The 72089-nt window shown below is 37.3% G+C and overlaps 4 protein-coding genes across 6 annotated transcripts; all 4 read right to left on the bottom strand.

The window, feature by feature from the left end:
- Positions 1-2423: 2423 nt before the first annotated feature.
- On the bottom strand, positions 2424-4828 carry LOC128505491 (phospholipase A2-like). The gene is made up of 4 exons (XM_053475934.1): positions 4760-4828; positions 4238-4385; positions 2807-2940; positions 2424-2711 (listed from the first exon to the last, which is right to left on the bottom strand). Exons 1-4 carry the CDS (start codon positions 4806-4808, stop codon positions 2593-2595), a joined length of 450 nt encoding a protein of 149 aa, XP_053331909.1. The 5' UTR covers positions 4809-4828; the 3' UTR covers positions 2424-2592.
- A 2905-nt stretch (positions 4829-7733) lies between these two features.
- On the bottom strand, positions 7734-10607 carry LOC128505423 (phospholipase A2-like). Its single transcript, XM_053475826.1, has 4 exons — positions 10499-10607; positions 10248-10395; positions 8148-8281; positions 7734-8053 (listed from the first exon to the last, which is right to left on the bottom strand). Exons 1-4 carry the CDS (start codon positions 10545-10547, stop codon positions 7935-7937), a joined length of 450 nt encoding a protein of 149 aa, XP_053331801.1. The 5' UTR covers positions 10548-10607; the 3' UTR covers positions 7734-7934.
- A 1742-nt stretch (positions 10608-12349) lies between these two features.
- Positions 12350-20241, bottom strand: prkab1a (protein kinase, AMP-activated, beta 1 non-catalytic subunit, a). 2 transcript variants are annotated; one of them, XM_053475824.1, is made up of 8 exons: positions 20086-20241; positions 17796-17986; positions 16729-16895; positions 15982-16075; positions 15748-15862; positions 14850-14983; positions 14189-14257; positions 12350-13177 (listed from the first exon to the last, which is right to left on the bottom strand). In XM_053475824.1, exons 2-8 carry the CDS (start codon positions 17943-17945, stop codon positions 13100-13102), a joined length of 807 nt encoding a protein of 268 aa, XP_053331799.1. In that variant the 5' UTR covers positions 17946-17986; positions 20086-20241; the 3' UTR covers positions 12350-13099. The 2 variants fall into 2 exon arrangements, with proteins under 2 accessions (XP_053331799.1, XP_053331800.1); XM_053475825.1 differs by lacking the exon at positions 20086-20241 and having other exon boundaries at positions 17796-18756.
- Positions 20242-31656: 11415 nt separating this feature from the next.
- phf24 (PHD finger protein 24) lies at positions 31657-67323 on the bottom strand. Of its 2 annotated transcripts, XM_053515639.1 has the most exons (9): positions 67045-67323; positions 53393-53784; positions 48215-48400; positions 39282-39360; positions 38874-39076; positions 37265-37431; positions 35192-35227; positions 33098-33190; positions 31657-32832 (listed from the first exon to the last, which is right to left on the bottom strand). In XM_053515639.1, the coding sequence occupies exons 2-9, from the start codon at positions 53780-53782 to the stop codon at positions 32736-32738; spliced, it is 1251 nt and encodes a 416-aa protein (XP_053371614.1). In that variant the 5' UTR covers positions 53783-53784; positions 67045-67323; the 3' UTR covers positions 31657-32735. The 2 variants fall into 2 exon arrangements, with proteins under 2 accessions (XP_053371614.1, XP_053371615.1); XM_053515640.1 differs by lacking the exon at positions 35192-35227 and having other exon boundaries at positions 67045-67322.
- Positions 67324-72089: the final 4766 nt, after the last annotated feature.

The following is a 72089-nucleotide window of genomic DNA, read 5'->3' as shown; positions in this document are numbered from 1 at the left end:
AGGGAATAAACACTTATAGACTAAGTTTGTAATTGTTAAAGTATAAAAGGACATATGACAGAACTTTAAGTTTAATGGGTTGGTTTTGGTATGAATTAATTTCCCGTTTTTGGTATCTTGAGGAAGGGGGGGGGGGGGGGCATCAGCTGGGACCACATTCATAGCATAGATGTTTTGCCCTTACCCCAGAGCCCCTCCTGATGGCAGGGCAGTAAATGGGGCATCACCCTGACACCTAACCTTTATGCCTTATCCCATCTTCACAGCCAGAAGCAGAAACTTGTTTCACTAATTGTGGAAGTTTTCCATGATGCAGTAATCTATATGTGACATAAAAAAAACCTTAACTTAATTCCATGTTTGTCTGGAGCCCCCAAGTTTTGTGCTTTAAACATGTTTCGGAGGTTCCCCTTTATCAAAATGTTCCGGACTTTCATGTTTTACAGCCAGCCTGGGCTGGTTCTTATTCTCCTTACTGTATTTAGAGCATCTTTCTGGCCACACTTGCAGATATACATCTTGCACTGGTTGTTGCTGTCTGAAAAAGAATTACACTAAAGAATTACATCAAAGAATAAAGCTATGCACCATCATATCACATTGTTCATCCTGTAAATTTTATAACTTAAATGTTTTTAGGTCAACCACTCTTACAAGGGATATACTTAGTGGCTTTGTCACAATTGTAGCTGTACAATGCTGCATATGGTTGTTCCATGATTGTCCAGCAGGCTTTATGCTTTAAGGCTTCATTATAACAGTGGTCATGAACCTGAAAGCATCTGTAGGCATACAGTAATATATGGGTGGGTTTTGGTGGAAGTGGTTTTGGTAGGAAGTGTATGTGAATGTACAATGCAGTTTTAGACCACTTATAGCATAATGTTCACTATTTAGTACGCTAGTTTATTTTTTCTTTAAAACATAGCTGGTTCAGGTGGGTATTCCGTGGGTACCAATTCTGAACTGCCTCATTAAACCATTTCTCACTTTCTACTATTAGGCAAGTCCATTGACAATATAGATCTTCAATTAAGTTTAGTTCATTATAAAGAGTAAAGCATGGTCTCTATCTGCTCAAGTCATCAACCACGGTGCCTGAGCCACCCCAGCCACATAAGCAGCGATAGTTCCCGTAGTCCAGGAATGGCCAGCTAGTACAGTAGATACAAAAGAGATAATCCACCTTGCCTTGTAATGAAGTGCATGCACTAAAACACACACATGGTAACATTAAGCCAGGCTTCATGTTCCATGGTATTCTTTTCTGGTCACTGGATTCCAGACCTAGATCTCATGTTTCTGCCACAAAGTTTTCACCACCTAGACTTTTGCAATTCAGGTATCAACTTAACTTGTTTGCTTAAAGTCATCACTTTTTGTAGATGTATTATCTCTCTAACCAGAAATTACTTCCTTGTTTTTATTTTAAAGACATTTTTAAGCTTTTGGTTGTTCAAGCCGGGCACCTGTTTCTTCACTGAACTGGTGCTCATGCTGCCTCACTGGGCAGCGTGACACACTACGAGAAATGCACAACCTATCAACTTCCACGTATATGCATTCAAAGATGAACCAGGTTAGCTACTGTAACTATGATTGACAGAAAAGGGAAAGTGTGCCAGCCCTCTTACCTAGACAGCATGGCCAATCTTGCTCTTTTGACTGAGGACTGGTTTGAGGATACAACCAACAGAAACCCCAACTTACAAGCCAGGCAAATAAACAACATACAGACATCGAAAGATATTTCCTAAACCCAGAGTGGGACTAGAACCATCTTCTTACTCCTTTAAATGTTTCAGAAAGCTGAACATTAGCCAGTTTCACTCATAGCTTTACTCAGATCCTAAATGATGTCAATAAAAGCCACTGCTACAGTAAAGCTTGTTGAATTATAGTGAATTTTGCAACATTCATGTTTTGCCTATTAAATTGGCGAATGTTGGCGCCACTGTGGCCTTGCCAATGGAGTCCCACCTCAGATCTGTGAGCATGGAGTTTGCACACTCTCCCCTTGGTTGCTGGGTTTCCTCTGAGTTTTCCAATTTTCATCCCACACTCCACTGACATGCTGATATGATGTGTGAATGAGTGTATAAGCTTGCTTGTGCCCCAAGTCCCTTGGAATAACCTCCAAGTAATATGGAGAATAAGTACAGTGTGAAGTGGTACATGTTGGTTAGATATCAGGATTCCTATCTGTGGATAATGTCTATGATTTCTATTTGCAGGTGAACTTAATGTTAATGTTTACTTAATTAGACAAAACATGCTGGATTTCCTGCTTTGTACATATTTGATTCAGCATGACATTCTCCCATCCTTTTATGTCAATGAGTAAAAGAGATCTTGTCGACAACCTTGGCAAACCATCTCATTATGAAGTTAACAGTAGGTTTCATTGTATTTTTCATGCATTAAAAAGACTTATTTTGATGAGAAGCTATATTTTTATTGATTGGTTATTGGGTAAAGGTTTTGAATCAGATGAAGTACATGAATTTATAACATTTTATGAGAGAGTTTAGCATTTCATATCAAAATCAACTGATAACTACATAGTTCTGTCCTGTGAAAGTGGTCTAAAATTTATTTGCAGCGATCACTGGGCAGATTCTTGTGTTCCTCGTTATAGTCAGCCATGGCAAAGCACTCAGCAGCCTTCCGGTCACACTCACAGATGAACATCTCACACTCAGAGTTGTTGCCTGAGTGAGAAATTGTAAAATATATAACATTAAAGAATAATACTACTTATTAACATTGGTTTTTACATAATAAGTTTTTAAATAGCAATACTCACTCTTGCAGGTGATTGTCTTAGTGGATTTATCACAAGCATAGGCATAGATCTCAGTGTAAGGATTGTCAATGATTGGCCAGCATGCTTCATGTTGCATGGCATCACTGTAGCACTTGTCATGAACTTGACAGCATCTATAGTTGAAGAGAACTGTGTATTTTAGTAATCATTGGTAGAGGTTTCTGCCAATAAAAAGTATTCTAATTGCATGCAAATTGAATGCATTATAAATGCTGCATGTGGGCAGAATGGTGGCTTTGTCCGTAGCCGTGCTGCCCAGGGTCCCAGGTAAACATTGTAAATGTGAACTGTAATATTGAGCTTGGGTTACGGTGTGCCGTGCCATATGGGTTTCTTGTGGCGATGTGGATTGCTTGGTTTCCTCCACATAACAGCAAGTGGGTTCATTAAGATAGAGGTGAATGAGAGTGCAGATATGCAAAAATGTTATTAAAGGGGACCATGTGATGGACTGGCATCCCATCCCAGGTATATTTCCACCTCGCATTTTTCTCCTAGAATAAGCTCTGGGTCCATCACAGACCTGACCAAGATAAAGACCAAGATCATGTTTTTTTTTGTTGTTTTGTTTTTTACGCGAGAACATGATATTGCTTTGTTTATTTTTTTTAAAGCATGGGCACAAAATGAGATGTGGAATTGAGAATTACTGGTACCCACAAGGGCTCAATCAATCTGATGGGAAGGTTGGATGTTCAAGCCCCAGCATCGCTATGTTGCTGCTGTTGAGCCCTTCACCCGTTAACCCTGTCTGCTCCGGTGGAACTGTATCATTGCTGACTTTGCACTCTGACCCCAGCTTCCTAACTGTGATATGTGAAATAAATTGTCTTAATCATAATTATTATTTTTTTTAACATTTGGTTTTCATCACTGGAAACTCGTCAAAACATTGAACTTTCTGTTTTTTTGGTTACAAACTAAGCATTAAATTAATCCATAATCTTAGAACTGTTAGTGTTGTAAAATTTCAAACAATTCACACAAGTTACAAATGTGAAAATCACACAAAATGACACAATTCAAAACCTGGAATGTGCAAACATAGTGTATATCTGTTCCATGGGAAATTTGCGGTAGAAAATCTAGCTAAAACACAAAGGGTAAGGGTTTATTGGAGGGGTAGATATTGCATTATGTTCATGTGTTGCTATAATGTTTTTAGACCTGGTGCAAATTGTACATGAGTATATATCATTAGTGGTATTTAATAATAAAACTAGCATTTCTTTACAGGTTAAGGTGTTTTTGGTCCTGAATCTAAGTTCCAGAATTGAACAGGAAATCTATAAGCACTGCGCTAACTTAATAAATGTTAAAAATAAAAAAAAACACAATGAGTTATTTGAACTACATCAAAAGTAACCAAACAAGTATAATCTATGCAAAGCATAAAAGCTGGTTTCTAACCTGTCCAGCTCGTCGACAGGAGTTCCAGATCCACCATAGCCACAGTAGCAGCCGTAGTCAGCATACTCAAGGGTTGGCCAGCTATCTGGCTGTACACAAATGATCATACCTCTGAACTGCCACAGTGCCTTGTAGTCAAGAGCCTGAGCTGAATCACAGTCATATAAATAAAGGTAATTAAAAAGGTAACTTGCCAATCAACTAGTACACCTATCGAGTCACTTCACATCATTCCGGAGTTGATTATGGTTCAGGCAAATGTTCCCACCACCAAGATAATAATCTTCATCTTAGAATTTCATCATATCTACATTACATAAAGCAACTATTTCTTTGGATGAAAAATTGATCTAGGATTTGTAGACAACAATTATTTTCTTTGCTTTCCTCAGGTATGAAAATTAAAAAAAAAACAAAGGCAAAAAGACACCAGACCCTAATATCTATACTATCACACAGTCAGAACATTTCAGTTGACCTAAAATTAATATAGATTTAATAATAGTCAAAACTTGCACTTGCCAATGGCAATGCCAAACACCAGCAGGAAAACAGAGCAGAGGGTCTTCATGGTGCCTAGTCAAGAGATTCACCTAAACCTATGCCCAAGTAGCGTGTCCTTATGTAGTTGTAAGGCAGCCTTGAAAAGTTTAATTTGCATAGATAACAGACAGCAGAAGGTATACAGTCATTATAATAGACACATGGATCTATGCCTGGAAATTCTCACAACCTCAAAGGCCCTGCCATTTTAGACTTCAGGGGACACTATTATAGGGACTTTTGGGGAATATTCTTTTTGCTTCAGGGTTAATTTAATTTAATTTAATTTAATTTAAAAATTGAAAGAGATCCTTCATAATAGTAGGTTATGCCTCAATAAATTCCAGGGATTACACCAAGTGGGCAAGTTACCATAGTTTTGTTAAAGTAATGGAACTCAAAGCTGATCAAAACATACAATCTCCAAATATGAACGAAAACCTTTTTAATATCTAGGACCATGAAAGGTAACCAGCACCCTTACTAGAAATACCAAAATTATTTTAAAACAGTCTGTAAGGGATAGAGTTGCAAAAGATTGTGGAGGTAGACCCTCTCTACTCAGGAAAGAGATTTGTATTGACTTGATTTTAGTTGGCCAGTTTTGGGTCAAGCATTTGAGCCACATGCTGATTGGAGGATTGGGTGTTAAAGCCCTGCCAAAACTGGGTTACCACTATTGGACAAATGGGCCACACCCTTAACCTTATGCGCATATAAATACCCAGCCACTGGAGATGCAGGTTTTCCCAGTGCCTAGACTAGATAAATTATAGGGTTGCAGTCAGATGCAAAGAAATTACTTCAGTTAACTACACGGTGGTTAAGTGGTTAGCACTGTCGCCTTGCACCTCCAGGGTCCGGGTTCAATTCCCTGCCAGGTTCGATTCCCATCTTTGTGTGGATGGAGTTTGTATTTTCTCCCCATGCTTGGTAGGTTACCTCCGGCTACCCCGGTTTCCTCCCACAGTCCAAAGACATGCAGATTAGGCAAATTGGCGTTCCCAAATTGGCACCCTGTCCAGGGTATACCCCGCCTCGTGCCCTAAGTCACCTGGGATGGGCTCCCTTTATATATAAAATTATTAATTGATTAATTAATTATTTAATTAATATAATATCATAAAATTAATAAATATCCCAGAGGGTACAGTGTCTCACATGGTTACTGTAGATTTGTACGGAAGAACTGTTATTTTATTCATAAAGCATGTCTTGTACTCATCCAGGACTGTTATTCACAATCTGCTTATAATGAATATCCTTTTAATACACTTAGTTACTTTTCTCTTTTACATATCTATAGTATAATAAGTTATAATCCTACTGCCCACTGTCTCTGGGAAGTGTACTGGTTTCTTTTTTCTTGAGTTTTTTCTTGGTTGAGGAGTACCAACCTAAAAATTTGTTTGTTTTGTATTTTTTGTTGTTATTTCTTTAGAGATCTGAATTTGTAAATGCTTTAGGACAGTGTCTGTTGTTAAGACATTATTCAAAATAGAATAGAACTAAATTTAAATACATTTAAAATGAAGTTAAAAATTAGTTAAAGTGTGATTGAAATGTGAAGAGTGAACATGTTAGTTAGGTCATGAAACACTCTATATGAAAAAATAGCAGCCCTATATTTGGTCCAAGGTCACTCTGTTTTCAGAAAAAGTCACAAAAATGATAAAAGAGGAAGCTTTCTTTATCAAGAAATATGGGGTGGGAAGTGCCTGGTGGCTCCCAACAGTGGTTTCGTAGATTATTCTCTGTTCGTTTTTGGCTTAACTCAACTCATATTTATTTGTATAGCACTTTAACAACAAGAATGCCCCAAAGTGCTTCACAAAAATAATAAGATAATATAAAAAGACATACATAAAATTATGTCACACACAGCTCTAATGTGTAATGTCTAGATGTTGTTATAAAATCAACATCTCATGTTGGTTTAAACGCAAAGGAAAACTAGGAGTTTTTAGATGGCACTTGAAGAATTGTGGTTGGTCATTCCACAATTTGGGTGCCGCCACAGAGAACACACGACCACCCCTGAGATGGCATTTGGTTTTGGGTACAGTCAGCAAAAGTTTATCTGATGACCTGAGAGACTGGGGTGGGGCATAGGGCTGAAGCAGATCTGAAAGGTAGGGATGGTAGGGATGGTTCCATGTAAACATTTAAACGTAACCAAAAAAAACTGTATCGGGAGCCAATGAAGGGAAGCCAGAACTGGAGAGATATGTTCAGTCTTTTGGCTAACTGGTGATACACAGAGCAGAGTTAGTGTTATTATCAGACAAACACCCCGTGTTGGTTCTGTGCTTTTTTTGCTGGGTCAATTATGCCATGCAAATAGGCTCTGCTGGAAACTTTGGCCATCTCTTCCTACAGTATAAAGTCTATTAAGTCTGGCACCAATCTACTGTAAGTTGCAGTGGCCACTCAGCTCTGCAGTTCTCTAAACAGATTTTATTTACAGAGTAAGTCATTCGTGGATCAGAATTTGCGGGGACATCCACTCATAAGAAGATGACATAAGAACTGTCTTGAAGCCTCTACATTTGTATAGTATATATCATATAAACATTTGTATAGTAAATAATAATTCTCACTTTAAAATGTAGAATAAGCCAACATTGCCAAAAGAAGCCAGTCTGTGCCATTGCGTTATGCTATGGAGTTGTTAAAGCATACAGTTCCATGAAAAAGTACTTGCCCCTTTCCTGTTTTTTTTTTTTTTTTTTTGCATATTTGTCACACTAAACAGTTTGAGATCATCAAACAACTTTTATATTACACATAAATAACCCAACTAAATACAAAATGCAGTTTTTTAAATGATGATTAAATTTATGAGCACTTCATTCCCTGCTACTGTATATAAGCTAAAGAACTTCCTATACACCTTGAAAAATACGATAAAATGATTTTTTAAAAAAACAATAAAAACTGAAAACCCCCGCAGTTGCTTGTAAGCCATTTATTTATTAAGCTTGTTTTTTATTAGCTTAAGTGAAACAGTTGAAGGGTTTGGATGGACATAAAATAATTGCTGTGACAGTTTGGAGTATGGCATAAAAGGTTGTTCAATGCTAAAATGGGAATCCAGCTATCCAGTGCAAATACTAACTAGCTCTACTGCTTGGCATGGTGAGTTGTCTATAAATTATTTGCAGCGATCACTAGGCAGGTGTTTATGTTCCTCATTATACTTGGACACAGAAAAGCACTCAGCAGCCTTCCGGTCGCATTCGCAGATGAACATCTCACATTCATTGTTGTTGCCTAAGAGAGAAAGGAAGAAAATATGACATAAAACTATAATATTTACTAACATTGCTCACTCTTTACATTATTTTTTTAATGCATCAGTACTCACTCTTGCACGTGATTTTCTTGGTGGATTTGTCACAACTATAGGCATAGCTTTCCGTGTAAGGGTTGTCCAGGATTGGCCAGCATGCTGGATGCTGCATGGCATCACTGTAGCACTGGTCATGGACCTGACAGCATCTGTTATGAGAAAAAACTCTGTAATTAAGTAATGTCTGGTATAGGTCCCACTACGGAGTTTGTCAGTAGCAAGTATTCCCAAAGCTGTGCAGATGAAATGTTTGCTAAATACTGTATGTGGGCAGCATGGTGGCCCTGCAAGTCGTTTTGTCACTTCACAATTTCAGTATTCTCAGTTTCACAGTCCACATGGGTTTCCTGGAGGCTCTCGAGTTTGCTACCAAATTAGGAGTAGGTGCTTTGGCTAAATAGATCAAATTCCCCTAGCTAGGAAAAATTACGTGATTGTGTTAGGGTCAGTGCATTGTGCTTTGTAATGGACCAGCATTCCTTTCAGAGTGCATACCCAAAGTTTCCAGGATGGACTCCGGATTCATCACAACTCTGACCAAGATGAAGCCAATACCTTAAGTAAGTGAGTGTGTTTAAGAATGGTGGGTTTAGCATTATATTTGTTTATGTAAAAAAAAAAAGGTTAGGAATCACTAGTGCCCACTGGTGGATGAAAAATTACAAACCAATATCTTCATTAGCATTTAATTACCTTGTAAAGCAGGAGTTTTAAAAATAATCCAAAAAGGGCCGATGTGTAATCATAAGCTTTCATTCCAACCAAGCAGAAGCCACACCAGATTCCACCATCTGTTTGACGGGAATGAAAACATGTACCCACACCAACCCTTTCTGAATAAAGTTTGATTCTCCTGATATAAGGTTTCTGATAAGGGAGGTGTCCTGTTTTGCAGACTATTTTAAAAGAAAGTTGTGCAAGGGGGGAAAAACACTTTTAGATGTGCTGTTATTGAAAAAATGAGTCAGTTTCAGTAAATTGAGTAATTCCCTACAAAATAATTAATAACAATTAATAACTGAAAGTGGCGGCACGGTGGTGTAGTGGTTGGCACTGTCGCTTTGCACCTCCAGGGTCCAGGCTCGATTCCTGTCTCTGTGTGCATGGAGTTTGCATGTTCTCCCCATGCCTGGTGGGTTTCCTCCGGGTACTCCGGTTTCCTCCCACTGTCCAAAGACATGTACGTTCAGTTGATTGGCATTCCTAAATTGCCCATAGTGTGTGAATGGAGTGATGGATTGGCACCCTGTCCAGGGTGTACCCTGCCTTGTGCCCTAAGTCTCCTGGGATAGGCTCCAGGTCCCTGTGACTCTGAATACAGGATAAAGCGGTATAGAAGATGAGTGAGATATAACTGAAAGTAATGGGAACACAGCGAATTTTTATTTACCTTACATACAATTGCTTACATACAATTGCTTGATTTTAAAACCTGCAGGAAGTTAGAAACAGCTCCAAGAAACATTTATGATTGTGTACATCTACCAACTTCTTTCTTAGATCTTTACTGAACTCCTTAAAATCCGTGATATTACTGTTTTGTTTTGTTTTTTGGTCAATCCTATGACTGCTGTCAACAACTGTCACAAAGAAGCTACCAGACTACATTATCCAGGTGAGATTACCCACTGAAGCAACTGAGCACAAACTGTTAAGTCAACAGAGAAAATCTAAACTATTTATTGTTTTAGTAAACATCATAATTAGATCAATGGCTACATACAGTATAATTCTTTACCATGAAATGTGTAATGCAGTTGATGCACGATAAATTCAGGATACATTTAAAACCTCTAAGGCACATTTATTACAGCTACCAATCATCACTAACAAGAAGTTGAGATGCCTTGGGATTTGGCAAATTAAAATACTTTTCTTGACACTGAATCAATAATATAGGTGCAAATATGTATATTTTTGAGTCGATCAGAATATTAGAAGTCTCCAAAAGGTTTAACTTTGTTTTTCAAATTCTTGGGGTTTTCTTCTGGATAATTGAATTTCCAATGTTCATTGTCATAGCAAATGTATGTACAGTACACTACTGACCATAACTATACAAACCAACATTCAATAAATTATGGCATATGCAAAGCAGAAAAAATGGTTTTAAACCTGTCCAGCTCATCAACTGGGGTTCCTGAGCCACCGTAGCCACAGTAGCAGCCGTAGTCTGCGTAGTCTAGGGCTGGCCAGCTATCAGGCATGACACAAACGATCATAGCCCTGAACTGCCACAGTGCCTTGTTGTCAAGAGCCTGAGCTGAATCACAGATACAAAAAAAAGTTAATTAACAGCATTTCAAATATTTGTCAATTCATTAGTCATCACAGAGTTTTAGACAAAAAGTCAAGCTTGCACTTGCCAACAGTAATGCCCAATAATAGCAGGAAGAAAGTGTTTAGGGTCTTCATGGTATCCTGTTGAGAGGTTCACACAAAAATCATGCTTCAGTAATTTCTCTTTATGGTCACAGCACAACCTTGAATGATTTAACCTGCTGAGATATCGTAAGTATATTAATAATTAAATCGCTAGTATATAAAATCAGCAAACATGTGGATGCATGACTGGAAATTCTCACAACCTGACAAACCCTGCCTTATCTCACATCAGGATAGGCTGGTATTATAGGCAGTTCCGTTTGTTTGTGGAATGCCTCTGGTTTCCCCTTTGCTTTTCTGTTTTAAAAGTTGAAGTGATGACTCAAAAGTATTTCATTGTCCATTAATATGGCAGCAGAGATCCGCCCAAGTGAATACTTCAAGTACAGGTGATCATAAACTCGTAAACTACCCAAACTCAGAACTTTTGCTTGTTGCGTTATACTGTTTTTGATCAAAAATAATTGGATGGAGCAGGGTTAGGAAGGGGCTTTCCACTCATAACTTCATAAGAACCTCGCAGAAGAATTAAAGGTATGTACTGTAACATGCAAAGTGGTAGGTAAATCCCTCTAATTAGCTCTTTTCAGGGAAGGCACCAGTGGTGTGATGGGGAGTGAAACAGAACAGTTTTTTTTTTTTTTTTTTTTTAAACACACACTTTCAGGGACTTCTAAGACCTGTATAGGGGACCTTTAAAGTTCACAACAACATTTGCAATTCTACCTTTGACACAAGTGGGCAGATATCATTGTTTAATTTTTTAATTCTGAATAAATGTGCATTTGAGGTTTTAAATGTATCCTGAATTTATCGTGCATCAACTACATTACTCATTTCATGGTAAAGAATCATACTGTATGTAGCCATTGATCTAATAATGACATTTACTGAAACAATGAATAGTTTAGATTTTCTCTGTTGACTTTACAGGTGCTTCCGTGGGTAATCTCACCTGGATAATGTAGTCTTGCACTGGAGAGCTGCTGGTGTTCTTTTCCTTAAAGACAGACATGTGCTTATCCCAGGATACAATTTGTTCATGATGAACTTCCTTCCAACACACATAGTACTGTCTGTCTTTACAGCATAATGTAGAAAAGTAGTGATTTATATCCTGATTATCAAGGTGTCTTTCTCATAGAAGTTTTTTTCTTCATTGTCACCTATGGTTCATTAGAACCTGTAGCTGTGTCCTGATAAGTTAGCCGTTCCCTGCAAAGTGGACTAACCAGGGTACTCGGCCATGCCAAGTACAGTATGATTCCAAATCATAGGGTCAGCGATGTTGCAGGGGGTTCAGCATGTGAAATAATTGTGTCAAGGAAAGTTCCCTAAACAGAGAGCAGGAAGTACAGTTTAAAGTACATTGTGAAATGAGGTATATATTTAGTCCATGATCACACCAGTCATTTCCCCCTCATAGAATAAATAAAAAAGCCAATTCTTTTTTAAAAAACTAAGTTTATTGATGACTAGTTTTTATTCTCTTCTTTTGTGAGCATACATTAAAATACATTAAATTTTTACAAGACATAAAAAGGCTGGACAAAATAATAAATTGCAACAATCTACTGCAGAATATTAGTCAGGCATTTTAAGAGAACCATAAAAAAGTACACAATAAATCATGCCTTGTATATTCTAGCAAATCAAAACACAAACTGATGAATGATGAAATCAAATTTACATCCTAAATGTTGGTCTGTTTTGAAAAACACAGCCTGCAATGAGTGACTGAAGCAATTTACTTGCGTAGATAATATATTTGAAAATGTAACAACTCTCATATTTCAAACTTACTTATCTTCCCTTTTATTTTTTTGACCTCATTTTGCAAACAGTCTCAACAAAATATACTGCGATATGAGCACTGATTTATTTTTATTTATTTTTTTGCACTTTCACACTAAACTTTTACTTTATACCAATGTTGAGTTCTGAATTGGTCAGGAGCTGTTGATAAATTTTCTATACCTAATATATCAAAGGTTCAGGTTTATAACAACATGCATGTCCTTATGCGGACTAGTATGGTGTACGCTTGATGCTGTATAAATAAAATTTTAAAAATCTATGGTAAAGATTTCTGTAAATGTACCATTTACAGAAAGAGAATCCAGTTTGCCAGTTTCCAGACTTGAGAGGTTTATGCTCGGCACACTCATCAAAGTGTGATGTCAGTCTTTAATAAGTTCAAAAAAAAAAGGTAACTATGATTATAAAAAGAAAACACTATAAAGATATGCCATTATTAGAAAATAATCAACAGCAACTGTAATCCTCATTTATATTACTTGAAATATCTAAATCTCCATATATATTTAGTCTTGTGCCTGAAATCTGTCTACGTTATTGGTCTTTTGATGAGATGATAAGCTGACTGTTTTGAGCATATTTTAAACTAAGCACCCGAAAGATTAATCTCTTGGCAACCAGTGCTGCACATTATATATATTAAAAAACAAACAAACAAAAAAAAAAACTACACTAGACACTAGTTCTCAGTAGTGGAGTGGATAGAAGCTTGAAAGGTGTGTTAGAGTTCAAGAGTTCATGAGCAGAAATATTTGCTGCTGGTGTCAGATGGGTTTATACAGCAGGGTGGTAACGTACTTCTTCTTATAGCGATGTGTGGCACTAAGAACCATTACTCCATCCTGAGAAGGATAAAATAAAGAATTAACATCAGTCCACACTTGCACTGCGACATACTGTATACAGTGCTACATGATGTCTGATTGGATAAAGAAAAACTGCCTCTATTAAGTGCTAATATTAGCAGTGTATTACACACACACACACACACAGTGAGTCAAAAATTGTCCGCACTCTCATCTTCGCAAGGCTGCTTTCAAAGGAGCAAACAGGCGAAAGTCTGATAGAGTGAGATCAGGACTATAGGGAGGAAGCTTTAACATTACAGAATGTTGGCAGCGTGAGATGCAAGATTACGACACCCTTGGATAGCAGTCCTGTTTAATCCGAAGTTTAGGCTTCAGCTCTTCAATAAGCATTTCACTGTAACGAGCGCTGTTGATTGTTGAATATTTTTCCTGATAATATTCCAATTCTGGCTCTCGAGAATAGCAGAAAACTGTAAGTGTTGATAAATTTTCCAGCTGATGGTTGACTTTTGAGCTTTTTCTTGGTCAGTGATCGAGGATGTTTTCGTTCTCATAAAGAACCTTTCATTTTCCTTAGACTATTCGTCCACGTTTTGTTTGCAGATATCCAAACACTTCCATTTATGCTCTTCCGCAAGTTGTTTCGGCACCAGGTACACCCACAGACCACAAAAATGACTGCACGCTGGTCTTTTTTTGTGCAAATCAAAGTGGAGTGTTCATTTGTGTTCGCACTGCAGTTACAAATGAACCGATATAAAATTATCACACCGGGACAGCAATGACTGGGGAGACAGGTGCCGTCAACAGAAAGCACTGACAATGTGGATCATTTTTGACTCACCTTCATGTGTGTGAGCGTAACTCTGTTTATATTTTTATTTCTTTTTATTTTGTATATTGCATATTAAGCATATATTGATGCTTAAAAATAAATGTAAAATATATAGGAAGTCTACACTTGACAAAAAGGGGGCAAAAAAAGCTTTTTTTTTTTCTTTCAATAGTATGTACACCATGTTTTATGTCAAATGTGAATCATACCTTAATGGAAAGAGCGTAGAGGTGGTTTAACATCACATGATTGGGTTCAGGAAGTAATGCAGGGTCACACTGGTGAGGGGGAAAAAGTGTTTTTTAGTACTTTTGATTATTTAAAGAAACATAAACATGTATGCCATATAGTGCAGATGGTATTACTTGACAATTATTACAAGCACACTTTGGGAAAAGGCTTATAATAATGCTTTTGTCATCATAAGCTCATTATCATTAAACCAAAAAAGAAAAAGAAAAAGGTGTACATTGTCATGGGGAGTATTAGTATCTTATTAGACAGGAAAAATAAGCTGTTAACTGTACTGTACAATAACATTAGGTACTGTGATCATTATTATACATAAGCTTTTAAATAATCCAAGCAGACCAAGCACACCAGACTGGGAACTGAACTCTCCCAATTTTAGTGATAGTAATAGTCAAAATATTATATTACAATTTGTTGTAGGCAAAATCCTTTATATTAATACATTTTTGTTATATCATAATTACAAATATTATTATATATATATTATATTTATTATAATAATATACATATATTATGTATATTATTACAAATATTTTAATTGTATTAATTGTGATAGTTACTTAATTGATAATAATAATAATAAAAACACTTCAGACTACTGTATGGAGAGGTACATACTGAGATGCCCGTGTCCTTGTTGAGGATGACCTGCAACAGGTGAGGAGGAAGGATGGGCGGAGACTTGAACTTCTCGTCCTGTTTGGGGATGTACGCGTCTTGATGGTATGGTCCGGGTGGAGAGCTTGAGAGGTCTAAAAAAGATAAAAGTGTGATATTAATTAACATTGGTGATCAAAGGAAATGTTTAACAAGAGATACGCATTCTGTATTTGCCCAGGAGATAAACCCAACTATCTTCACACAAGTTGAGTGAGAAATAAAACATGATGCAGTGTACTGTAAGAAACCAATCAGCGATGATAATGTGGTATGATAAGTTGGAAATTTCCCCTTTACAACTTACATTAAAGTGACTTACATCACAGTGATTTATGAACAAGTGCATTTTGGTTTGTCAAACAATGAAACTTTATATTTTTTAAATTAATAGTTATATTTAAGGTTAGTGAAAACAAGATAGCTCCCATATAATAAAACTAACATTATAGTAGCTATAAACCAAGGCTGTTCAGCGAAAGTCCTGGAGGGCTCGTATACAATTAATATTAATATTTAATAAAAATAATGAATACTTTCCTTACAGAAAACTTTACTGCATCAGTGATTACACATGTTTTAGTCAGTTTATGTAAATCAAAGCTTTATTTTGAAACTGCTATTTGCAATTGCACTGGTGTTACTCCCTCACCAATTAAAGATCTAATGTTGTTGAAAATTAAAAAAAAAAATATATATATATACACTGCTGTAGCAAACTGTGGAAAAAGTATAAAAGCCACCTTACAGATTACACAGCATAGTGTGTAATGTGTGTGTGTGTGTGTGTGTGTGTGTGTACGCGCAACTGTGCAAAGTCATGATACTTATATCCAATAATATAAAATGTTAACCCAACCTGACATATCTGAGCATTTCTGAGAATCCACCATCAGAGCATCGAACACCTCAAAATCTGTTTTCTTCACCTGGATGATGTTGTTGATTGATCCCACATGATTGGTCATTACAGGCTAATTAAAAACATATACAGTATATATCAAGTTAGTATGCAAGTCTAAAGAAAGAGCAATTTGCAGTATATGATGCTCTCTGTGGCTTTTGAATGAGTAAAGATGTGCGTGTTGGCCACCTCAGATGGGTCGTGCGTCCACTGTCCGTCTACGTAGAACTTATACTGGTGTTCGCCCTCAGGCAGGTCCACAATCGCGACAAAATTGTTCTGACTGGATGAAGGAAAAATGCAAGGTAAATATATGAGTGAGACATAAAAGACAAAGGAAAAAAAACATCCTGCAGGGGTAAGTGCTTTTGTCAACAACAACAAAAAATTTTAAAGGGTAGATTACGTTTCCGTCCTTACTGTTAAATCCTGAAATGTTTTATTCCTCTTAAATTTCCAACACTAACAGTTTTCTGAGTAATGACATCATACTTTTTATCCAAAGCAGTAGAATGTCAGGAAAACAATGTAGATGTGTTAAAAAAAAAAAAAAAACGTGTTAGAAATTATAAACAATGCAAAAAGAAATCAAGTTACTAACAACCTATCAAAACTATATACCTCTTTCATACAATGCTGACACTGGAGTCTCCATTTTTTTTTATCTGTCTTTACCTATTACCTTGCAGTGAATAAGCTGTTACTATAATTAATTTTTACATAGCTTTTATCATGTAAAAGCTAATCATCATGTAAAAGCTACCCACTGCAAAATAAAGAAATTGAGATTTATATAGGTACACACAGTAATTATAAACACCACATGGCTTTATAGACTCCAGGTGTCACTGCACTAGTTTTATTCATCTTTCATTTACTGTATGTCCAGGTTGCCTGTTAATATTAAATCTCTTTTAATATAACGTCCTTGTTTACCTCCTGGTTAGAGGAATCTTATTTGCCCAGTTGTCGAAGGATCCAGAGAGATAGACCTCTTTTCCAGCACCTGTCCAACGAAATACTGTGGGCCGTGCCAAGAGCTCCTTATCACTGGACTCGAGGTCCTGCCTCCAGGCTAAAAACTCCTCCTTTTCTAAAGGGGCCTGAAAGTAAGAGCAAGACAAACATACGCACACACAGCCTGTTTTTAAACGGGTACGCTACTTTTTCAGGTAAAACTTTAAAAAAGCCTTCTATATAACTGAGTAATAAAATGGATAAAAAGATACACATACACACAGACAGATCCCTCTAAAGTTCCCATCTAATGAACTGTGTAAACCTTTTATTTTTGATCGATTATTGGTATTTTATTAACACCCAAGCGCACCATCTCGGTGCATCGAGAGCCAATAAAGCGTATCGGAAACTTCTGTTAAGTCAGTAAAACTCAGCCGATGACATCAGAGGGGGGGGGGGGTGGTAATAACAAGTGACAAATGATTGTTGGTATACAGTATGCACTGTATAGTCAAAAAATTTTAAAAAGACTGGTTACATTTAAAAGTAGGTTTAGTGCCTTTGGTTTAATGGCCATGGCATTTGTTTGAGTTTCTCTATATATTTTATATGATATATATATATATATATATATATATATATATATATATATATATATATAGAGAGAGAGAGAGAGAGGGAAAGAGAGAGAAGGGTCACAGGCCTTCCTCACTGAATGTTCCTTACGAAGCTCATGTGACATGACGCAGAATTAAGGGCTGTCGAAGCATTGGAGCAGCTTGAGGAGCGGTGGTGAGTTGACCGCAAACTCCATTCGCAACTGAGGCTAGCACGCGGGCAGGCAGAGCTGCAGGTGACCTCAAATGTAAAATTCTATAGAATGTAAATAAATTAACAAATACTTTAATTATGAATTCAATTTAGAATGGTTATAATTGTATGCGTTGCATGTCGATGTGTAATAGTGTCTCGGCTGCAGTGCTGTTAGTAAACACTCTATGTTTATATTGCCGTGTCAGGAATCTGAAATACACACTTTATACCTTCATATCCTCTCCCTGGAAAATATCTGCGTCCTCAGGGCTGTCCATGAGGATTTTGGGCCGGTCCCCCTCTTTAGCCCCCCGGCTGTCCCTGCGGCTGGCCTTCTCGCCCTGCCCCACTCCTGACCTCTCGCTGCTCGTGTTTCCCATACTGCCTTTACAAGTCGAGCCAGGTGGTGACCTCGATTACACTGTGGGCGAAAAGATAAAACAGCAGAAAAGACCTTCGATAGGAGTGCAGACAAACAAATACCGCAAATTACTGATCATTGCAGTGGAAAATGCCTCATGTTACATTTATATAATTTCTCCAAATTCAGTTTCCAGTGTAACAACTGGCATACAGGTAATATAAGCTGCTGACTCGGTGTGTCAGATGAAAAAAATTTCATGTTAATGAATCATGATTCTTTCTTGAATGAAATTTACAAAGGTTTAGACACATTTAGAATACTTCATAAAAGTTTCTTATACCTCTTTAGAATTTTGTATTTAAACAAATATATACACATTTTATACCATAGTGCTGTTAACACATTATATCTTAATTAAATTAAATGAAACTTTATCCCGTAACAATTTTATAAAAGCCTTCTATATAACTGAGTAATAAAAATAGATAAAAAGATCTAATGAACTATGTTAACCTTTCATTTTTGAACGAGGACGATATTTTGCTAACACTCAAACGCACCATCTCGGTGCATCAGGAGCCAATAAAGCGTATCGTAAATTAGTCAGTAAATCTCAGCCGATGACATCAGAGAGTGTGTGATGACATAAAGTGACAAATGATGGTTGGTATACAGTATGTGTAGTCAAAAAAATTTAAAAGATTGGTTACATTTTAATGTAGGTTTTGTGCCTTTGAATATGTAAATAATTATAAACATTAGACTGACAGTAGTTCTTACAGCCTTGTTAAAACAAATACATGGAAATCGTACACCGTCTCTGAAGATGAAAACTTTTTCAAAAATTTTTGCATTTTTAAAAAGAAATGACACAAACTTAGCAAAGTTCACAAAGTTAGCAAAGACAATTAAAATAAACCTGATTACACAAACATTAAAAAGTAATTTTTTGGACTATGGGGAAACCCAAACTTAACTGCAGAGTACGATGCAGTGTTATCTGGCCCTAACAGACACTACAGCATGGTAGACTATGTGAGCACGGTGACTGACCCAAAGCTAAGAAACACCCTGATGAGGTACAGACTCAGGGAGTATGAGTGCAGAGCTGCACTTCCTCACTGAATGCCCAAAATATCACCACAATCACACTAGCAGCACAATACACACACCTGCCACCTAGTAAAGGGCACAGAGTGAACACACCACACCACACCACACCACACCACACCATATCACACACACACACACACACACACTGTATATTATTATGTATGTATGTATGCTTTTTTCTCTATCGCTAGTCACTATCTTTGACTAAATGTCTGAACTCTTTCATTTTATATACATATATTTATCATTACTCTTTCCAACCATTTTTTTTCTTTTTTTACTCTCTACTTCTGTTATTTTCTTGTGCCTGATCTCTAAGCTTTGACAATACAAATGTAAATATTTGTCATGCCAATAAAACACCTTTGAATCTTATGACATCACAAGATGAAACAACCAATCAGACAATGCCTTTCTAGGATTTTGGTCTGCACAGGTTAGATTAATCAGTAATTATTCAGGAAACTCCAGCACAAGGACACTGAAGAGCAAACTCTAAGAAACCTAAGCAAAATAACATTCCACCCAGCAGACAACATCAGGGCCGCGTCCCAAACCTGAGACACACCCCTACTGCTTAATTGCACTACATAGTAAACAGTGCTTATAAAGTACACAGCGAACAGTGAGAGTGCACAGGCTGCGAGATACAGAGATATATTTTTATATAATATCATTGCACTACAAGGTGTGATTAACTCATTACTTCCAACTCTAATTTGTCCAGGTGAGGCGCACGCGCCTGCTTAGTGTACACTATGAAGTGGAGAATTTGGGACACGACCAAAAAAAAAAAAAGTCACCGCAGGCACACAGTGTAATATAGGCTTATATAAACATTATAACGTTTGTTTAAGCTGTGAAATAACGATGACACGGGATGCATGATAATCTAAAAGTCTGAGTATTAGATTTTTCTCTTTAAAAATAAACAAACGGTAATGTAAAGCAGCAATGCTAAATAGTGAGCTAGCACAGCGTCCTAGCAGCGCGCGCAGCAACCGTTTCTGAGTCCAATAAATTCATTAACATTTATATCTTACCTTTTCGCCGTCAAATAATAATGTATGTGAGCTTTAGGAAATGTCTGTCTTCATTTCGTTTTTTTTTTTTTTTTACATGAATTTTTTTCTTTTATATTAATTCTTTAAACCTACGTCGGCTTTTTCTCTGCAAGATAGATATCACCACGGCCCCGCCCCCTGCAGCGCTCTACCGGGTTGCCAGATTACACGGCTAAAGAAAATCCCTCCACTGTGGAGTATTGTTACGTAAGAAGGGATGGTTCCAAATAAAGGCCCCTGTCGTCTCCCTGAATGTGACGTAGTAATATGACGTCACAAGTGACGTTGCGGGGGGTTAACATTAAGGTCAAGAGGGGTTTTAAGAAAGTCAGAGGGGTTTTAAAGGTCGATGAGGTTAAGGGAGAGTGAGATCTATAGGTGACAGTGATGCACATTACAGAACTCCAACCAAAGGCGTGATAAAGGCGCATATGTAATAAACAAATGCATGTTTTTGAAAATTCATTGTTGTAAAATTGTATTTTAATATTAAAAATTGATATAATAATACCCAAAGCAAAATCCCTACCCACAAAAATGTTATATATAATTTGAGAGTGTAATTATGTGATAATAATCACAATACCCATTATTATATATTTTTTCATTGTGTAACATATGTCTATATATTTTTTAAGCACATGAATTCATCAGCGTGTATTTGTTTTTATTACAAGCTATGAATTAATTCACCCAGCATGGTTTTGGCGCATGTGCATAAACATTTGCTTGTCATTTTGCATTCTGGCCGATAGATGGAGACATAGAGCTGACAATGAAGTAAAATAAAAATACTATTTGACTAATCATGTCATTTGAAAAGTCATAATATCTGTAAAAGTTTTTATATGCCACAATTTCACCAACATTGTAAGCATGGCTGACAAAGAGCTAAAAAGGAAAAAAGAACAAAAGCAAACAGTAACAAATTCTGCAAAGAATAAATGTTTAAATTGTACCAACCAATTTTTAAATAAATTATAACAAGATATTGAATAACAAGATGTTAGAAATGTGGCTACTGTGAGAACGGTCTAATTGTGACAGCTAGATTACTGGGTCAGAGCGACTCCCAAACTACTCAAGATTATGCATTAAATTTGAATAAAATGAAAACTAAAAGACTTTTAAATGACATTAGCAAATATTTTCTTTATAATAGAAGATAAAGAACATAGATGTTTAAACTAAGAAATTTTACAGTTTTATGGACAAAATGAGCTCATTTTAAATGTGATGTGTGCTACAGGTCTCAAAAAAGTTGGGACAGGGGCATGTTTACTATGGTGTAGCATCTCCTCTTATTTTTATAACAGTTTAAAGACGTCTATATAACATCTCCTCTTATTTTTATAACAGTTTAAAGACGTCTGGGCATTAAGGTTATTTGGTAAAATTCTTGCCTGATATAGGTTTCCAGCTGCTGAAGAGTTTGTGGTCGACTTATTTTTCGTTTAATGATGCGCCAAATGTTCTCTGTAGGTGAAAAAGCTGGACTGCAGACAGGCCAATTCAGCACTCGGACTCTTCTACTACAAAGCCATGCTGTTGTAATAGATGCAGTATGAGCTTTTGCATTATCCTGCTGAAATACACAAGGCCTTTCCTGACATAGACGTTGTCTAAAACCTTTATACACCCCTTTCAGCATTCATAGTGCCCCCCCAAACACGCAAGTTGCACGTACCATGTGCACTTATGCACCACCATACCATCAGAGATGCTGCCTTTTGAACTAAACACTGGTACACGTTGGAAGATCTCCCTCCTCTTTAGCCCGGAAAACACACGGCGCCTGTGTTTTCCGAAAAAAAAGTCAAATTTAGACTCGTTTGACCACAGAACAGTTTTCCACTTTGAAAAAGTCCATTATAAATGAGCCTTGGCCCACAGGACACAACGATTCTTCTGGACCATGTTCACATATGGCTTCCTTTTTGCATGATGAAGCTTTAGTTGGCATCCGCAGATGGCACGGCGCATTGTGTTTACCAACCATTAATGGTTTCTGGAAGTATTCCTGGGCCCATTTAGTAATGTCAATGACCTAATAATTGGCCGAAGACCACGGGGCATCCAATAAAGGTGAAAATAATGAGTTTTTAAGTTTTCCAAACTATTTCGGAATTTGGGTTGTTTAAATAACATCTGTGAGCATGTGCCAAAAAAGATTTATAATATCTGAAGTGGTCAGCTGAATAAGCTCTAATAAGATAAGAAAACTCGTGGTGTGTGTAGTGGAGGTGACATTAGCCAGTGGGGATTGTTACTGCATGTAAGCTGTGACAGATAAACAACAGCAGAAGCATTTTTACAGATGTTTTACTGACAAATTGAATACAAAAATGATTAATACATTATAATTACTCTCAACACTTAAACCATATTTGGTGTCCAACATTCGCTCCTTAATATATATATATATATATATATTTTTGCACTGGAGGCTTACTAGTAATAGTAACAGGACCCAATTTTTTTTTCCATTCATTTATCTATAATTACTTCCTAGTCCAATTCCATTCCAAAATATGAGAATGGATAAGCAATAGATTGACTTCAATGTCATTTGATTTTTTTTTTCTTCTTTTGCAGGCATATGGAAATGGCCTCGCTCCAGGGGATATTATGTAGAGTGAAAGTGAAGGCCAATCTGTGTGTGTGTGTGTGTGTGTGTGTGTGTGTGTGCGTTGTTAAGCCTTTCCTCACCCTCGCAAGTTATACAACAATGCTACTCATGTAGTGATAGTTCAATTACTTTTTTAAAAGACTTTCCATGAATGTACTATATAAATATAAACTGGTGTTTAATACCAGTTATGACTTTTTCACATTTTTACTAATTTTAACATTTTTGTAGTAACGAAAAAGTAATACATCGGTGTGGTGGCTTAGTGGTTAGCGCTCTTACCTTGCATCGCTAGGGTCTGGGTTATATTACCGCCTCGGGTGGTGTGTTTGCATGTTCTCCCTCTGCTTAGTTGGTTTTCTCTGGGTACCCTGGTGTCCTCCCACAGTCCAAAGACATGCCGATTGAGATAATTGGCCAAATAGCCTAAATTAAACAGAACAAGTGTGTAGCTTTAAATGAAGCTAGTCCTCCTGGATACAGCTTCATACACCAGCTTCGGCTAACTAGTAGAGGAGGAGGCAGTTATATACAGTGATAATCTGACTATCGTACAAAAACACAGACACAAATTTTATGCACTTGAAGTTTTCTATAGTAACATAAAAAGTGTAGCTGCAAATATGAAGTCGGCTCAGTCGATCCCACTAATTATCATTTACAGATCTCCAGGGCCGTACTCTGAATTTCTCTGGGAATTTGCAGATTTCCTCTCAAACCTGGTCGTTTCTGTAAAGCTTCAATTGCTGGAGACTTTAATATTCATTTTAAGAATCCAGAAGACTCTCTGAGAACAGAATTTATGTCCACACTAGACTCAGTAGGAGTTAATCAGTGTGCAAGTTGGACACACTCATAAAGCAGGTCACACTTTGGATTTAATATTATCCTTCGGATTAAGTATAAGAAATATAATCAAATTACAAATCTCAGATCTCAGATCACTATCTACTACATCCGGAATCACTTTTATAGAAAAGCGCTTAGTGTTGCTAGATCAATGTGTCTCTCCACTCTTATAGAAAATAACAAAAGTAATTCTAGATTTTTATTTAATACCATAAAAAATTTAACTAGATATAAGACCACTGCAGAAATCCCCACATCAATAACATACAGTAGTGAGGACTTCATGGACTTTTTCAAAAACAAAATCGTAAACATTAGGCAAAAAATTCAGGCTTTGAAACCAGACAATTTAATTGATGCAGATGATAAACTAACCACATCACATCAGATCCTAGAATACTTTACTACCCTTAAAGAGTAAAATCATCAACCTGTGTATTAAATCCTATACCGACACATTTTCTCAAGCTGATAGTACCAGCAATAACAAAACCCCCGAATTCTAATAAGATAAGAAAACTCAAGGTGTGTGTAGTGGAGGTGACATTAGCCAGTGGGGATTGTTACAGCATGAAAGCTATGACAGATAAACAACAGCAGAAGCATTTTTACAGATGTTTTACTGACAAATTGAATACAAAGACAGTTAATACATTATAATTTCTCTTAACACTTAAACCATATTTGGTGTCCAACATTTGCTTCTTAATTTTTTTTTTGCACTGGAGGCTTACTAGTAATAGTAACAGGACCTAATTTTTCTTTTATTATTTTATAACCTTTAGAAAATGTAGTAGAAATTAAGGGAACGGCCCTCTCGTGGCTCAGATTCTATTTGTTCAATCGTTATCCGTTTGTAAATTTAAATAGTGACCATTTACTGTACAAGTAAAGTTGGTGTTCCACAGGGTTTAGTTTTAGGCCCACTGCTTTTTTCTGCTTCCTCTGGGCAACATAATTCGTGAGCATGGAATTAGTTGTTGTTGTTATCCTGATTACATACAGTTATGCCTCTCAGCAAAACTAGCTTAATAAAGCAATGTGCGCAGGGCATAAGGGACTGGATTTTAATTAACTTCCTTCTGCTCAATCCTTACAAGACCGAAGTTCTAGTTATAGGGCCACAGGCACCTAGAAGCAAGCTTTCTGAGCACACTGTAAGTTAAATGGCCTTTCTGTTCCATCAAGTGCAACAGCAAAAGACCTTGGTGTGATAATAGATTCTTTCATTTGAAGCACATTTAGATAATTCTAGCATTCTTTCATCTCAGAAGTATTGCCAAGATAAGAAATATATTGTCACTAAACGATGCAGAAAAATTTGTTAATGCTTTTATCACCTCTAGGTTGGACTATTGTAACGCCTTACTGTCTGGTTGTTCAACTAGGTGCATAAACAAGCTTCAGTTAGTCCAGAATGCAGCAGCAAGAGTCCTCACTAGAACCAGAAGATACGAGCACATCACACATATCTTATCCACACTGCATTGACTCTCTGTGAAATTTTGCATCAATTTAAAAATACTACCTTACTTTATTTATGATGCATTAGTACACTTTTAAACACTGGTAGTGTCTTACGATCCGCCACGGCTACTTCAATCAGAGGATGCAGGCTGCCTGTCAGTACCGTGTATTATGAAAACTACAGCTGGGGGCAGAGCTTTTTCTTACAAAGCCCCAAAGCTATGGAATAGTCTTCCAATTAATGTTCAGGACTCAGACTCAGTCCCAGTGTTTAAGTCCAGGCTAAAAACCTATTTATTTAGCCAAGCATTTTTGTAAATAGATTAGCCTTAGGTAAAGGAGCAGATCTTGGGGATGCATGGACGTAGAGTATTATGGTGAACTGGTATGTTTGGATGCTGTCTTCCTCACTCTCATTGATCACTCAGGTTTGTTGACGGTGAGGTGGTTGGTTGCTTTACATCTCAGGGAGCCCTCATGTCTGTGTTTCCTTCTAGCTCTCCTTTTTAGTTCTGCTGTCATAGTTAGTCCTGCCAGAGTCCCTGCTTGCACTTTGCACTAAATATCCATTTACCTTATACATTGTTTGACTGTGATCTAACTGTTTTCTCTCTTTCTTTTCTGCTATCTCCTCTTCTCCCTGTTTTCCTCTCTCTCACTCCCTTTCTCTCTTTCCCTCTCCCTGTCTTTCTATCGAGCTACACATGTTATTCCTGAGCTGCCAGTGATCCAGACCCCCTCTGCCATCTGGACCTGTCTGACTCGTCCTGGTGTCCCGCTTCTGGTTGGATGCCCTGTGTGGTCTGTTTGGGATGCTCAACATTTTAGGACTGGAATTTCCTACAGTCTGCCTAACTTAAAGACATCAACTGTTATATTATACTTTCAGCTGTCTAACACACACAATGACTGCAGATCGATCCCTGCTAACTGTTTTCACCCAAATCAGGATGGGTTCCCTGTTGACTCTGGTTCCTCTCAAGGTTTATTCCTATTGTCATCTCAGGGAGTTTTTCCTTGCCACTGTCGTTCTCAGCTTGCTCATTGGGGACAATCTAATCATTTTGATTCATACACATTCACATTTCATACAAACTTCCATAATTTCTTTTAATTGTATAAAGCTGCTTTGCGACAATGACAACTGTTAAAAGTTTTAATTTATTTGCTATACAAATAAAATAAATTAAATTGAATTTTAATGCTGTCAGTTGGTCAGGTCAGGTAGTTTTAATGTTCTTGTTGATCATATTGCACAAATAAAACACAAACGACTGGATTCATGGTGCTACGTCCATTTTTTTCCTCCACTTAGTCCAATTTCAGACTTTTCCAGTTTTCCAGCATATGGGAAACAAAGTTTATTAAAAAAAAAAAAAAAAAACAGAGACAAAACAAAATTCAGGATCTCCCTGGAGTGACAGAAGCACTGGTTTTATTTTTGTGTGTGTGTGTGTGTGTGTGTGTGTGTGTGTGTGTGTGTGTGTGTGTGTGTGTGCATGTGTGTGTGTATTCAGGAGCAATGCTTTACTGTTATAAACGCGCATTTATAAACACTCATTTCCCCCCTAACACGTGTGTGAGTGTGTGTGTGTGAATGTGGGCGAGTGTTTGTAGCTGTAGCCCCGTCTTTCTTTTCCACTTAACAAGGGATAAAAATAAATGGCAACAAGCGCTTTAAGAAGGAAGGCTTTAAAAATACACGAGACACATGCCCTTTTCAGGCCTGTTAGTGCTGCCAGAATCCACAGCCGCAGCAACTGATCCTGTTCTTCTGAGACTAATTGGTGGATCAGAAACCCCAGATGTCATGACCTTTTGATGGAGAAAGAGTCTCTCCACGAAACCCAGCATGTCTCTGTAGAGCAGCAATACTACTAAAGCTGCGTCCGCATTAAAAAGTGATATGCTTATGATGTCTACACTTCTTGTGAGCGTGCAAAGATGAGCATGACCACACGCCTTTAAATGTAAACAGTTTAAATTGTAAATGTCACCGTTTTGTGATATTGTTTACAGGATAAATTCACATAGTAGTAATATCTCTAAAGCATTATTATATAATGATTTTCCCCTTCTTTCAGCAACATGATTTCATGATTACAACCTGGTTAACATGTTAGGGTTATAGTTAGAGTAACATTGCAGTGGCTTTTTAGTAATCCCATCATCAGTGCCATCTTACTCATACTGTATATTCCTACTCTCCAAGCCAAGTCTATTGCAACGTATAGCTGTACTGCTTTCTGGAAACTTTGATTCTAACATTAAACCAGTTGCTCCGCTATTTCTACAATAAGCTGTCCGGTGAGAAAAATACATAGGAGAAATCTTGTCCTATTTAGCTCTGTTCTTCTGTGCTATCATTAGTAACGTCTCCCTGTGACATTATTAGCACAACACACAACCCCTGACTTCTCACAGGAACATACAGCAACAACCTGCAAATTAGTATGAGCTAACAAGGCATAAGAGGTATTTATTTTCTTTACATAAAAGATAATCAGCTTGGCTCATTTAGAAAATTAATTAATTAGAAAATATTAAATTAGGGTACAAACCACTAAAAGTGCAGAAACACAGTGCAGAAGGGATTGTTTAAGATTTCTGTAGAAAGGACATTTTTAGGGGTTGGAGCACAACTTAAACACTTACATTTAAACAGTAAAATAAAAAAAAAGTCAGAATTAATTATAAGGTCTTTAAAGCAAGGCAAACAAATAGGAATACTATACTCCCATTGCAATTATATTCAACAAAAATATAAACGCAACACCTTTGTTTCTGCTCCGATTTTTCATAAGATGGACTTAAAGATCTAAAATTAATTCCAGATACACAATATTACCAATTCTCTCATACATTGTTCACAAATCAGTCTAAATGTGTGATAGTGAGCACTTCTGCTTTGCTGAGATAATCCATCCCACCTCACAGGTGTGCTCCATCAAGATGCTGATCTGACATCATGAGTAGTGCACAGGTGTACCTTATACTGTACTGCCCAAAATAAAAGGCCACCTTCTCCACTTCTCAAGTGTACACCACTTTTATTGGTCTTTCACATGGAATTCCAATAAAATTGATTTATGTTTGTGGCTGTAATGTGACAAAATGTGGAAAAGTTCAAGGGGGTCGAATACTTTTGCAAGCCACTGTATATATATATATATATATATATATATATAGTTTACATATAGGGTGGAGGGTTTGATTCCTGCCACTGGTCTGTGTGCATGGAGTCTGCACGTTTTCCCTGTGCTTGGTGGGTTCCCTCCCACAATCCAAAGACATGGATAATTATCATTCCCAAACTCCCATTTGGCTAACTGGCATTCCCAAATTGCCTGTAATGTGGGGGCGTGTGTGCGATAGACTGCCACCCTGTCCAGGGTGTGCCTTGTACCCAAAGTCTCCTGAGGTAGTGTCCAGACCCCCTGTAACCCTGTACAGGATAAGGGATATGAAAAATGAATTAATAAATTATACATAAGATTGCATATAACAAGGCTTTAAATGAAAAAAAAAAAAATACTTCTAGAAGTTACGGCTTTGAACTTTCATGTTTTAAGGAAACCACGTTATGGAACAGATGCATTACACAACAAAATACTGTACCACCCATCCTGAAAAGCCAATCGCACTTCGAACTAAATTACCAACTGGGCAAGTAACAGCTACTGTGAGCTTATTGTCACTTACAGGTCATATTGTTTTCAACATTTAGCTTGAAACAACCTTAAGTGCGTCAGAGAAAAATTTGTGTAAAAGTGACTAAAATCCAGAAAATTACATTTATAATGTTTTGTTGTCAAACTATTTATAGGTTAATGGAAAAAATATATATATCCCCAAGAATATTTCTGTTGTACTGTGAGCCTGCTTTCTGTTCAATCCCAATCACAGGACTATTGCAAAACTATCTTTCATGTCCTACATAATAAAAAAAAAAAAACCTTATGAACAGTTTATTACTCAGACTGTTAGAGAATTGTTAAAACATTCAGGTTTTTATTTGAAAAATGTAAATAAATAATAATTGGATATAAATTACTCTATAATTAAAATCTATTTTATAGGACAATGTTAATATTGGCATTGTGGTTTCTGAAAAACAACCCTGAACGCCTGTGTGTATGTAATCTGGCCTCAGGCGATCGTACACGATTCCATAATAACCCATAGTGAATAGATCAATCTGCTATTCAAAATAGCGATCTGGTATTTAACGGAGAATGGCAGATTCAGGACGTGTCTCCTGGGAGCGAGGGACGGCTGCTGCCCTGTGAGCAAATTGCTTTTCACTCACTGTGCAGAAAAAAGGCAATCCTGGGGTCAGTCTTTTACAGCCTCTCATCGGACAGGAGCACTTTTAAAATGTTAATACATAATAAAGAGGAGATCTAACAGTAAAATAGTGTGACACATCACTAGACCTGAAGACGTGATGATGCATTGTACCATAGTTCTAGTTGAATGGTTGTTCTTGAGTTCCAGCCCCAAATGAAAACATTTTAAAAATAATGTATGTCCTTTAATTTGGTGTTTTCATTTCTAGTCCCACAGAACCTCTGTCCTGCATGATTTGAAGATTTTTCCATCCTCAAAATAACTGGAACAACCCATCAGGGATTGATAATGAACTGATCAATAATTAAGTGCTTTTCAGTAGAAAAAAAAAAAAGAGAACCCTCAGGATCTCATGTTCTAAGCAATCCCTGTTATGGACCTTACAGAAGAAAAACATCAAGGAAACAAAAATGAATAGGAGCAAGTTTTTACAATTTTCTTTTTAGAAAAAAAAATCATTTAAATCATTGGTGTGATGTTAGCCATAAAGGCAATGAAAACACACTAAATAATTGCAGTCTTAGGTTACTGTAGTAAATTCTTAGGGTTACCATCCAAGCTAACATTCTTTGGGTTATAACTTCCTAGGAACCTCTGTAGTCCAACTAGGGAACGCGGAGGCCAACGGTGACTATTGTATTTATTTCTATTTTGTATGACTCTGGTCAACGTTTACACGCACATTAACACAATACGGGCACTTTGGGAACACCAATTAACCTAATCTGAATGTCTTTGGACTGTGTGAGGAAACCCACGTGCAAACATGCAAACTCCATGCACACAGACCCAATGCAGGAGCCGGACACGGGACCTGGTGATGCAGGGCAATGGTTCCGCTCATATGCATGTTACTAGAATAAAGTTCTTGGTCTACATTTTGTAAGCTACAATCCTTGAGCTTAGCATACTAAACTGGAGAATTCATCTTTCTAGGGTAATATTTATCAGTTTAAATTCCTAGACATAAGTTCTTTGGGTTAATCGTCTAGGTTTAGAGTCTTAACTAGCTAGCCTAAAGTTCTTGGCCCTCCCACCCTTAGTTCTTACTTATGCAATTAGCGTAAGTTCGAGATCTTAATTTCTTAGGGTAGAAACTAAGTCTTAACTTCCTAGACTAAAGTTCTTAGGTGAAGTTCCGACTTATAGGCTAACATTTAACATTTCCTACCTGTAAATTTTACATTCCTAGGCCAAAGTTCCTGGGCTTAACTTCCTAGCTAAAGTTTCTAGCTTAAACTCCCTAAGCTGAAGTTCTCTGTGCTTAAATTTCTTTAGGCTACTGTATATGATCCTCAATCAACAGTTTCTGATTTTATGTCCTTAAAGATAAAAGTACTTTGTAATATTCCAGTGCTTAATGCAATACTCATTAAAATAATCGAATTATTCCAATGTAAATTGATTTGCATATTAAGTTACTTTACTGGATCACACATGCAATTATGTTCATTTTATCTCATAATAGCTGGCATAAATATATATGCAGATGTGTTTGCTGATTTGTAGCATAATATCTTCTTATATTTAAACAGACCTGAAGCAGTTGCTTAATTTTCTGAAATGTCGACTAGTAATTGCAAAAGAATAAAATGAATAATGAGAAATACATAAAGATACACACACACACACACACACATATATATGTGTGTGTGTGTGTGTGTATCTTTACGTATCTTATATATATATATATATATATATATATATATATATATATATATATTATATTATATATATATATATATATATATATATATATATATATATATATACTGTACAGTACACATATATTATAATGTAGGATAAGGTTCTTAACATTTCTGGGCTGTATTTCCTAAACCAAAGTTCACAGACTATGGTTGCTCTTAAAATATTAAAATAAAAAACTTTCCGTTAAATCTTTCTGCACTTAATAAGTTTCACCTAATAAGTTATTAGCTTTAGGTTTTGGACTTGGATTTTTTTGGGCTTTATTACTTTGGCAAAAATTCCTGGTACGGTTTTTAGACAAAAGTTTTTAGACAAATGCAAGTTCCTAGTTTTCTGGGGTAAACTTTCTGAAAGTTCTACCATGTAAAGAGACCAAAAACATTTACCGGGTCATTAGCCATATTTGCATCTTTTGGTGAAACAGGTTTAGCATGAGACAAATTTTGAAAAACAAATACAAATTATGTATAGTGACTCTATAAAGTTGCTTTGTTACTCTGACTTGATAATAAAACAACATACACACTGTTAGTTGTGAAGTTAATGCCATGCTTTTATTTCCAGTAACTGCTGCAAAATTTGGAGCGTTGCACTTTCACTCAAACCTACTGCTTCGATCGACTCAACAGGTGATCACCACTGAAGCAAGTACACTGAGCTGGATCCTCTAAAATCACATCACTTTAGAAGCCACTTAGTACTGTTTATAAGAGCTGATAGATGGATATATTGAGCTTGGCTTGCTTCTAAGAAGAGTCTGTAAAGGGTTTTAGGTTCAATTCATCATCGTATTTATCATCAGGACTCAACTGGGGAAAAATTAATTAAAACATTCAACCCTTAGGGAGTGTTCAGGAGAATTTAAGACAGTGATTAGAAGATTAGCTATTTTTAAATTATAATTACGTTCCCTTGATTTAGTCTTAGATTTCGACAGATTGGGCCAACTGCAATGAATTAATAGCACATTTTAAAAAACAAACAAACAAACAAACAAACAAACAAACATGGAGCATCTAAAACGAAAACATTTTTTAAAACGGTAAGATTCAGGAATAAATACACATATACATCATACATATTATTATTCACAAGTATATATTTTATATATATTCTATAATATATGCAGATAGCTTTCGTTGCTGTTAGTGCTTGTGCTACTCACTACACTGATGACCTTTTTGACGTTTTTCTTGTTCACGATGGCTTTAAAACAGGTCAAACACCGTAATCCCACATGTATTCCGATCACAACTGACTAACACTGGATACTTAAAGGCTCATGGTTTAATACTCTGGTGCACTTTTGCTATTTTATACACAGTAGATGGCAGTGCTCCGTATAGCTTACATACAGAAATAGCTGTCAATCATCTCATCCAACCAAGCACTGAGCTGCAAACTGGTCGGGTTACAACGTGTGCCAGAGATACAGCTGAAGAATAAACAAAAAATCCTTTTCAGTGTGCTGTTATAGAAGTTGTAGTGTTCTGTTGAGACGGGGTACGTCGATGGCTTACACAGCCTCTGAGTGTCACGTCTTTTCTCAGTGCTAGGACTCATCCCACGCTTCTAGGGGGCGCTGTGCTGCCCAACCGGCGACCCCACGGTGGGTTTGGCGGGATTACAGGGGCAGGCGGATGTGCATGGCACTGCTGTTGGGTCGAGCAGCCAGGATGTAGATTGCGCTCTCGCGCAAGAACGTATCCCACGTCACTGGCCTGAAAAGAATATCGAGAAATATCAGTTTCTAGGATTCATGCCATGCTCATGTACTATATGACTAAACCATGGACTCTGACTGATCTACTTAAATAAAGGTTGACTTAAACTGAAAACCTTCCTAAAATAGCAAGCCAGGAGAACTATTTCTCAGGACTACATTAAAAATACAAGAACGTCTGACTCTTTGGAAGCAAAATATGAAGAAATGAGATAAGGGTTTCCTCAAGACGTTTGCACAGTACTGTACACACAAACACACACCTGTTGTCGTGCTTCTCCATGGCCTTGTCTCTGCTCTTGTCACTGCTTGAGCTGGCAGGACTGCTCTCTGATATCGGGCCTACATGACTGATACTGTGGAAAAGAAATTGACACTCTATCACAACACACAAAAGATTTTTTTATCATGCATGTTCTAGATGTACATGTATCTCCCCATAATATCGCTGGCTATTAAAGGAGTAGCTGTGAAATAGAAGGGGAAAAATAATGCATGCTTCATGTGAATATAAATAAGAAGAAGAAGAAATAGAATTTAAGAATAAACCTAAAAAAGATTTTTAAAAAATGGAAAGAAAATGCAGAGAAAATGAAAATACTATAATGTCATAAAAAATATTTTCTTTAAAATTCCTAGTTTAATTGTTTCTTCTACAGTTCATTCCAGAATAAATGCCATCAGTCAGAAGACCTTTGTACTGATTTGCAGTGATCTTCCCTCTAAAGGGCCAAAAATACACAAAAGTCATTTTTCTTTTTCCCTTTAGTTTTTTCATCATCCATGTGTAAATGTTTTACAGTAAGAGAAACTGAACTGCGGTCTGCATGAGCACTCACATACTGTAGCACAGCTTTCTTCATTATCCTGTCGTTATAGACTGCCCAGCCAAAATAAAGTCACACACTGCAAGATTTTATTGATCGCCTTTAGCTTTGATTACAGCACACAAGGTGGTGGCCAGTTCATGTGTGAAAATGATTCCTCATGATTCCAGAACCACTCTTTCACTTTCAGTCTAAGTCCTGTAATATGGCTGTGTTGTCGGGGAAGAAAATCTCCATAGAAGTGATAACCTGGTGATTCAGTACATTCAGGTCGTCAGCTGACTTTATTTTATAGACACATAACGTTGCTGAGTCTGGACCTGAGCAACTGAAGTAACACCAGACCATACAGTAACACTGTCTCCATGATGAAGGTGCATGTGCTTCCCTTCTTACCCTGACACGCCCATCACTCTGGAGTAGGGCCAGTCTGGACTCATCAGACCACATGACCTTTTTCCATCACTCCCAAGTCCAATCTTTGTGTCTTCTTTTGATGAGTTTCATTAACAAGTGGTTTTCTCATGGACACACAGCTGTTTAGTCCCAATCCTGTTGGTTCTCATCACATTGTTTATGTTCGTGGAATTGCTTTTACTTTCACTATTAAACGTAGCTCTGGTTTTTACTTATTTAATCTATTTAAACTATTTTTATTATTTTACTTTTTATTTAAAGTTTTAATAAAGTGTTAAACGTTTCTTAATCCAGTTCCAATAAGTTCAAATCTCCTTAGTTGTCTTCTTTGCTTGACTCGAACCAATAATTTGACCACGCTGAAATGGTAACTTTTTTTCTTTAAGGCCAGGCAGTGTATTTATCTCATGTACAGATCGGAGGCATGCAACCATTAAACCTGCAGCGGCCATGATGAGCAGCTGATGAGCGCGTCCCAAAAGAAAGCAAGCCTTTCATTTAACACAGCCGAAGATGTCTGTTAACTAATAACGCCATAAAACTCAGTTTTTATGCTGCTGCTGCTGTGGTTGATGATGATAATGATGATGATGATGATGATGATGATGATGATGGTAGTGATGACAATTGTATATTTTGTCACATACTGTAGAACATGCATACACTCCTGGAATTGTTTCATATCATATTAAAGTCTATTGTAGGAGCATCATACAGGGCAGTTTATTGTCCCATAATTTAAAGGAAAATTCAGAAAATCTACAGTCTATATCTACAGTATGTTATCCTAATATAGTATATACATTGTGCACCAGTAATGCCATATATATGTCTATTTTAACTTAATATTATTCAATTACATTTATTTGAAATACATGTTAATAAATGTAATACATTTAAATACAAATAAATGAAGTTTTAGGATCACCTATGAATTCAATAATTGTTCCTCCTAAGCTTTATTTTTACACACACACACACACACACACACATATATATATATATATATATATATATATATATATATAAATTCGACAGATTTTTTTAATCTTATATTATACTTAAGAAAAGAAAGTGTGGTAATGAAGGGTTTACTTTCATACTGTAACTTACCCCTTATTCATTACAGGAGAACACAATCCCCTGAGTCTGAAGGTAGGAACACATACAGTGATAATACGGATGATGTGAACATGGATGACAGCAGTGAGAAAGCATGGAAGACAAACACAACACACTCAGGCTAGATCCATCACAGCCACGTAAAAGCCAAGCTTACAATACAATTGTTGCATACAATATAATACTAATTTTACATGTTATTATGAGAAAAAACTTCCTTCCATTTCTTAATTTGGCAAAGTGATCGCCATTTAACGAGGGTGAATTAAAAATGATCTGCACACACAAACGTTTAGAAAAGACAAATGCATCATTTTTCGACATAACCTCCTATATACACTTTGTCCGTCTGTCAACAAGCTTTCGGATTCCCTTAGTGAAATAATGTTTTAGTTTAAGCTGTGAGCCACGAAAGCTCTGCTGCCTTCACTTCTTCATCAGAAGTGAATCATCGTCTTTGTAGGATCAGGACTATATGTGGAGGAGGAGCTTTAACACCTCAAAACAAAGAGTGCAGAGTGTGGACAGTGTGGGCAAAAGTGTGCGTTAACACGTAGTTCAAAAGTTCAGTCTTCAGCTCTTCAATAAGCATCTTACTGTAACGAGCACTGTTGATTGTTAAATGTATTTCCGGATAATGTTCCAATACTTCTGGCCCTTGAGAAACCCAGAAAACTGTAGGCGTTGGTGAATTTTTCAGCTGATGGTCGACTTTTGAACTTTTTCTCGGTCGGAGATCGAGGATGTTTCTGTTCCAAACTCTGCCGTTTACTCTCAGACTCGTAGTGATGAATCCGTGTCTCGTCACCAGTAATAATTCTCTTTAAGAAACTTTTACTTTCATTAGAGTATCGAAAATTGTGTTTGCAGATATCCAAACACTTCTGTTTATGATCTTAAATGTTGTTAAGTGGTTTCAGCACCAGGTACACCCTCAGACCACAAAAAAAATTCAAAAATCACTGCACGCTGCTCTTCTTTTATGCAAATCACAGGTGGGGAATCCATTTTTGCTCGCACCGCAATTATGAATGAACAGATCTAACACGTTCACACCTGCACAGCAGTGACTGTGAAGACAGGAGCCTTGAGTGGAAAGTGCTGGTTAGACAACAGAAATTTTATTTCTGTATAACGGAGTGCGGATCATTTTTGTCTTACCCTCATGTCAATACAGTATAGACTATAATTATTGCATTCTGTGCAAGGCTGGAATACACCCTGGATGTAACGCCAGTCCTTTACATGGCACCATGCATGTACATTCATACCAATCCTGTGTACTGTATACACAAGTACATTTTCAGACTCCAGGGATCTCCATTTCCAGGATTCGTGTTACTTTCAAGATGGCTTTAAATGGGTTGGCTTCCAGGCAGAACTCTTCATCACACTGGCAATCGTCGTTATTTCTGAGCTATTAGCTTTTACAGGCTGCTTGACATGAAAGGCTTGTAGAGAAGTGCTTTATTCATGTCAGGCTTTATCTCTTTCCCTGTTTCTGGGCTTTCACTGCATGCTTACTAAAACTTTCAACATTTAACTTTTAAAACTTTAAAGATTTTTTATAAGTTAAAAGCAGCTGTAAGCAATCTGTCAGTTAAAAAAAAAACTAAATCTGCCTCCATGTGTGTCCAAAAGGAAGTAGGACCTAATTGCACACTAGGAGCTGAAGATGGATTCATTTATAATCCCGCTCATAAAAGGATGGTTCTTCTTGCCATTAGCATGTCTGGGTTGCTCATTAGGAATCTTAATCTATGTCCAGATTTCTTAAAAAAAAAAAAAATCTGTTTAGTGACGCTGTTAATCATCAACAGACTACAAAATGTTCCGGCGTTATGAACAGAACATTTGGCCATCGATGGTAATTTCATTAAAAAAATGTTAAGACTTGTAGAGATTTCCTGCTTTCTGAAGGGTTCTAACAAGCAGGCAAGGACTTTAACTTAATTTATTTAAACTGCATTTCTGTCCTGATTATTTAAGTGCTCGTTAAAAATGGTGAAACACTGAAAGCCTTGAGCGCAGTGATTACTCAGGACTACGACTGGCTTGACCCACCTGACGTTGCAGGACTGCGGCTCTTTGCTGTGCTTATGGAACCATGACGTTTGAGCTCGCCGACTCTCTCCACCCGTGATGACGCCGTCTTTATCCTGGTCCAGACTCTGGAAGACGGCACGCGCCCGGTCACGCTCTTTAGCTGAGAGCAAACGCACCAGGGAGTTCTGGGAAGAAAACCACAAATCAATGAAAGAAATATCCATAGCGAGGCTATTATAACGTCCTGTGAAATTACAAATTCTTATGCAAAGGTGGTTTTAAATCATATCCACACACAGCATTCAGAATTCTCCTTCAATTTGGTAGACCTCATATCTCAGAAGCTCTGCAGTATGCACATAAAAATGTTTAACATTTAACAAATTTCAGTGTTATTGTAGTTGGTAAAAAATCACCAAAAAATGTGGTGTTGGTGGCATGTAATTTCAGAAAATTAAACAATGACACACTGGAGTGAAGAAGCATTGTCAATGCATCTTTCTCTATCTTAAGTCGACTACTTTATTTGATTTGCACTGATGCTGGCCCTTCTTATTCCATCTAAATAACTTAATATACAAATGTTAGTGGTTTATTGTATTTTCTGTACTACTCTGCATGGTGTAAATTGCCCCCTGGGAATGAATAAAGTGTTATTAAATTTTAATTTTTCGTCAACAGCGCATCCTTAAAGCATTTATTCTTTATTTTCCCTCTGAAATACAGTAGAATTTGTATTTATTAAAGTGACACATCATACTTTTCATGCATTTAGTTACATTTACTGTCATTAAACCACCACAGAAGATTATATTTATTTAAGACGTTTACACTATATTTTAACCTATAATATTTGCCCTGTAATGTATTCGATTTAAATGAATTTTCTTGGAATGTACTGTACTGAAGGCCTGTTTATAAAACGCACAGTATGCCACTAAAAGCAGCAGATGGGTAATTAACAGCTGAAGCAAGAATAAAATATGTGGTCAGGAACAACTGGGTCATTAAATTCCATAAAAACAGTTTCAGCTTCTTTCAATATGGGCAGAGGGGATTATTACTTTTAAATATTTATTTAATATTTCATTTAAAAATGTGTATATAGTATAATGCACAGCTTTACTGGTCCTGACTTTACTCCTGGATTTACAATTAAACCTTGTTAACTATTTGGATTGATGTTTTAATGTTTAAAGAAGGCGTGACATTTTGTGTTTAACAGTTCTAGTGGAGGAGGCGTGGCCTCTGTTTATCAGTTTCACTGAAAGAGGTGTGGCTTTTTGTAAGTTAGTCACACTGAAGGAGGTGTGGCTTCTGTTTGTCTGGGAGGTGTGGCCTCTGTGTTTATTAGTCCCAGTGATGGAGGCGTGGCCTCTGTGTTTGTTGAGGAGGCGTGGCCTCTACGTTTATTTGTCCCAGGGAAGGGAATTGTGGCTTTTGTTAGTCACTAAAAATTAAGGAGGTGTGGCTTCTGTGTCAGTCAGTCCCAATAAAGGAGGCGTAGCGTATATGCTAAAAGTTGTAGAAGTACTGGTGTCACAGTAGCTTAACTATGCTGAACTATTCACAATGTTAATACAAATGTCTGCACAAACAGTACAAACACTTGCTGTCACTCTCGTACCTCTGTCCGGAATTTCTGCAGCACTGACAGCGACTCATGATAAAGGAAATCCGACCACTCTATCTGCCCTTTCTTCTCTGGGTCAAGAGCAGCGAACTGGGCCAGAACCTCCTCCTCCTGATCGTCCGTCAGATCCTTCTCAAACAGCTGCTTGGACACAAAGTGTCTGTACTGCAGGAGCTCGTCTGAGACGAGACAGGATTCTGCAGGAACGGAGCAGAGAACCGAACCTCAGCCATCATCAATCCTGGCTTAGAGACACAGAGCTAATTAGCACACACTGTGATGAATGAACTGATGTTTTTAATAAGCTAGCACCATCTGGGGTCCACGCTTAGGTTTCCTACAGCGTAGCACAGCTGAGGACAAAGGGGTCATGACTAGACGTGTGCGTGTGTGAAGATGTACCAGGGATGATCTTGCACTGCTTGAATGTCTCCATTAGGCTGTACATCTCCTCTTCGGTCAAGAGCAAGTTCACGTTGTCCTGAGAAAAGAAATTTACTGTACATTAACAAAGAAATTTCCATATTGGATTTCATTACAGTTTTATAAAGTGATCCTTTATAGATAACTTTCTGTACGTGATGAAGTCTTACATTACACATGCTCATGCTTTATCGAAATAATCTTTAAGAGACAGAACAGACATTGGACATGTCTTCACTTTATGTTGAAAAAAAGCAGTATAGGGAAACCATTTTTTATGAGTTAATTAGCTGCAGAGTCACTCACACTAATATTGAAGCCAAAAGGTGCTTTTCTTCTTTCACAGAATTCTCTTAAACACTTTTGTGCTAATTAACATGATGTTGAGTGTTTAAATTGGGCAGTGAAGAGACAGCAATCTCTCACCGAATGGTGGTTTCATCATCCAATAGAAGATACAGGAACATTCACACCAGAACCAGCAGATCCCGGTCCAGCTTCTTTCCCACACCTTATGCTTAGCCACTCCTTATAATTTGCACGATGCCAATATTTTACTCATGTATATATACTACTATTTTACTATTACACTTCTGGTAAACTGAATTCCATAGTTGAGTCCCTGTACTCTGCAATGACAATAAAGTTGTAAACCTGCCTGCGGGATCACTTGTACTTTTTTCAAAATGCTCTGTCATTTTAAATCTGTAAAGGGTCTACTAAAATTTTTGTTCATCACAATGTGAACAAAACGTTGTGCTTTTGTAAAATAAAGAAAATAAACAAGGTGTGCGTTCAACCGTCTCAGGACTGAAAAGACTTCACGTCATGTTGTTACAGGAAAACAAAAAAACTACAGTATGGTGCAATAGTGTGATGTGCCTAAGATTAACACCCCAAAATACAATCTACACATTTCCAGTAAAATTATGTGCAGGAGTGTTTTATTCCTCTTCTACCACACAGTATCTGTCCATTGATTTATATTTTTATTATTTTAAAAGACACATCATCTGTTTAATCCATCCACACAGTAGTTACATGTGCATCGTCAAAGCAATTTAGTTCCTGTTATTACTTTATGTTCTAGCCGCTATAATCAGTTGTTTCCTCACCAGGCTTTTATTTCTTTAAAAGGTAACAAGACAAGCTTGTCTTATTAAGAGAAACTTGTGTCTGTCTATTTCTATTCTCTCTTGTAGATGGTGGAAAACCTTGATTTATACTGTAGCATTACCTGATTGAGTCCTCCCAAAGTATTTAAAATAAATACCTGCTTACAAAATACCTTTTCTGCTAAGTGACAGGCATAAAGGTGGCATAGTGGTTAGCACTGTGGCCTCGCACGTCTACAGTGGAAGGTCTGAGTCCCACCTTGAGTTTCGACATGTGTACAAAAAAATAGAAATTAGGTTAATTGTTGTTTCCAAATAAATAAACTGGTGTTTCCAGTGAATGAACTGTTCATATAAAAAAATCAAGACATAATATAAGATATAAAGTACAATGAAACCTCGAATTGCGAGTAACGCGGCTTACGAGTGTTCCGCAAGACAAGCAAAGATTTCTAATAAATTTTGACTTGGAAAACGAACAAGTTTTGGTTTACAAGTACCGAGTATCATGTATCACGCATGTGCTTCTTGTTTTGATGCCGAGCTAAAACTCGAGCCGAGTTTTTCTCTCTCTTGCGCTGCGGAATTGTGGGTAATCGTCTCTCCTGCTGGGTCTTAGTGCTCGTCTCTTACTGGTATAATCAACATCCGTGCACGCATGTACTGTTTACTATAACACTGTGACCACGTGTGTGCGCGTAAAACATATATTTATTGCGCGTGTAATGCAAAAGCAAGTCTCATTAAAGAGGTTAAAGATCAATTTTCTCTCTCTGCTTAAGGCTCAGCATGCGTCTGTGTTTGTGTGCGCGTGCGCCATTGAACACCGTGCTTCACACACACGCACAAACACCAACCCTCCTACTTTCACATTAACAGACACACACTCTTTCTCTCTGCTCTACACAGAAACACTGCTCTGTCACAATTTTTTTAAAGGTAAAGTGCAGGGTAATTTGTTTTATTTTTTTCTTTACAGCAGTGATTCCATTAGTGTGTCACTCAATCGAGTGTCACTAGGGAGATTTCTTGTTTATTTTCCCGATAAAACAGTGTTTCCGTTGTGTGCGCACGTGAGTGTGAAAAGAGGAAGAGTAACTGTGTAAGACAAGAAGGGGAATAGGGGAGCTTACTTTAAATTTACACACACACATACACAGCGCCTGCGTGCAAAAACAGAAACACTTATCTGTCTGGATTTTTTTTTTAAATGAAAGTAAAATGCAGGATAATTTATTTTGACTTTATATTTTGTTTTAATTATTTTTATGGATTTATTTTTTTGGGCTGTGGAACGAATAATTTGAGATTTGGTTAATGAGTGTTTTGGAATACAAGCCCGCTTCCAGGACGAATTGTGCTCGTAATCCAAGGTTCCACTGTACTAGAATGAGTGCAGTTATATAAAACTGTGGTTTCGGGCCAACACACTATGGTCAGAGATGCTGTCATAGAAAATCAATCAACACTTCTGATCAGTTTTAAGAATTCCACAGTGCTGTTATATAACTTAGAATCATGTCAAAAGATTCTGTAACCGACAAAGACCAACTTTTCTTTTAAAGCACAAGTTCTTTTTAAGCTCTTTGTTACATTACATCTCGCTTTTCTTTCTCTCTGTCTGTAAAAGAAGTGTGTGAGACATACAGCAGATGAAGAGAGGATAATAATCCCAGTGATTAATTGGGCTCTTAAAAAGGCCCGTTGAGTTCGTGGTGCCTGAAGGAGGAAGCTCTCAAGATCAAATGCACCCAGGTCTCTTTGATATCAAAAGCTGCTCATCCTCATACAGACCTCTTATTTCGCCTTTTTAATGCACGCTTTTAAAGGCTGTTAACGCCAGGGGCGAGTGAGAGGCAGATTTTTACAAAAGCTCATGACCGGTGTTGAGAGCACCAAGCTTGGGGAGATTAAATGTTTAACCCTATTTTACTTTATGCATTTACAAGGTGTTTCCTTATTGACGAATATTAATGTTTGTGAGGAGGGATCTTCATATTACTGTGTACCCTTAAAACCCAGAGCATTTTAGCCTTTTTTTGCATTATCATATTTATATAAATAAACTGTATATTGGTGTTAGGATTGTGTAATATAGAATTTCGATTCCTTTTTTTTCCAGGAATATGACACATTATTCAGAAATATGAATATAAATGAAATTACAGACACATAGTATACCAGTATACTGTGTGTGCGTGTGTGAAACTCATCCTACACAGCAGCCGCCTTCCCCCACCCCTTGTCTGCAACCTAGTGTGTGCGTGTGTGTGTGTGTGTGTGTGTGTGTGTGTGTCTGCACGTGCGCTTGGTTGAGTGAGAGTCTCTATCAGTAAACTGGTGTGTGTGTGTCCGTGTGTGTGTCTGTGTGTGTGTGTGTGTGTGTGTGCGCGCGGGCGTGTGTGTGAAAGTCGTCCTACACAGCAGCCCCCCACCCTTCCTCCTCTCCTCTCCTCTCTCTGTTCTCAATCCCCACAGCCACGATTCTTTTCAGAGGTAAAGTGCAGGTTAATTTGTTATATTTTTACTTTATATTTTGTATTAATTATTTTTGTATAAATATTTTTGTGTTGTGAAACAAGTCATCAGAGTTTCCATTATTTCTTATGAGGAAAATTCGCTTTGATATACAAGTGTTTTTTTTTCACACTTCTGGAACTAATTATGCTCACAATCCAAGGTTCCACTGTACCCATATTCCAGTAAACTCACTTTACTCACTTACTCTCTCATCTACTATACCACTTTATCCTGTATTCTATCCTGTATCTATCTATCTATCTATCTATCTAACTATCTATCTATCTGTCTGTCTGTCTATCATTCAGGAAGTGTTTCATAAGCAATCCCAGGAAAAGCAGACTATACCGCTTTATCCTGTATTTAGGGTTACAGCGTGCCTGGAGCCTATCCCAAGAGACAAGGCGAGGTGCACCCTGAACAGGGTGCCAATCCATCGCAGTGCACACACACACGTATACACACTCACACATTTATTCACACACTATGACCAATTTGAGAACACCAATTAACTAATCTGCAAGTCTTTGGACTGTGAGAGGAAATCAGAGTAAACACACCAAGCACGGGGAGAACATGCAAACTCCATGTACACAGAGCCGGAAATTTGAACCTGGACCCAGAAGGTTTATTCTGGTAAACCTAGCGCATTTTAAAGGCAGTGATAATTCACACTGGGATGATTTGACATGTATTGCGATTTTAACTTCAACATTTAACTATTAAATGTGTTTATTATTAATTGTATTTATTTTAATAGACAAAAAAACAAATAATGACATTAGAAGTGATTGCAAGAAGGAAACTTACATTTCTGGTCTTGCATACATATTATTTTCTGAATTTGCTCTTGCACCACTTGGCCACCATGATGGCATGTGTGATTTTTATTTTTTTATTTTTTTGACGTTTTCTCATTAAGCGTGATTCATGCAAGTGCTCAATATAAATTATTTTTTATTAATATTTAAAAAGAACCAAATTAGCCATTCCTGGTCATCAAAACACACCACACACACACACACACACACACACACACACCACTAGTTTAAAGCAAACAATGCCCTTAAGAATGAGGCTTTTGATTTGACAGTTTTAGCATTTAGTATGTTCAGTTATACCTCTGGCAAAACAGTGATAAATGAGTGCAATTACTATTACAAAAGGCTTTGTGTTCGACAGAGATTTATCTAAACATGAATCAGGTCAAAATGAAAAATGACTCTTCTTACTGAGTAAACAGATATAAATAAAAATATCATATGTATTTTTAGGATGTTCTCCAGTCCACAATGTAATGTAATGCTACATTCAATCACGTTGCATTCAAAGCAGTTTAAATTCTCTTCATTTCCTGCCTCCAAGGCAACAGCAAGGACAGAGAGAACTTCCACAAAACCAGATTTCCTCATAACTATGACTAATATTAAACAGTTTAGGGACTAAGCTAAGTTAATTCGTTAGCCGTAATTAGCAAGGAAAGTTACAAGCTTTGTTTTATGCTCCGAGTGCTGGTTAAACCATTTAAACTATTAGCATGATTTTTTTATATTAACCACACAAATTCTAATATAAGAAATAAATAAAAAAAATCTAATCTAAATTAGAAATAAAATAAAAAAAACTATTCAATTTTCACATACTAGTACAATCATAGTGTATGGACAATCAAAAAAGACTAACACGGCAAAAAAAAACACAGCTTGTCATGCCACAAAAATCCAAATTAGGATTATGTGGTTCATACTGTATGCATGGCCAAATTGATGTCTGACTTACCGTTAAAAGAATATTAAAATGAGTGCATTGATATAAACCTATATAATACCCAGACTCTCTATTGTTTCTAGGTTAAGACATAATAATTTAATAATTTTTTCACCTGAAAAAATGTTCCATGTCTTTTAGATGGGGTGAAGTATGAATGAAGCTGCACCACAGTCAGATGTGTAAGAGGAAGAGATCCGCTCAATATAAGGGCAGTTACATCATTACACTAGAAAGTGTTTCCTGAGACACTAAGCGCTGCTGAAAAATCAATGTGACACCTTGGCTAAAAAGTCTCCTCAAACCTATTTTGTGTGTGCTGCAGAGGTTCATCTTTCAGCCATGCTTCTGTCATCTCTCATTATCCTTCGGTTTACTAGATGAAGCTCGACTACTGTCAGCTTCCACATGGTGTAATACAGCAAAAATCTTTTGGGGTGTCAGGCAACTGGGAATTGTTCAGAAGCTAGCATGACTTGAGAAAACCAGAAGACGTGAAACCCCTCAGAGGAAACATGCAAAACGCAGCAGCCGTAATAATTACAAACTGCTGAGTAATGCTAAATCACAGGTGCTAATGGGTGTCTGTAATTCAGTCTGTAGAATGTTTAGCAACACTGGCTATGATAGCCAACTACAGTATGTAAATAAAGCAAAGTGCTGGCATTGTACTTTAACAGTTTTTTTGCTAGCTATCTGCCAGCTAATACTTTTTATTTATTTAAACTAGTAGTCAGTTACACTAGCATGCTAGATAAAGCTGTTTTACTAATTAACAAAACTGAAGGAAATCCAACAACCTTTTTTAATTTAACCTTTTATGCAAAACCATTTTTGCATAAAAGTTTAAAATGTGTTATTAACCCTTAAAACTATCTTTTCTTGTAATTAGAAAACATCATTTAAAGCTTTAGTAGCAATGTTTGTTATCAGTATGTATTACATTATCAGGCGTCAATCTAGCAGCCAAGTATAATGCTAGCTAACATTAGAGCTAATATTACATTTCTTCAAGCCATTAGTAGAACTAGCAAGTGTGCTAGCAATGTATTTAATACTAGATATACCGTATACCTAGGTTAAGTAAATTACATTATCAAGTTATTTAAACCAGTGATCGGGTGTGCTAGGTAAGTAATATTGAGTAAATGATTAGCAGCAACTACAGTAGGCTAGTCAACTAGCATGGTATTTAAACAACTATTAGCAAGCTGTTTTAGTTAGTTATTAAGACCTAGAGCCATGCTTACAAATAACAATTAGTTAGTCAGAAATTAAAAATAGTGGGCAAGTTTGCTAGCAAGATATTTACCTTTAGGTAGCTTTTGCTTTAAGCTAGAAAATAATTAACTACTATTAGGTAAAATATTTCATCATTTCAAATGCATCAAATTAAAACCATAGACAAGGTTTACAATAAAGTAGCTAACATTTAATTAGTAATTAGTACTAGCAAGTTGTTAGCAGGATATTTCATATCTATTTTATATTAGGTACTAGAGTTTACCTTCTAATTAAACTAGTAGCTAAGTACAATAGTAATAATAATGCTTGCTAACATTACAGATTATTGTTCAAGTTTGCTAAAGCTTTTAAATAAATGATTGAAAATGCAGTTAAATCTAAAAGCCGAGTACACTAACAAGAGAACTTAAATTAGGACAATTTTAGTCTCATATAAATAAAAATGTAGCTACATATCTTATTAAGTAGTACTAATAAAAATTAAAAAAAGGTAATTTAGCTTGTGAGCAAGCTTACTACATTAGGAAAACTAGACAAGCATATAGTTGTAGTTGAAGCATGTACAGTAGCTAGAAGCTGCCATGTTTGTTAGCAAAGTGGCTAATATAAAAAAAAAAAAAATACTAACTAGTTATTTTGAACTAACTGTTTTAAAAATATTACCAAGTAGTATCTGCGTGTACTACTAAGTTAGCTTATATTTGATAAATGGCCTTGTTTGGTAATACTAACACCAACCATACTAAGATACTACAGAGGTTTCCCTTTTATTTTGCGATCGCCAGGACACATTTCATCCCGTTCACCTTGGTGAAATCACGATCTGCATATCCAAAGGTGTGTACATTTTACACAAGTAAACATCATGAACACATTTTAAATGTTCACGTGTAGACACACTGTTTAACACTCTGGCAACAACACTTCACACTCTTCGCATTCTCCACCAGTCGGCCAATTTCCTTAATCCTCAGCGGGCTGCGCGGCTGAGATAAGCTTTGCATTTCAATCTGAAGCACATTGGTACCATCTGACATCCTGCACCGCAAATTCAGCTTCATAAATCTTAAACAGGCAGAGAGGATCAGCCATCACAAGCATCCAAAGACTGCAAAATGACAAGATAATCCTCGCACACTTATTTCCTCTTTAACCTTAAAACCCCACATGGCCAACTGTTTCCAAAGGGAGCTACACTCTGCGGTGATTTGCGTGATCAGAATACTATGTAAGTGGTTCGAGAGGCTGCTGTGAATGAAACGCTGGATTGGTTTATTTAGGGAAAAATATGAGGGGCGTTTAAGTCAAACCGGGACTGGATTGTACAGAACACAGCTACTGTATAAGAGTAAAATATTGTTCTTTATATAATCCCCTGCTACACTAATGCACTTATCCTAGCGCTTCACTAGTGCATGGATAGCATCAAGGTAGAAAGTTTTCTCAGTAAGCTGTAGCCAGTATACGTCTGCCTTGCCTACTTCAAATCTGAAACATTGGCCTCCCAGAAACTCCTTTAATGGCGTTTCCAAACATGTGGAAATAGCTTGGAGCAGGTCAGGACTGTATGGGGAATGTGGCAAAAACTTCCTGCCGAGTTCCTGTAATGTGCACTTGGTGTCCGTGAAGGATTGTGTGTACAGTTCCCACAGACAGATGAATCTCTGTCATATATCGAGGTTCAGACGCTCTACTCGCTGAATGTTCATGAGCTCCAAACCACCTTAGCCGGGATGGTAATTTACAGACATACCGTATTCATTAAAACGTTTGCATATTCAACGGTTTAATAAAAAACAGATTAAGAAGCTAGCAAAATTTGGGCTCCATGAAGTCCAGGAATTATATGCTTTAAAAAAATAATCTAATATTTGCTATATAAAGCACTATTCCGTTTTTTTAATAAAAACTGAAACAATATGACAGAACCACATCTCTGCCAAGAGGAGACCAAAGGTCAGTGACTGCAATAAAGAGGGAAAGTGCTCTGCTTTACTGTATGGAAATGGAACATCTTCTCAGTCTTCATGATACTGACTGGTTAGATACAGTACATTCTCTATTGTAAATACACAGCAAAAGATGCAAGCTGCTGCCATTCAGATTTCATAAAGGTAAAGTTGTAATAGTATTACAACGTATTTGCTTAACTTTTTTTAAGAAGGTCTAGTCTAGCAAGCTTTCTCAGCTTTAGCTAATCACACATAAAAAAAATCTGGCTATTCATCTTAGCTTATTATATAAATAATGTCAGTGCAGACTCACGCAGTAGTAGCAGCTCCAGCCCGTGGTGGTGTGAGCCGTGTCTCTCATCTCCTGCACCGTGTCAGCACGCAGGTATCCGATCTCCTTCAAGCAGCCATCGTGAAACACCCTCGTACATATCCGACACGGGAAGAGGTCGTCCGCTGTCCATACCTCACACACTTCACACATCTCATCATTCACTGGCTGCAAAAAGAAAAAAAGGGATGATACCAGACTTGGTTTCACAACCTGCTATAAAGTGATAACAGCTTATGTTTGCATTTTAATAGTCTCTGATTGAAGACTAAGAAAAATTGAGCAGTAAAAGAACTTGGCACAGTTAGTCAAAGCCTTTTAACTCTGACTGCAAAGCCACAGGGGTGTTTTATATCAGACAAGGTTTTTTATATTACATTTTACCCTCTAGAGCAGCATATTTGCAAACTGGCTCTAGCAAGTCCTTTATGCAATTAGCCTGCCTACATATTTGATGGTAGTGATGCAGCTTCTATGAAAAACAACAGTATCAATATTTATAGTGGTTATACAGGTAAATAATGGTTTGCAATGTTGGTAAAGTGTGAAGACTGTTCAGGTGTAGTTCATAGAACCAATCCCTCATCCTTCTCCTTGTTTGCAAATATTGCTATGTGATGCCCTTTTGAAAGCAAAAAAACATTTACATTTTATTTATTTATTTATTTATTTATTATTATTATTTAAAAAAAATTGCTGTCTGATTGCTCTTACCGGAGGAACATAATAGTGGAGGAAATACGATAACACAATAATAATAATAATAATAATAATAATAATAAAACAATTAATGGATGAATGTAGATTTTGCAAATCTGGATGCAAAGAAATTGACATACAGAATTGTGTAGTTGATTGTTCATAAGGTACTTAAAAAAATGACTTTTAAAAAACATTAATTGCATTTTAAATACCACTGCTCATCGCCTGTTAATCTAAGGAACAATACGTAATCTATTCAGGATACTATTTCACTTTAAAGAAGCATTTTTTTGACTGTAGGTATTGATGTATCATACTAGCAGCTTTAAAAATTCATGACCTCAACTTTTTGGTAGATCACATTTTCACTAAATCACATTGAAAAAAATGTGTTGAACTTAACATGGTTGAGCCATCTCTACCAATCGGTTGAGGTGTCTTTAAATGGTATGTATAGTCTTGTCAATTGCTTTGTGGCAAAGTATGAGAAATTAGGGGGATTTAATATCCGAAAACATTTGTGTTGTTTCCACACAAAAAGCAATTTTAGCAATTTTGTTGAACTTTTTCTGATTTGTAAATATATCAAATCATTTACCATGAAACAACATCTCAACTGTTTGGAAGAGGTCTACTTCCCAAAAAAACATTGGTTATTGTTATTATTTCTTTAAGGCCCATAATTCTTATATGGTTCATCCAGTCCACTTATAAAGCCAGTGGGACATGAATGCAGTCAAACAGTGTCTTATTTAGGAATATCGAACATTCATAGGGAGCAGAATATCCAGAAATGGGGTCAGATTGCAGTCAACGTTATTACTGGGTCATGTGTACTTGAACTGCATTCATAAGATCAGCCAAGGTAAAGAAAAACAACAACAATATAGCGTTTACTGGAATCTGTGAAGAAATAAAAATACAGGCTAAAGAAGGAGACTGCAGTTTGCCTTCTGTAATATAACCCATCTTTCTCAGGCCTGTGGGTAATAAAACCAAATAGCTGATTTATTTCTGAATTTAAAGGAGCTGAGGAGCAGTTTAGTCTGGCAACTTGAACCTCACATGAACTTGAATTTCCATAATCGAACTTTGGTAATTACTCCATTACCCCCTTCCATTTCCAAGGTTTAAATATAGCACCAATTTCCCTTGCACCATTAGTGTAGGTACACTGGCGTAGCTTGCTCAGGACGGCATGAAATCCCATATTTATGCCCTAGAGAAGGTTTATGAAGTGCAATAAAGTGTATTTCTGCAGGACCTCACACAACGTTGTGGTTAAGTGCAATAAATAATAAAACGGCATGTGTTCCGCCTAGTCAAGGACCAGGAACCACAACTGTTATTTTCTTTCCCAACATTGGAGCATGTTTTTAGTGCCGACACAATAAAGTCGAAAATACAGGTACTTGTTTGATAATATTTCCTGCATTCTTCATGCCATGTTAATGCCAGGCTAATCAGCATTGCATTTAGTCTTCCACAAAACACCCTGAACTCCTTTGTAATCTCAGCACTTACAACAGTGTCTCTGTGCTCCATTTCCCATACCAAACAGTCCATGTATTTAAGATGCTGATAAACAAGATCAAGCCTTTTCGCAGCAGCGCACAGGAGGGCAGGCAAGTATAAAGGGACACGAGTGCCAGTCGGGCCTCCCATGGGTGCCATCAGTGAAACGGAGCAGGATCTCACGGTATGAATGTGATGAGGAGGTGTGAGGTTTTCTTTCTCAATCTGGAGGGATTCAAGCTGGCAAAAAAAAATGCCTAGATATCACCTTAGCAAAGTTGTCCTCACTCTTCAGCCTCACAACAGACCACCTTCAATAAGGAGGAAAGGAAACATCCTGGCACAGTTATTAGCCAGGGTGGAGAAAAAAATAGGCAATGACCATTCAGATGTTTTTACCCAATATATTAAAATGTTAGGGCTCATTACAGCTTCCTCTAAAAATATGGAAATAAGTAAAAATAAGTACAAAAATGCTTGTGAATTACACATCGTCATCCGCACAGTTTTATTGATTTAATTATCTGCATCCGCTATTTACATTTTCCTGGTGATATTTAGGTAATTTGTTTTGTTGGTTTCCTGTTTGTAAATTCCCTTCACATGAAATCTGCTAAACCTAGACATCTTTACCAGCTGATTTTTCCAACTGGCTGTCATTTCTCGATTACGAAAAACAGCTCGTTTCCATGCTTTCCTGTTGTTTCACACCAGTACTAACATTCCTGCTATTACACCAAACATTTCGTGACTGTAATTCTATCCCCTTGCAATCTGTTTCATAACGAATCCAATCCAATCGCTTCCAGCTTTCCAACCCGAGTGCTCGACTTCTTTATCACAGGCTTCATAAAACCCTCACAGCAAACAGTCGCTGACTAAGAGGAGCCTCTCTCTCACCACTCTCCTCTTCTGGTTGTCCACTGAGAGAGAGGCTCGGTAAACAAAGCCACACTGTAGAGAGTTCTCATCCGCCACTGTGGAACCGGTGACCCCGCTGCTGTCAGCCTTAATCACCTGAATTAATCAGCTCGGATCTGGACGCTTACAGAATTCGTCTCTTCTCTTCAGCTTTCTCACCCAGTTTGGGCCCTTTGACAACCCACCCACCGCCGGCCTGCTGCCAAATGCGCCAACTCAGTCACACGCACAGTTTCTCCCTCTGCTTATGGCTCCTGTGACAAGTTCCCCTTTAAAACTGAGCCAAAACTAACATTCCTTATTCACAAAGACTGGAGAATTCTAAGTAATTCAAAGCGTACTTACACTGACCTCCAGGACTGAACCCCAGCATAAGCATTTCAACCAAATTATATCAGTAAAAGTGATATAAAAAGTATATATAGAAAAGTTGCATACATACAGCGATCAGCCATAACATTATGCTGACCTATATAATATTAAGTATGCACTGTGTGTTCTGACATCTTTCTATCACAACCAGCATTACCCTTTTCATTAATTTGATCTATACTAGCGCTTCTTTAATTCAAATTAAATCAATTCAATTTAATTGTATAGCGCTTTTAACAATTGTTATTGTCACAAAGAGGCTTTACACAATCAGAAGAATTATTTAAGTCTGTATGGAATGTAAGTGGATTGGACTACACGGGCCAAACTTCACTCCCCATGAGCATCTTCTAGCCATCACAATTTGTCACCCAAATCCTTATGCTTGCTCATTCTTTCTGCTTCCAATACATCAGCTTCAGGAAAAAGGGGGAACTTGCTGCTTAATATATCCTCCCTACTTCCAGTTGCCATTGTAACAAGATATTGAAAATGTAGCTACTGTGAAAACGGCCAAAAGGAAGGAAATACGGTGGATCCGGTGTGACAGGGTCATGGATGGGCAAGGCTCACTGATGCATATGGAAGTCAGGCCCATGTAGTCCGATCCAATAGAAGAGCTACTGTACTGTAGTTCAAATTGAAGGAAAGGTCAATGCTGGTTCCAGAAAAACGGCATACCTTCCTAAAGCTACACCTTCCTTACAGTTTTTGTTAGTGTCTTCTTACAATTCCCCTGGATGGTGTTAAATTTCTCAGGCTGCTCTTTTCACAGCATCCCCTCTTCCTCCTCATCCCTTATATGGCAATCCATCCTGTGGCTCGAGGGAACCCTTATGTTTCGACATAATTCTATAGTACATGCGAATGAGTTTGATTGTAGACTCAAGAAAATGATTATTGCATGTTTACCTCTACCACTATACTGTGAATAGAATAAAAACAAAATTCAATATTCATTCGTGAGTGTGTTTGTGCGTGTCGGAGACACCCGGTAAGCATATTGAGGAGCGGCACAAACATCAAGCAATTTTTTCCTTCAAATTTAACTTAACAGTAACTGACACATTAACTGATTCATTAGACCATACCAAGCAAATTTCCCCCATTATATGCATATAAGACATGAAGCTGAGTCGTAAATATCGAGTCTGGTGCAACAGTAAGCCTTCTCTAGGTACACAGAATCTACATCCATCTTAAGAAAACAGACACACACTGGTGTTTTTGGTTGATGTTGGAATAACATGAGCAGTGACAGCTGAGTGTGGGGAGAAAGAGAGGTCTTATTTGTAAAGGTGTGATATGAATCACCAGCTCTTGTCAGATACCTGTGGACTTTGTGCACTAGGTGACATTTACGCAGGTTAAGAGAGGCATGAGTCTGTCAGGAGCGTTTTGTGTGAAAAGGACGAAATGAAAATCTGTGATTGTTGCCATGGTACCCATTCAGTATCGATAGGGCCTGTGTTTGGGTTGTGATGTTGTGGGACGTATGGTGCGTTATTATCAAAAAAATGTTTAAATGCAAAGGTGTCTATAGCTTTGCATTCTCGGCTTAAAATGTGCAACTCGGCAACAAAGTTTAATTTATGTTGTTAAATCAGCCCATTCATCATTATAGATTATAGTTCATCAGTACAGTCTTACCTGCTCTCTCTGCCCAAGCTCGATCTGTACGGGCTGATCATCATTCGGCTGCCTCTTCGGCCTTATAAACGCAGGCGGCGTAAGCTGATGCACTTTATTTAACTCCTCTGGTTCTACTCCTTTACCATCCCGTAAGCGACCCCAGGCCTCCTGATTGGCTTTGTTCTCCTCTTTCGATAGAGCAGTGGAAGGCCCAGGCTTCCCATCCTCCTCTTTCCTCCCAGTCTCGTCAGATTCTGGCTGGTTTGGAGCCTCATCTTTGCTTTCAGAGTTGGTATGAGCTTGAGTGACAATCGGCTGGTTCTTCAGACCCTCACGAAATGCTGAGACGACCGCATTGCATTTCTGAACCTTCTCCACCTGCTGCTTTTTGGACATCAGAACACCCATGGCTGTAATACAGAGAGAGAAATAAAGATGAATTAGAGGCGTAGTGCATTTAGATGGATGAGAATGGGTTTGGTTATCAAATTCCCTACAGTGTATCTGGTACAGTACAAGATGGGCGCAGTACTTTAAAATGTGTTCCTTATGCTTTGTAGTGAGGGCTGTGGTTAAAAAGTAGAATAAATCTGGAGAGAAAGTTAGTTTTAAATTCTGTTCTCGTTCTAACTACATGCTTCCTTGAAGCTACCTTTAACTTGCTTGCACACAAGCTAGTTTACATTCATCTTTAAAAAAAAAAAAACAGTAGTCTAATGGTTAGTCGTGTCAGTGCATTTGGTTGGGCTGGAAAATAAATCTGTTTTTGCCCTCTGACTGTAACAAATGAATCATTTTCAAAAGGCAGCACTCGCTTCGACAGGGTTTAGGGTTTGATCCTTGCCTCTGGGCTATGTACATGGAATTAGCATGTTCTTCCTGCACTCGGTGGGTTTTCTCCCACAGTCTAGAAACATGCAGTGTAGGCTGATTGACATTTTCAAACTGCCTGTAGTGTATGACTGAGTGCGTGCGTGGGTCCTTAACACCATAACGTCCCATTACGGCACGTGACCGATGGCGAGGATTCAAGGGTCATGGCAGCTATCGTTTGTTATAACGGCTTAGGTGTGTTAATGGACTTTTAAAAGTGACAGTCATCAGTTAAACATCCAGTTTCAATACTAGTTGAAGTCTACTGCCTTTAAATTTATCACTTGCTTATTAAACTTTAACGGTTATTCCTGTATTCGTGCATTACTTATTAATATGAGTGAGCATATCGAATGTCACTTATGTAGGGTCCCTAGCAATTCGCTTTGATTTCTTGTAAATGAAAGGATAAAACTGATTGACAGCAGTTGTTGCTTTGAATACTCAGCATGTGGAACGCCTGATCGTTAAAAAATGACAGACAACATGTCGGAAACTTGCGGAGGAGACACATTTGTCTCTGGGAACTGTACACACAATCATCCACCAACACAACTTGCACATTACAGGAACTTAACTGGAAGTTAACTGAACTGAACTGGTTATTGCCACATCCTCTGTACAGTCAAGCCATTTCCACATGTTTGGCCATTAAAGGAGTTCCTGGGAGGCCAGCGTTTTAGAAGTGATGCAGGTACTCCATTTATGTCCCCTGGCATGCTTAAAAACCTTTCTACCTTGCATAAGTGTAGCAGGGGATTATATAGGGAAATAAACTGATATACTATATACTCTGAATAGCTGTGTTCTGTTATTCTGCACAATCAAAAGCCCCAGTTTGACTTGAACGCTTCTCGAAAACCTGGCCCGTGAAATAGGGAGCTATGTGGTTGGCTTTCTACAGAATAAATCCCTAATAATTAACATGGGAGGGTTCAATAAAAACTGAACTGATAAATGCCAATCAAAACAGAAAAAGCAGAAAAGGGTTGTACTGTTTAAAAGACTGACAGCAGTGAACATGAGACACATGAAGTACATGAGCTGCATTAGCATACCCCGATAGGCAAGCAGAAAAAAAACATCAATCACGTCTGGACAGCGGTGAAGGCTTAGGGATTAGCGTCTGTGAGATGAATGTGAAGTTAATTAATAATGCTGCAAACAAGAGCCACAATAGAGATTTCACTCACTATTAGCATCTGGCTGACAGTATGACAGTTTACACTGAGTGAATTTATTAGTTTCCATTGATTACTCATGACCTTTTCTGAATCCTCTGCTATATGAAATACTCATGAAGCAAAATAATACTGAACAATGACATTTCAGCAAAAAGATGTCTCATATATATTACTCAGGATTTCTGTTAAACATTCTGTCTTTTTACATTACCTTCCTATTCATTGATCTTATAGCTATTAATTTTTTTCAATGAAAGGTCTATAGAGAAAATGAATGGGGAATATATTATTGACGAGGAAGACGAGCAAAAAAATGTAAAAAAAAAATTTTGACTTGAAAAACAAACAAGTCTTGGTTTACGAGTACTGAGTATCATGTAACACGCATGCGCTTGTTTTGATCACAACGTGATCACAACTGAGCCAACGTTTTTTCTCTCTCTCTCTATTTTTACTTTTTTTACTTTATGTTTTGTACTATATTTTTATGTATTTATTTTTTGGGGCTGTGGAACGAATATTTAAAGTTTCCATTATTTATAATGGGGAAAGTCGATTTGGTTACAAATTATGCTCATAATCCAAGGTTCCACTGTATTACTAAGGTTTGAAATTTCAAAACATGCCATGGGGCACTGAAAAGCTTCCTAATGAACGAACGCCAAAAGAAACTCCAGACTTAATGATGTGTGTCGCTATTTAATTTGACTTATTTATACTGATAATCACAATAATGGAAGTGTCTTCTCATATACAACATTTATCATGAGTGAGAGTCATCTACTTTTAAAATAAGCAGTTTTTTATCCCTTTACATCTTTTAAAGGGAGAAAAAAGATTTACTTGATTTTCTGGAGAACACCAGCAATAAAATGCTGAGACTTTAGAAATGGGGTTTGAGGCTGAGATTAGAAGAAATGTGCAACCTTATCTGTCAGAAAAACAATTAGAATTCAATTTATTCAATTTGACTGGAATTACTGTACAGTAGACGTTTTAAAGGATTTTTAACATTTTTAAACCTGTAATTCAACAGATAACCGTTTCTAATGTATTCCTGGGTGTAGATGGATGGAAAAGCTCATCCTTATATTTTCCACTTTCACGTTACTGACAAATACAACTTTAGCACCGACAAATACTTTGTTTCAGACATTTAATAAATTCTCCCTATGGTTGGTGGGTTTCCTCCGGGTAAACCGTTTCCTCCGATAATCCAAAGACATGCAAAGTAGGCTAAATTTCCTAAAATGTCTCAAATCTGCCTGTAGTGTGTAAATTTCAATGAGTGTGTGTGCGTGGATTGGATTGGCTCCCAGTCTCCTGGGATAGGCTCCAAGCTTTTCATGAGAATGTACAGGATAACTGATGTTATATATATATGGCATATATATAAATGAATGAATTACATTATGCTTTCATTTAAGCATAAAGTAATCTTTTGCATGTTATCTCTTATATAAGGAATAAAACACATCTGGACTTAATTGGCAACAGTGTAGCGTGATAAAGCAGTTACTTTTACTCAACAGGCTAAACAGCTTGCCCTTAAGTCTTTTATTCCTCCTATACCACATAATTTATACCAGCGATTACAACTTATTAATTTATTCATCTTCATTAATGGTGTGCAAGTCAAACTAGGACTTTTGATTGCACAGATATATAACAGAACACAGCTTAAAGTTTAAAACTCCCTTTATTTCTCTCGATAATCCCCTGCTACACTAATGCACTTATTAGAGTGTTTCACTAGTGCTTTGACATCATCAAGGTAGAAAGTTTTCTGCTTTCTACCTGCAGACTACCTGCTTCACATCTGAAACCCTGGCCTCTCAGGAACTCCTTTAATGGCCCAAACATGTGGAAATGTGGAAATGGGTTAGAGTGAGGTCACTAGGCTGTATCAGGTCATGCATTTTCCTGAAAAAAAACAAACAGATTGCTTATTTAAAAAAAAAAGGTGTTAAATTATAGAGAAGCCAAGGTAGTGTTTATTTATTTTATTTTTTTACAATTAAAAGTCCCGCTTTGACTTGAACACCTCTTTTATCATCAGTTGTTATTCCTCTGCTATATATTTCCCTCAATTGCTTCAATGTCTTTAGCTTGTATTTCCCCCACACAGCTGTCCTCCAGCATCATGCTGGTCAGCACTGCTATATCAGCCTCCTCCCTGAGGATGGAGTCGTGTGGAGTAACTGTAATTACCAGCAAAGGTGGGAAAAGCACTCAAACTTCAAGGCTGTGTGTGATTCTGTGACAAACAATTCACTGGAGTAACTAACCCTCAACCTCAAAAACCCCAAAATACACACACACACACACACGCACTTCAGTGTGAGCTTGTTTGAGCTGAAGCTTCTGAATTAATATGTTTGCTTTAGAATTGCTATGGGATTTTTGTCCAGACCCCAGGAAATTCATGATGTTTACAACTAGTACTACTACAATAACAACATAATCACCAGCAAATCCTTGGAATTTAGAACTGCAAATTAACACAGAAAGGTGAAAAAATACTCCAGACTATAATAATATTATTATACCCCAGTAAATAAAAGCATTAAAAACTTACTATAACATTGTAAAATGATTGAATAAATAATAAGAAAATAATAGTCCAATGGCAACCATAAAACAAACAGACTTATAGCTGACAACAGGATCAACAACAACAATAAAAAACAGAAATAAAAAGGGCAATAACAAACATAAACAACAACAGACACAAAGATGACATAAACCATGGCAACACAAATATGGGAAGCAGTAGAGCATAACAACAATGACAAAAACAACAATGAAGAAAGCAACAATGAAAAGGACAATTGCAAATAGCAACAACAAATAGAAACATTAAAAAAAGAAAGTGAGAGTAAAAACAATAACCCCCCAAAAATTTAATGATTAACAAAAATAAAAACAGAAGGATAAATAAATAAGAGGAAAACACACACACACAAACAAAAAACAGTAATTAAATGACTGGTATAACAACTGAAAATATATAAATAAAATTATCTTACAAACTAAATGAATAAATAAATAAAAGAGTAAATGACGATAACAATAATTATCCTTTTTTAATTGCTGTAAACAGAAAGCATCCTAAACAAATTATATTAACCTTTTTGAAAAGAAACTTTGACTATAGGGATTAGCTCACATGTACAACTGTGACCCTGAGTATACTGTATGATATTATACTTCCACTTATAAATGATTTGTAGAGAGATTTAATTCATCTTTTCAAAAAGAAAAAATTTAAAAAGGGAAGAAGAAGGAGTAATGTGGACGAAGGATAAAAAAAAAAACCCAGGAAGTCTAAATTTATTCCAGACTCTTGATTCCCGAATTGAATTATGTTACTATCTAAAGGTTCCTCCTTCCCTTATTCTTAGCAATCTTTACTGGCAGACGGAAGCGAACCTTCTGCATCTAAGCTATGAATTTTGAACGGCAGATTTAATTATTTTCTTTTTTGCTGTAAATTTTTTTTGCAAGTGTATCCATCAGCACCATCAGGAAAACTGATAAGGAGAATTGAATAACGCACATTTGTAAACAAATCTCTGCTTCCTGAATGGAAACTGAATGGATTTGAAGGTTTCATGCTTTCCTAGAGTTTCTCATCAGACATTTACATTCTGCACATGAGGGAGTTCATGAGACAGTGTGCGGGGATGAGTTATGCTTTTACAGAGATACATTTTTCAGACGAGATATGAATTGGTTCATACGTAAATCATTCGCAGGAGCTTTTACACAAGAAATGAGCTTTTTATGAAAATTTGGTTAGTTGTAAAAATGTACCTTACTTTCCTACACAACATTTAGCTCTTGGTTTTATGTAAGTTACGGATGAAATGACTTACAAAGGTGGACTTCAAGTGAGCGACTTCAACCTGCGACTTCGTATTCAAATCCAATTACTGTACATTACTTTAATTCAACATGAATTTAATTAAAGTCACTTGTTTCAATAATAATGATTTGCAAGAATTTGTTCTGAAACAAATCCCTAATGAAGAAAAATAAGAATTGTAGTCAGAGACAAAAGTAATGGCACCCTGTAGCATGAGAGCATTAATAACTGACTCTGGGAGATGATGCTCTGCAATGGCCGAGCAGCATTAGTGGAAATGTACAGTAGCACATACAGCTCTTAGGATGCGCACTTTCACCGTTTAGTCTCCGTTTTGACTTTGTCAGCTTTCTGTAAGCTTTTCATTTGACCTGTGAACATGTTTGATAGTTTATAGAGTGGCTGTTTGGTTTTTATCAACATATACAGGTTTTGCATTTCCTGTATATTTAAAAAACATTTAGGAGCCTCGCTTTGTGAGGACTATCCAATGTCTCAAGACCCACAGTCCCTGTACCTGAGCAGTTTCAGAGGAATGTTTTTTGTTTGTTAAACCTATGCATGAACGCTGAGTGGTTTGAACAGACGAGAGAAGAAATGAGGTTGCTGCTGAGGCTGTTACTGTACATAAACAACCATACTTTTTTAATGGTGTTTTTAGTCCCTTTGCAGCCTTTCACAGTAAAAAAGATTCCTTTAAACTAATCTGCAGCATGTAGTTTAATTTTTTTTTTTTTTTTTTTTTTTTTTTAATAATTTAGTCCTGTCCAATTCTTTTTTCCCCGATTTTCTCCCCAATCTAGTCGTGGCCAATTACTCCCCGTCACTAGGGGGCTCCCACACACATCAAGGCTACTACAACCACTCAGTCGGGAGGACGAAAGCTATCCCGTGTTTCCTCCGAACCACGTGACGCGAGCCGACCGCATCTTTTCGAACTGCTCGCTCAAGCACCGTTAGGGGCGGAGTAACACACTCGGAGGAAAGCGCTAGCCGCTCCTTCCGCGTGCGCAAGCTCACAGACGCCCCTGATTGGCTGTAGCGCCGTGACTAATGTGGGAGCACAAGTACCTCTCATCCCTCCCCCCTGAGAGAGCTCGGCCAATCGGCTCTCTCTGGCTGTGAGAGAAAAACAGCATCAGTTCGAACCAGCGATCTCCGGATGCATTTATTATATTATATATATATATATTATATTAACATTTATTATGCATTTTAAAAGATAACTGTAAGCTAGCTTTAAGACTTAAAGCAAAACTTGAGCTACCAGCTCTGCCCTCATTTGGAAATAATGCTTCTCCATGGTTTTATTTGCCTCGAAAATTACTTTTCTAAACTTACACACTAGTAGCTTGATGCTGTTTAAAGTAAATAAAGAGGAATATTTAAAATTATAAAACTGTGCGCGTCTGTGTGTGTCTGTTTATATATTTGTAATATTATTATTTTTAAAACTCCCATTACTTCTTAAAAACTTAGTTTCAGTTTAAAGCTATACAAGCAAATACTATACATTAAGTCATGGCTGATCAGCTACATTTGTGAGAAATTGAGAATCATTTTTTATTTAATTTAGATTTTTATTTTTTTTTTTACAAAACTATTACTTTAATTATTAAAACAAAAGAAATATAAGCCCTAAGCCCCAGTGTTAGACAGACAGCTCTCGGAGCAACCAAAGTGCACTGAAAATTTAAACGCCTCCGGATTATAAAAAGCATTGCGGAGGAGGGTAACAGAGATGACAACCTTGAAGCAAAGCCTGACATGAATGACTGGTGTTGTTGCCTCAGCGATTCAGCTGTGCATCCAGTCGTATGTCTGGAATCAAATTATATACAGTACAGGCCTACGGATTGGTTTCCATGAAAACAAGAACTAGTTAAAAATGGCTAATGCTGAGAGGTCAGAGAAGGAGAGAAACTTCCCTGATAACTCAATTATGCAAATCAGTGCTGAACTGCTTTAGAACAGCTTGTATCAGCTAAAAGTCAGTACACTGAATCAATACAAGAGTCACTGATCCAGTGACTACTTTGAAAAATGTCTGCTTTTGTTACTTATGCAGAGGAAGTATCACTACCGTGTCTCTGAATTATAGTCGCCTCTGTTTATTCAGTGTTTTATTTTAGAATCATTATCAAATAAATTTTTCCTTAGACAGAAGTAGTTTATTTCTCTTTCTTTTTAAAGGAGGAAGTATCACTACCGTGTCTCTGAATTAAAGTCGCCTCTGTTTATGTGTATGTGTTTGGTATTTCCAATAAAGGAGGAATGACCTTTTGGTATAATGCAGAGGCGTGGCCTTTGTTTCATTAGTTATAATGCAGGAGGTGTGGCTTCTGTTCCGTTAGTTATAATGCAGGAGGCGTGGCTTCTGTTCCATTAGTTATATTGCAGGAGGCGTGGCTTCTGTTCCGTTAGTTATAATGCAGGAGGCGTGGCTTCTGTTTCGTTAGTTATAATGCAGGAGGTGTGGCTTCTGTTCCGTTAGTTATAATGCTGGAGGTGTGGCTTCTGTTCCGTTAGTTATAATGCAGGAGGCGTGGCTTCTGTTTTGTTAGTTATAATGCAGGAGGTGTGGCTTCTGTTCCGTTAGTTATAATGCTGGAGGCGTGGCTTCTGTTCCGTTAGTTATAATGCTGGAGGCGTGGCTTCTGTTTTGTTAGTTATAATGCAGGAGGTGTGGCTTCTGTTCCGTTAGTTATAATGCAGGAGGCGTGGCTTCTGTTCCGTTAGTTATATTGCTGGAGGCGTGGCTTCTGTTCCGTTAGTTATAATGCAGGAGGCGTGGCTTCTGTTCCGTTAGTTATAATGCAGGAGGTGTGGCCTCTGTACCGTTAGTTATAATGCTCTGTTTTTCTGTTCCGTTAGTTATATTGCAGGAGGTGTGGCTTCTGTTCCGTTAGTTATATTGCAGGAGGTGTAGTACTTTAACAAATAAGACTGGAATGTTTTCTAAATTGCCTTGTGTATAAACATTGCTGCTTATAAATAAATGCTTTGTACTTTTTTCCTAAAAAAAAAGCTTCGCACCTCTTTTTTTATCTTTAGGATGAGGGACAGGGTTATTGGCAGCACCTTTTAAATAACTTAATACATATAAAATTAAAACAAAATCCAGCCACATTGCCTTCCACTTATTCGCATTTGTATGAATTCCTCATGAGACCAGGTTGGCCAGCTTGTAATCGTGATTAGCATTCTGCCCGACGGTATTAAAAACTTTTTTTCTCACACTGTCGTCATTGTAATTTCATCGTGCGCAGGTTTGTTTTTTCCCCTGCTGCTCAGTACTGACTAGAATCCCAACCAGCTCTGCCTTTCATTCCTCTCTCCTGTAGGGACAGCCTCTGTAAATGAGGCAGCTACAAAGCTTTTATTCTCTCCATGGGAACTGCTCAGCATTGATTCGAGTCCCTGCTGCACACGGACCAAAACCCTGGAACTAATCTCGCTAACGAGTTCGCTAAAACCACCTTCTGCCCATGCGCCCACAGACTCACAAACAGTCACCCAACCCACTCAGCCAAACAAAAACAATGACAATTGCATGGACGAGCTGAAATAGAGGAGCAGCAGCTCTGTAAAATATATAGTGTTATCTAGTGTTATTTTTTACTGACGTGCTTTTTGCGGAATTAATGAATAACTCAGTTCTGTAACAAGGGCAAACAATAAACCGTTTACATGAGATTTCTGGCAGGCAGCTCAGAGGGAAAGTGGGACCCTTTCAGGGACGTGCAGGAATTTGAATGGAAATGCCCGCAGAGATTGAAGGAAAGAAAAGAAGAGCCCCCATGCTGGGATTTTAATTGTGCCAGCCAGAAAACAGAACAGCTTGTGCTAAGAAGTTGTGAAATACAGCACATCGAGTTAACATTTTGTACTTTGTATTTCACCCACTGTTATTTAATAGTCATGCTCTTCCCACTGACATTTCTCTTCCCACCAATTGCCCCTGTCACACCCCTTCCCCTGAACATAGGGGCAGAAAGTCTAAGTGTTAAAAAGCCAGTTAAACCTGCATCAGTGCCAAATGGGAATGAAATCTAAGGTGGGACAGGTGTCTTCAAAAAACAAGGTCGTAGAAGGAGGATCTCATAAAAGACAGGACAAATGGAATGGCGCAGGAACACGGCCAAGGCTAATGAGTACCGAGGAGTACACATTCATTTTAAAACGTTCCTCTTGGCCATTTCTTAGGGATTAACAATTTTAAAGAAGTCTGAATGAAAAGGTCAGAAACAAGCAAGCTCTCAATAGACCATAGACCAACAATGATTAATATAACAAAGTAAAGGTCAACAGGTACAGCTTTCAGGGCAGATACTCATGCAGCTTTTGCTAAAATGGCCCCTTTAAGGAAAAGTTCACTCCTTAAAATCAAAACATTTTCACTAGTATTAGTCTTGGTCTTAATTTAATGAGCTTAAATAAATTTTAGGGAGACAGATGGTGACCGATGACATTAAATTAATAAAATAAACTGATTTCAAAAAGTATGATGTACAGTACTTTGCAAAAGAATTATAATAACTGCTGTAGAGCAAGGATTTGCCAAAAATTACTATTAAAAGTAAAAAAAAACATTAATGAAAAAAGTTCACAATTGGTGAGACGACCTTTTCCTTTAAATATAGTCTCAGGTACAACTTTTGCAGTTTTATAAGGAAATTATCTGCTTCTTTTTTCATGCATGCAAAAGCTAGAAGCTTTCTTTTTGTTTGTTTTTTGCCTGAAAGTGGTCTTTTATATACAGTAATGTTTGTTTTGTTTTCCGTCTTACAAAAATTTTCTGTCCACTTGATAATGAAGTCATAAAAAATACATGTATAACAAAATTTGTACAAAAACAAACCCACAGGGTGCCTTTGGCTGCATCTTTTTATTAATAAATACAAAAAAGTCCATTACTGTATAATCTTTATATGCTAAAAACTAAAAGCACAAATTTCTAGTTATTTAAATAATTTATGCTTTAAATCTGTATTAATTGTCTGCTTAGACCTTCCTGTCTCATTCAAGGACCTTCATTTTGAGAGTATTGTAGAGGGCCTATTATACAAAATGTTTATTCAATTTTATTTGTCATTTTCAGAAATTCAGATGAATCTCAAGTGTGTGAAAAAACAAGCCAATTAGATTGTCCACCTAATGTGATTTCTTACAGGAGAAAATCTAACTGGCTTGTTTTTAGGGGCGTGGCCTGGTAATAGCTTACTTACAGACAGAAGCTACTGGAACAGTTTTAAGCATTTAGGTTTAAAGTATGCAGAAATACATTATTTAAAAATATTAAAATATGGGGTGTTTAAAGGTTATGGATGCTAATTAAAATCTGCCGTTATTTCCACAATGACAGTATCACTGAAAAGTTATTAGTGAGTAGTTGAAATTAGTAAAGACCCACTGGCACCTTAGAGGACAATGTCAATTCAATTTCAATTTGTACAACATTGTCATGAAGATGTTTAAAGCTTAAAAGGGAACCTATTCATATTTATTTCCTTTTTGCTAGGTGGTACCATTATTAGTATACCTTTAGTACAGTAAAATTATTATGGATCTTTTGATATTAAACATTGGTTCCCATAATGGGTTAGTGGCAAGCATGTGACACTCTCAGTGCTGCAACACTGGTTTGATTCACAGTCAGCCACTGGGGGACTGTACCAAGCATTATACCCCTAGTGCCAGGCCCAAGCCAGGATAAATCTGGAGCAGGTTGGTTAATTCAGGTTATTTGTCTGAAAACCTGCACCAGATCGAATTTGCAAACCCAGTGATAGGCTGTTATGTCTGTATTATTTATATTATCTATGTTTAATTATTGACTAATAAGTAATAATTATGATGTTAAATATTATATAATTAAGACTGCTTTAAAGCTTTAAAACATGCTTCCTGGTTATAAATCCATACTAAAGGTACCCTTGGGAAAGGTACCAAAATGGGTACCCTCAAGGGCACCATCCGCGCAACATGAAAAACTGGCGCTTGGAAGAACTATTTCTTCTAGTATAGTCCTCAAGTGTGTCTACCAGGAATGTTGTAGCATTAACGCATTTTAAGACATGATTTGTTTTTTCACTCTTTCTCAATCACTGGGGTACATCCTAGATGGGGTACCAATCCATCACAGGGCACACACTCACACACACACACACACACACTACGGCCAATTTGGGAACGCCAATTAGCCCAATCTGCATGTCTTTGCACCGTGAGAGGACATCGGAGTGCATGGAGGAAACCCACAAAGCACAGGAAGAACAAGTACACTGACCAGGCAGGACTCAAACCCTTAAGAAGTACTCCAGAGGAACCCCACAAATAATGAGAACATGCACACAGACTCAACATGGGACTCGAACCATCCATCCTGGAGGTAGGGTAACCCTACACCACCGTGCTGCCTATGTTTCTTTAACACTTAAAAAGTAAACAGGATCACTGATATACCTATAGGATATACCCTAAGTTTGACTTAAAAATTACATGACATGGCACTTTCCCTAGTTAAAAGAGTACCATTAAGGGTACCAGCCCAATGACAAAAAAGTGTACAGTTGAGTACTTTCTTTTTCTTTTTCTGAGATTCTACAAAAGGGAGTGTTTTTCAAAAAGGTACACACAAACACACACACACACACACACACACACAACTTTCTAGGAAAAAGATACATTATATAGAGACAGAACTAGTACTCCTGATAGTACCACTACAGCAAAAGGGAAAGGTACAGTTAAGGTATGTTTATTTCTGATAGTGCTGTAGTGACCCTAAAACAGGAAAAAGCAGTCATTTGAGAAGATCACTCACACTCATGCATCATCTATACCACTTTATCCTGCACGTATGAATCCTATCGAAAAAACTCAGGGCACGAGATGGGGTACACCCTGAACAGGGTGCCAATCCATTACAGGGCTCACAAACATACATACATACATACATACGGGCAATTTGGGAACGCCAGTTAGCGGAAAAGACACCAAGGAACTCCATGCACCCTGAGGCGTGAATCGAACCCTGACCCTGAAGGTGCGAGGGAACAGTGCTAACCACTACACCACCATGCCTGCATAAAATTGTCATGAAAAAAAAAAAAAAAACAGTCTGGCAATGAAGGTTGTCACCAAACACACTCCATATTTTCTAGCTTTAGTGTGTGTGTGTGTGTGTGTATCCTAAATCAAACAAAGATGCATCGTCTGATTGGAGCTTAAATGACTAGGGATGTGCCTTTTAAAGCTTTACTTATTTATATTCCTCTTCCCTAGTTATGAGTACCCCATACACACACACACACACACACACACACACAAAAGCGATAAGGCTACACGTACAGATTGTTGAAAGACGTCAGAGATGATGCAGTTGTATTTTAAAGCAGGCTGAGCTGATACACTCAGCTCTGCAGTGCCAATTTCCCTGCTAATACACACACACACACACACACACACACGAGATGCATGCATGTTAACCGCATACACACATAGAGAGAGAGAGAGAGAGAGAGAGAGAGAGAGAGATGAGCCTTGGTTCGTGTTTGTGTTGCATGAAATCCGAATCAATCACGCGCATTCCTTTCCTTTCCTAGAAATTGCACGCATGATCAAACGCTTGGTAATTGATCTGACCCGAATAGAGCGCACGCACGCGGGCGCACGCGCGCGCGGGACAGAGTGGAACTCCGGCTGGTGCTGGAAAGCAGAGACGGAGACGTACAGTACAGTACCTGCGTTTGAGACCCGAATGCACTCCGCTCGCACTTTATCGCTTTTCCTCTTTCATGCACTGCAGCCCGGCATGTCAGAGCTCTGCCTCAAGTCTGGAAGGGTGTGTGTGTGTGTGTGTCAGTGCGCGCGTTCGCGTGTGATCGTGACGTGTGAGTGGAGAGAGTGGAGAGAGTGGACAGCTCCCGGTCCTGAAGTCCTCTCTGCTTAGGTGATGCAAAGCAACGCAGGAATAAAAGTTGAATGAAAGGAGGATGCACTCGTCTCGTGCGTCACTGAGTGCACGAGCTCCTGTGAGTAGCTAATGAGAGAGAGAGAGAGAGAGAGAGAGAGATCCTGACAACATCCTGCACACGCTGGAGATTCATTGGTCCGGATGAACTGGACCAATAGGATCAGAGTGAGGCTGCACGAGACCAACAAACACACAGCAGCTTCCTGAGGCGTGGAGAGTAGTGTGTGTGTGTGTTTATACACATGAGCAGTAGCACCGTTATGTCCAAAAAAAAAAAAAAAACACAAACACACACACACACCGCAGCCTTAATGGAGTTCACTCTGTGGTGGACTGATGGTGTGTTTTAGAAACAGCAGCAAGAGGAGATCAGTGGAGTGTAACAGTGAGAGGCTGAGACAAGGTTATAGACTGTGATTAGTTTCTTCGTTTAGATAAGGTTTATGTAATGCTATAACTCTAGGCAATAAATCACACTCCTATACTACTACGACTCCTACTACTACTATTACTATGACTACTACTACTAAGAGGAATAAGAAGAAGTAATAAGCCACATGTGATACAAACAGGGGTTGAATATAGGGGTTCAACAATATAATGAGAAAAATAGAGGATAAGGCAAAAGAGCAAGAAGAAAGAGGAGGAGGAGGTGGTGTTGAGGAAGAAGATGAGGTAATGTGTACAGGAGAGGAACAAGAAAGAGAACATGGAGTAAACAATGGCATTAAGATTAATAATAATTATAATAATAATATGATGATGATGATAAAGATAATGAAGATGATTATACGATGAAGGATTTAAGTGTTCGAAGGATAAAATCGAATGAACAAAAGAAACAATATGATGATGATGATGATGATCACAATGACGACGATGATTATCAGTGAATAAAATAAGAATAAAGAAGAAAACAATACAATGATGATGATGGTGATGATAATAATTTTATAAAAGTAAAATAAGGAGAAAAATACAGTGATGATAACTAGGATGATGATGGTGGTGATGATGATTTAATAAATATACAATGAAGAAGAAAACAATACGATGATGATGATTTAATAAAAATAGAACAGAAAGAAGAAAAACGATGATGATGATGGTGATGATGATGATAATGATACCAATGAAGAATATATTAAGGAAGAAAGAGAAAAAGAGAGTCAATTTGTAGGCTGATGATGGTGATGATGATGATAACTCGATGACCTCCAGAGAGAGTAAGAAGATAACAAAAAGAAAATGGAGAAGAATAGGAACAGATGAAATATATGATATGATGATGATACCAATGGAAGTGAAGATGTTGATGACTGCAATGATAAGAATAATAAGAAAATGCTGATTAAAAATGCTGACGTTGACAGAAGATAATGACAGACGTGAGTAAAACTCTACGAGCTCTTCTGAATCTTCCCTTCTCTGTTCCAGTCTGTTCAAGTTCACACATGAGCAAGAGGAACCTCACAGATGATTATGGAGTTAAGCAGGCGTATCTTTATGTAAAGTATAAATAGGCTCATTATACATAATATAACGTTTGAATGGAAATCCCGACTGTTAGAGCTCCTGCAGCGATATGGGACCCAGTGGAGTGGATTAAATATAATGATCTTTCATTTCTCAGCACTGGTGTAACATTATACTACTGTTCACACCACCTATATAATCCACCTGTAAGAAATCCCAGCAGGATGTAATTACATCTAAACGTTCCTTTATTAAGCTTCTTTTATGAAACATGAATCAGAAGAAACCACTAGCAGATGCTGTAGATAAAATCATTCGGGTACTTTAAGAAACAAAGACTACAAAACACGCAATTAGAATATGACATAAAGGAGCTATATTAAAAACCAATGAAGTAGGAAAGAAGAAATTTGAACAAGGGAAACCTGGAAACTAAACCAAGAGAAGAAAGAACAATAGAAAGAAAGACAAGATTAATGATGAAAAAACAGGAAGAAGTGTAGATCTTTACGAAACAGAAAGTATATTATTTCACCTACAAGTTTAATACTAGGGCGTCATGGTGGTGGTGGTGAAGTTAGCACTACTCCGGCTTTCTCCCACAGTCCAAAGACATGCAGGTTAAGCTAATTCACGTTCGCGAATTGCCCGTAGTGTGTAAATGGCAATCAGCTGTTGGGCTGGCAACCCGACCTCTTCAGTAACTGGCATAGAAACTACGAATGTAGCTCCAGGATGGGGAGACCCAATGTATCAGTTGACCATGACGGACCATAATACCAAAAACATAAATAAGAAGAAGTGTGGGACTAAAACTGGAATGGTATTTTCAACAAGCGCACATGGGTATGATGGTGCAGAACTTTTCAGGTAAAGGAACTACAACTTGCGGGCAATATTCCTTCAATATGGTGATTTTCTTTTTTTTTTCTTTTTCATACAAATTTACCCAGATCATGGTATTGGTGCTAAAAATGTCTCACCTAGTTGAAAAAGTGAATTTTCATATAGGATCATATAACACCATTTTTTATTACTTAATGCTCCTTATCTGCAGATCTATGCTTATTATAATTTTTTGTTAATATGCATACACATTCATATTTTTATCAGATAAAAAGAAACACATTTGCTACAGTAAATATAATTTCATGCCCATTTTATGTTGTGTCTGTAACTTTTTTTCCTTTAGATAAAATTTAGATCTCACATGAGAAAACAAAAACTTGAAAAACTGTTTTATTCTAAAATAGAAAATTGTTAAGATATTGCAAGATGAATTCGACATGGTTACGGACAAAAAACTATTTAGGCAACAAATTTTTACAGGTCATACTGCATGCTTACACCAATTTTTTTTAAAAATGATCCTTTTTATAAAGAAATATAAATAATTTTCATTTTAAATTATGTTTGTTTGAAGCGAGACAGTGTAACCCTGAAAAAAAGCCAAGTTAGCAACTTGAAATTTTTAGGGAAGCAAGATTGGTCACTTCTATGTTGCAGAAAATACAGAAGTAGCTTCTTTGGCGCACACGTTTTCTGTATTATATGTATAACATAAAAAAAATTATACCAGCAGCAATACTGTGTTTAGGCCAATTACAACCAGGAAGTGAGACAGGATGTAAATAGTTCCAGCATATGATGAGTAAAGACAAAATGCATGTGCATTAAGCCCTGGAGGTAATCCAAGAATTATAATTGAATAATCATAATAGAGGTCAAAACACAAGCTGGCAGAGTTAAATGACAAGTAATATTTGGTTAATTATGAAATGATCTGCCTGTGTTTTGTAAAAACAAAAACAGAATTCGTACATAGAAAATTTTGAAGAATCGTTGAATGCACTTGGACAAAATTAATAAAAAGAAGAATCTAGAACAGAAACTAAAACAAACATGAACAGAACTGTGACATGATGCAGGAAAACATAGTACTGTTGCCACTATTTTCCATCAGGACCTCGACTGACTTCATGTGAAGATGACATGTGGCTGCTTTCCACAAACTACATGATGTAATTGCAGTGCAAATGGACAATGTGCTCACTTCTTTGTGAACATAGGAGCTGTGTGAACTCTGTGGACTGAGCCTGTGATTTTTGTGATGCCAGCTTCATCGTCGGGCAACCGCATATTAAGTATCCAGAGGTCTTAGAAAGATTGTTTTTCCACTCCTCTCCCTCAACTGATGAAAGCCTGGACTTGTTTGACCAGAACAGTGTGATCTCATCACCACCGAATTTTGCTTTTCTTTTCTGTGTGTGTCATGAACATTAATAATGCATGGCTTAGCAATGAAAAAACCACACAGACGGTCAAGAGCTAACTTCACTATGTCATGACCAAACAACAAAACTTCCTCACGACCTCATTCCAGAACAGAGATCAAACCCAGTAGTGTCTCCCAAAATGATAGAAAACGGAGTAGTCGTGCTACCTCCATCACCATTAGAGGCCCATCAGCACAGCAATGCCTCCTCCATTAGTGCTCATTTGGCCAAACCCAGGGGAGGAGACGTGCACATCGAGCGTGCTGGCCAGAGCCGTGATGAACAGGCGAGTCTCAGCACCAGACACACAACACTTATAAATACACGCTGATGCCACGGCCTGTATGCCACAGTAACGTATGTCGCTTCTTAGACAAATAATACTATGTGTGTGTTTGTGTATATATATATATATATATATATAATATCCCCTTCTTTCCCTTGTCTAAGCATTAATGTCCATTTTCTCTTTTAAGCTGCCAGTTCACCTCTCAAAAGCAGTCATTAAGGCATTTTAAGTGCTTCAGAACAAGCTTCCTTAATTTTCTGTTAAGTGTGCATTGACAGAGCCATCATAATGGAGAACACTTTGGATCCCTTTTTAAAAGCAGCACTTAAAATACACTGATTGTGTAGTAGTGTATATACTTCTGAGAAAAAAACTAGATCATTTTTTAAGCCATAGGTGATAACAATATGTCTGTTCGGCATTTTATAACAATATATTCGATCTGTTATATAAGATCTGTTACACTAGGAAGAAATAAGATGCTCCTTAAGGTACGATAAAGCTCTGTAGAATAAAGCAATAATCTATGAGAAGCAGTGATTTTATCACAGATAGGAGTGTTACCACTTACTGTTAATCAATACGTTATTCAGAAAAAAGACAACCGTTAATTTTAGCATCTTGTTCTGTCTTGGCTGGACTACAGATATAACAGTGTGAATGATAATGTCAGCAGGCCATGTCAGAGTATGTCAGGAACATCGTTTTAGGAGGACATGACAAAAAAAAAGACTGCGGTTTGTTTACAGGATTAATGCACAGAAAGTGGAA

This window comes from Clarias gariepinus, chromosome 17, assembly GCF_024256425.1.
Source record: "Clarias gariepinus isolate MV-2021 ecotype Netherlands chromosome 17, CGAR_prim_01v2, whole genome shotgun sequence".
Classification (NCBI taxonomy): Eukaryota; Metazoa; Chordata; class Actinopteri; order Siluriformes; family Clariidae; genus Clarias; species Clarias gariepinus.
This window is presented reverse-complemented; position numbering and strand designations above follow the sequence as displayed.

What these genes read in the sequence shown, in the direction of transcription:
- phf24 (XM_053515639.1), bottom strand. Translation starts at nt 53,782, where the DNA reads ATGGGTGTTCTGATGTCCAAAAAGCAGCAGGTGGAGAAGGTTCAGAAA. An exon ending in TCTCCTGTAATGAATAAGGG is followed by an intron (nt 33,191 to 35,191) that starts GTAAGTTACAGT and finishes TCTTTTCCACAG; the next exon opens with TATCAGTCATGTAGGCCCGA. An exon ending in ATGGAGAAGCACGACAACAG is followed by an intron (nt 32,833 to 33,097) that starts GTGTGTGTTTGT and finishes TATTCTTTTCAG; the next exon opens with GCCAGTGACGTGGGATACGT.
- prkab1a (XM_053475824.1), bottom strand. Translation starts at nt 17,945, where the DNA reads ATGGGAAACACGAGCAGCGAGAGGTCAGGAGTGGGGCAGGGCGAGAAG. An exon ending in GGACGCACGACCCATCTGAG is followed by an intron (nt 15,863 to 15,981) that starts GTGGCCAACACG and finishes GTTTTTAATTAG; the next exon opens with CCTGTAATGACCAATCATGT. An exon ending in TCTACGCTCTTTCCATTAAG is followed by an intron (nt 13,178 to 14,188) that starts GTATGATTCACA and finishes TATCCTTCTCAG; the next exon opens with GATGGAGTAATGGTTCTTAG.
- LOC128505423 (XM_053475826.1), bottom strand. Translation starts at nt 10,547, where the DNA reads ATGAAGACCCTAAACACTTTCTTCCTGCTATTATTGGGCATTACTGTT. An exon ending in CCAGTTGATGAGCTGGACAG is followed by an intron (nt 8,282 to 10,247) that starts GTTTAAAACCAT and finishes TTCTCATAACAG; the next exon opens with ATGCTGTCAGGTCCATGACC. An exon ending in CAAGAAAATCACGTGCAAGA is followed by an intron (nt 8,054 to 8,147) that starts GTGAGTACTGAT and finishes TTTCTCTCTTAG; the next exon opens with GCAACAACAATGAATGTGAG.
- LOC128505491 (XM_053475934.1), bottom strand. Translation starts at nt 4,808, where the DNA reads ATGAAGACCCTCTGCTCTGTTTTCCTGCTGGTGTTTGGCATTGCCATT. An exon ending in GGTGTTTGGCATTGCCATTG is followed by an intron (nt 4,386 to 4,759) that starts GCAAGTGCAAGT and finishes ACTGTGATTCAG; the next exon opens with CTCAGGCTCTTGACTACAAG. An exon ending in TAAGACAATCACCTGCAAGA is followed by an intron (nt 2,712 to 2,806) that starts GTGAGTATTGCT and finishes TTTCTCACTCAG; the next exon opens with GCAACAACTCTGAGTGTGAG.